The sequence below is a fragment of the Lissotriton vulgaris genome, chromosome 2_1 (genome assembly GCF_964263255.1).
Source record: "Lissotriton vulgaris chromosome 2_1, aLisVul1.2, whole genome shotgun sequence".
In the NCBI taxonomy this organism is placed as follows: Eukaryota; Metazoa; Chordata; class Amphibia; order Caudata; family Salamandridae; genus Lissotriton; species Lissotriton vulgaris.
Window position 1 is genome coordinate 1,102,961,614 of NC_141687.1, and position 72,089 is coordinate 1,103,033,702.

General features: G+C 44.1%; 1 protein-coding gene across 1 annotated transcript; it reads right to left on the bottom strand.

Annotated features, from left to right (window-relative positions):
* Positions 1 to 43,435: 43,435 nt before the first annotated feature.
* On the bottom strand, positions 43,436 to 56,749 carry LOC147731664 (uncharacterized). The gene is made up of 4 exons (XM_086956803.1): positions 56,659 to 56,749; positions 55,246 to 55,327; positions 54,430 to 54,556; positions 43,436 to 44,812 (listed from the first exon to the last, which is right to left on the bottom strand). The coding sequence occupies exons 2-4, from the start codon at positions 55,292 to 55,294 to the stop codon at positions 43,627 to 43,629; spliced, it is 1,362 nt and encodes a 453-aa protein (XP_086812929.1). The 5' UTR covers positions 55,295 to 55,327; positions 56,659 to 56,749; the 3' UTR covers positions 43,436 to 43,626.
* Between the last annotated feature and the right edge of the window lie 15,340 nt (positions 56,750 to 72,089).

Consider the following 72,089-nt stretch of genomic DNA (forward strand, 5'->3'; position numbering starts at 1 on the left):
CTCCATGCTGTGGGGCCACGGACCCCAGGGTTGTTAGGCTGCCTTTAGTCATTCGAATAGTAATGTATAAACAGTTCTCACTTGTACAGATATTTTGTAAACTGCCGATCTTTGCAAAAAAGCAGTACTCTACTGTATAAACACAGTGGGCCTATTAAGTCCAGAGTGTGTTATTTCACTTAATTGTTTATTACAAGAATCATCTGGTATGTGACGCCAAGAAATCCCTTGGGCTTAAAGTGTGCTGTACAAAAGTAAGAACCATGTAATGATACGTTATAGGCACCTAGCTGACTTCCAGCTGACCACTGCATCCGCTGAATAGATCTGTGTGTAACCCCAGAATCATATCTACTACACTGTTTTTAATCCTTCTGAAGGCACTGAAAGATCCAACAATAAGATGGGTAAGAGTACATCCTGTTGCACCAGGGCTTTGCAATTAAGCACTATATATTCATTCAGATGCTACTGTGATATGGGAGTCACCCTGATGGTAAGCACCTAAAAGTGTCACAACGCACTATTTCAGATATGCTACCAGAACTTGCCCTAGCAGATGGCTTTCCTGCAGTATGGTGCATCCATTGTTTCAATTCAATTCAAAATGTCTTTATTTCGGCCTTAATGGCCATGAAAGTACAGATAAAATATTACAGCACAATTTGTACACGTGATTCTTGCAAAGATAGAGTGCATGTGCACTTTTGCTAAAGTGGTTTTGTGATTATTAGCATTTGTGAGCTGGACATTAAATATTTTTATATTAGATTGTTTCCGGCGTGCTTTGGTGTGAACACAACTTTACCAGCCTGCTGTGCTTGTTTTGCATCCCACAGATGCTGCCTACGAGTAGATTTTAATCTGTCTTTCTATCCTTCTTAGCGCTTCATCAGCCTGCCCTTGTTTCCTTTCTAAAGTTTAGATTTTCACTCCAAAACATCACACTATGGAAGACTTTAGGTCTGCTTTTGGCCCCCCAAAACCACGTTTTCAGACAGAACACTTTAGGCTTTTCTACGCATAGGAAATAATTTGTAAGTTAACTTGAGGTCCGCTACACATTGTTTTAGTTTGGTATTTTGTTTTAGTCTTTTGCCCACCGACATTTAGCATATACACAAAGCACTGTAACTATTAATTTACTTTTAGGCTACTGTATTTATTTTGACCACATATATGTGTGCTTACAAACGTTTATAAAGGCAACAGTTATGGCTTTTTGTAGGTGTAATGTTATTTTGGTTAGATGTTTGGTACTAACAGTAGCAACAAAACGTCACTTGTGCGGTACACTATGCTAAACACTGATTTTGAGCTTACGTCTAGCTTTGTGACTAGAACCAGCTTTCTGCAAAATTCAAAGCTCTGTCTCTCTATTGCCCTCAATGTCTATCTATCGCCCTCACTATCTATCTATCGCCCTCCCTCTATCTATCAATTGCCCTCCCTCTATCTATCTATCGCCCTCCCTCTATCTCTCTATCGCCCTCCCTCTATCTCTCTATCGCCCTCCCTCTATCCCTCTATCTCTCTATCGCCCTCCCTCTGTCTCTCTATTGCCCACCCTCTATCTCTCTATCGCCCTCCCTCTATCTCTCTATCGCCCACACTCTATCTCTCTATCGCCCACACTCTATCTCTCTATCGCCCACACTCTATCTCTCTATCGCCCACTCTCTATCTATCTATTGCCCTCACTATCTATCTATCGCCCTCACTATCTATCTATCGCACTCACTATCTACCTATCTATCGCCCTCACTATCGATCTATCTATCACCCTCACTATCTATCTATCAATCGCCCTCACTATCTATTTATCTATCGCCCTCCCTCTATCTATCGCCCTCCCTCTATCTATCGCCCTCCCTCTATCCATCGCACTCCCTCTATCAATCGCCCTCCCTCTATCTATCGCCCTCCCTCTATCTATCTATCGGCCTCCATCTATCTATCGCACTCCCTCTATCTGTCTATCGCACTCCCTCTATCTGTCTATCGCACTCTCTCTATCTATCGCCCTCCCTCTATCTATCGCACTCTCTCTATCTATCTATCGCACTCCCTCTATCTATCTATCGCCCTCCCTCTATCTATCACCCTCCCTCTATCTATCGCCCTCCCTCTATCTATCGCCCTCCCTCTATCTATCGCACTCCCTCTATCTATCTATCGCACTCCCTCTATCGCCCTCCCTCTATCTATCGCACTCCCTCTATCTAACGCACTCCCTCTATCTATCGCACTCCCTCTATCTATTGCCCTCCCTCTATCTATCTATCGCCCTCCCTCTATCTATCTATCGCCCTCCCTCTATCTATCGCACTCCCTCTATCTATCTATCGCACTCCCTCTATCTATCTATCGCACTCCCTCTATCTAACGCACTCCCTCTATCTATCGCACTCCCTCTATCTATCGCACTCCCTCTATCTATCTATCGCACTCCCTCTATCTAACTCACTCCCTCTATCTATCGCACTCCCTCTATCTATCGCCCTCCCTCTATCCATCTATCTATCGCCCTCCCTCTATCTATCTATCGCCCTCCCTCTATCGCATCACCACAGCATCACTCAGCACCACCACAGCATCACTCAGGGGCACCGCAACATCACTATGCCCTACCACAACATCACTATGCGCTACTACAGCATCACTGAACGGCAAAGCATCACTCGTCGCCACCACAACATCACTCAGCGCCACCACAGCATCAATCTGTGCAACCATTCAACAACAACAGGTTCAAATATGATGTATTAATGTTTCAAGCTTTATTACAAATTTCACAAAAAGATGTTAATATTTCACTTCTGTTCTTGGATTTTCGTCGCAATAAAATACACTGAACATAATCTTCACAAAAGTTATTTACAAAAGTTTTTGCTATTGCCATTATAAATTACAATAACTTTTATTGAAGTATTAATTATTTAAAAAAAATTAAAAGCAATTATTTGTAATATCAATACATCTACGTCACGTAAATAAAACACATATTGCATTACAAATGCTATAGGTGTCACATTTGCGAAAGTTAAAAAAGTATTGGCATTGTAAATGACAAAGCTATTCATTTCGCTATTTTCAAAACCAACACATACATAAAAAATGCGTCATTTACAATACCAATAGCTCAAACTTTCCTAATGCAAGACCTATTGCATTGCAAATGCTTCTTTAGTTTTTAGGGAATTAATACCTTTCATAATTTAATCCGTCTCAATCCGTTTATTAAGAACAGCTATGCCTTTATCCGCTACACTGGGTAGCTGATGCGATTCCAAGCATGATTGGCAATTTTCAAAGTTGTCTTTACTATCGGCATAAGATGGGTTATTCAAATCCATGTAGAATGACCGGACGGCACCTACAATTTTAGTGTTCAACCTGTATTACGCCATTCTTATCCTTAATGGTGAGATATTAATTGAGTTTTTAGAATCTCTAAGGGTTAGAGCAAGAAGTTTACCAGGCTTGTTGCACTCCAAAAGATTTTTGCCTTTTGTCTTTTATTCTCGTGGACCATACATGAGCTCTTTCACTCAACATTTTATTATATTCATATTTAAGTTGTTTTATCCTGGCTGTAATAGTAGGGTCCAGGGATATTTTTCTATTCTTCGCCAGATTTTTCATCTGCATCTCTAAAATGTTCAACCTCATCCTAAGATGATTTTACTATACCTGGGTAGTTCATGCAATGTATTGTATAGTGAGGTCCAAAAGGAAGGATCATCTGCCTTAAGGACATATATGTTGACAACAAAGAAAGATAACCCATATTTATTGATGTGAATATCAGCGATCTACCACAGTCAACGTGTACAATAGTGCGACTGATGCATTAAGCCTGCTTGGAAATTAGGGTAAATTCCCCGTTTCTCTTGTTTATTGCTGGAGAGTAAGCATTATCATTGATCCTAGACTATTGCATTCTATGAGCCTCTATGGACCCCGCTCAGGTTTCCTGAAAAAGAATGATATCTCCATTCAATTTATGACAGTATTCTGAGACTTGTTTCATTTGATTGGATGGTTGAGAGCATTTGTATTAAGGGACCTAGGGCCAGATGTAGGTAAATCACATTTACCGATTTTGAAATACCGAATATTACCGAATTTTACCGATTCGGTATTTCAAAATCGGTAAATGGAATGTAGGTACCAACATCTGGATTTTTTACCGATTCCTTAAAAATTTGGTATTTACCGATTCGGTAAATACCGAATCGGTATTTACTATTGAATCCTATGGGCCTTGAAGCCCATAGGATTCAATTCAAATACAGATTCGGTATTTACCGAATCTGTAAATACCGAATTTGTCAAGGGTGCAGGGGGTGTCACTTTGACACCCTCTAGCACCCCCAAAACGGGCATGTGTGCAATGTGGCACACAGACATGCCCTAAGGGCACGTCTGTCTGTCACATGGCACATGTGTACATGCACAGATGTGCATGTACACAGGAATCGGTATTTTACCATGGATTTGTATTCCATGGTAAAATACCGATTCTGAAAGCCATGTGCCAATGGAAAATTGGCTACCCACATTTTGCATTTTTGGTAAAATTACCGAATCGGTAAACTTACCGATTCGGTAAAATTACCGAAAATGCAACATTTAAGGGCCCCTACATGTCAATGGCCATTTACCGGTCGGTAACGGCCGAATTCGGCCGTTACCGATCGGTAAATGGCTATTTTCGGCCACTTACATCTGGCAGAATGCATTATTTGATATGTGTGGAAATATATGTGCAAGTATATATTTCCCTTTGGTAGCATTTTAAATGTAATTACCCGCAAGTGACCGTCCCTCCATAGGATAACATGGGCTGGACACAGATGTCCAACTCCATTATGGAACGGTCAATTACTTTTGTGTTTGGTATCAAGCACACTGCTTATTTACCCCAGACACAATAGTGGTGTCAAGGTTTAATCGGCATGTACCTAGGTGGCACTTTAGACAGTGCCCACCAAATTAACCCAGTGTTCTTGTGCCTTGGCTGGCTTTCCCAAGGGTTTCTGCCAAGACACAGATCTGACATCATGCTGGGGAATGTGTGCTGCTCCCAGAAACAAAGACCTGTGTGTGCAGGAGGTGACACCTGCACCCACACAGGTGGTCTAGTCAATAGACTATCATGGCAGTGAGCCTCCAAGGCCTCAACAGCACTTCTGGACAAAGGAACATGTTCCCTATCGAGTTCAAAGCCTCTCCCCTGCGAGAAGCGTATGAGGGAACTGGAGACGGCCTACGAGACGACTCAGGATATCACACTGTTTGGTGAGCTACGTAACTTACACTCCGAACACCAAACGTTCATAGAAGACGAAATTAAATACCTGGACAAAAAACATGTAGCTAGATCTTATGGGGAAGGGGGCAGACCAGGTAGTGTACTGGCGGCCAAGATATGCGAGGGTAAAGGACACACAGCTATACTTCGCGTGAAATCCGAAGGGGGCACGATACACACGCACGCCACAGAAATATTACAATGCTTTGCGAACACGTATGAGGATCTATATAGATCACGTCCGGTAGCAGAGAAAGATGAGATTTTTCGATATCTGGAAAATGTGGCAATAGGTTGGCTATCGGATGGGCAGAGGGAATTCTTGGCATCCCCCATCACGGTGGAGGAGGTAACTGAGGTGATTGGAACTCTCCCAAATGGGAAGGCACCGGGTCCCGATGGTTACACTAATGAATTTTATAAACAATATGTGGATATCCTTGCCCCCCACTTGGTGGAAATGTACGGCGCAGCTTTTGACAAGGCAGAACTACCCCCCACATTGCGTGAAGCGGTCATAATCGCTTTACTTAAACCTGCCAAAGATTCAGAACTGTGTGACTCTTATAGGCCGCTTTCTCTTATAAACACAGACTCCAAAATATTGGCAAAATTATTGGCGATACGGTTGAAGCCGCTGATGACTAACCTGGTTCTACCGGATCAGGCCGGGTTTATTCCTACACGCTCCACTTCTCACAATACCAGATCGCTGTTTGCCCTTTCGCACTACCTCCAACCATCTATGAAGGCGGTGGCAGTAATGCTGGATGCCGCCAAGGCTTTCGATTCTATTGAGTGGACCTACTTGATTGCTATTTTACAAAGAATGGGCTTCCCAAAGCGCTTCGTCCAGTGGGTATCCCTAATTTACACAAATCCATGCGCACGGGTTCGTATCAATGGGTACGTATCGAACCTATTCCACATACAGCGTGGTACCAGGCAAGGGTGCCCGCTTTCACCTTTATTGTTCGCCTTAGCTCTCGAACCTCTAGCCTGTATCATTCGCCAAAATGATAAATCGTCGGCATTGCAGTTTCCGTCCAGACCATTACATATCTCTTTGTATGCGGATGATATGCTGCTGTACGTCCGTGACCCAAACACACATTTGAACCACATTTTGCGCGAGTATATCAAGTTTGGCGGACATTCAGGGTTGGCCATAAACTGGTCCAAATCTTCCATTATTCCTCTAACGGACGCGACAACTCCTCAGGAAACTGACTACCCATTAGAGTGGCAATCAGAGCCAATACGATATTTGGGTGTACTGTACCATAGAGACCCCGAGGTGGTTATACGGTCCAACTATGGAGCAACCATTTCTAAATTGGAAGAAAAGATACACCGTTGGGTACAACTACCACTATCCTTAGCGGATCGTATAGCGATAGTGAAAATGAACATACTACCTAAACTATTGTATCTTTTTACTAATATACCGATCACTCCGCCCGGAGAAGTATTCCGCCGTATAAAATCTCTTGTGTTAAAACTTATCTGGGCCGGCAAGCAAGCACGGGTGGACCTCCAAACACTAACACTTCCATACATTAGAGGTGGTTTCGGGGTGCCGGACTTCCTACTATATTATCTATGCGCTCAGGCACAATATGCTGCATACTGGTACCACAACATACCGTACCTCGCACACACTGCTATAGAGGAGGGGGATGCGTCACCGATACCGCTCACAGGGATTATTTCACATACTCGGCAGCCACTACATGCTCAAGATATTAACACCATTGACACGACCGTTAAGGCTTGGGGGAAATTAAGCCAGCTAGCCCATAAAACACCTTTATATGCACCTGCAATGCACTTACATTATCACCAGGCACTCTCGGTCACGAGTGAAAAGGTGGGCATGTCCCTCTTACAACAAGTGGGCTTTGTACGGATGGGTGATCTGTTTCAAGAGGGAAGGTTTGTAAACTTGGAAGACTTAACATATATCCACAACAAAACACCTCTGTTTGCCTTCACACATTACAGACTGAAGAGGGCAATGCAAGGACACTATCCAACATTCCCCACCGAACCGGATAGCCTGGAAACGCTGCAGATGCTCATTACCACCCAAGACTTAACACATCTGGTGTCTAGACTGTACGCCACAGCACAAGCAGAGATAACACATACCACTGACAGGGCCAAAGCTCGGTGGGACGCAGTGCTGGTGGAACCGCTATCTGAGAAGGAATGGCAGCAGACTTGTGCACTGACGCAAATACTTACCCCTAATGGTAATCTAAGAATCATTCATTACAAGTTTGTGCATCAGGCATACTACACACCAGCGCGTATGCACAGGTTTGGCCTGCAAGACAACGACAGATGCAAAAGATGTAATGAAGAGGGCGCAGGGTTTATACATCTAGCGTGGTCCTGTCCCAAGATACATGATTATTGGACGGCAGTTATAGCAAAGGTGTCCGTGATGACAGAGGCAGAGCTGGAATGTACTATACGCACCTGCCTGCTTGGTGTTGTGCCACAGCTTAAAGCTACCCGACGTAAGTTCTGTGTCATAGCTCTATTGCTGGCTAAGAGACTGATAGCTAAGTGCTGGCACAGCAAGCAAGTGCCCAAATTATCAGATTGGATGCGTGATATCACTAGCTGTAGGGACAAACTACAAACTTATGAGGAAGAACTGCCTGCAAAAACTAGGCCTAAAGACTTTTGGTGCTACTTCACTGACTATGTGCTAACACTAGATGAGGAAGTGAATTAATGCTTCATTAATTAGTACTGATGTGCGGAACCGGTTCACCCCCTCGGCCCTGTATGCCCCTAGCATTCCTTGCTTCGCACTTATCGTTCTGATATGTTGTTAGGCATGTAATGGTCTCCTATTTTCTGTTCTACTGTTTGTTTTTCGTTTACAGTTATGCATCTACAAAATCAAAAAACTGTGAGACCTCAAACACTGCGTTGATACGCCGGACCTATCGTTATTGCACTAAGAACTATATGTATACATCACTGACAGGTTTTGTGTTTTACTTTGCAGCCGGCCCCAGGGTTGTAGGCTCTTGGCTGTGTACAACTGACGAATGCAAATAAAGGTCTTCAAAAAAAAAATAAAGCCTCTCCCTACCCCATGCAGTGTTTTTCATGGGCTGGTGGGTAAATTAGCTATTCAGGAGGTGTACACACCCACAAGGCTGACCACAGCTCTAGGGCGATGCAGCTGATGTGCATAGTCGAGGATGGCTTTGGCCATATGGAATTAAGCCTAAAAAGTAGGTTCTTACTGTTTTAGTGACATACACCTACAGGATGTGGTCACTAAAGGGGAGGATTAGCCACAAGAGTAGATGCCATTGGCTAAATAGTTCTCACACCCACTAACACCCCCTAAATCCAGGATTTAAGTGTAGTATCCTAGTTTACTGTCCATGCTTTTGTATGCTCTTTTCCACCACATGCTCTGCTATTGGAATGTTACAGTATGATGATGCATTATGGAATGTTGGGTGTCTGTCAAGAAAAGCCACAGTTGTGATGGGGCTGAGCAGCATGCTGGCTGCTCCTGGTGGGAGTCATCTACATATCTACAATAAATCATCTTGAACTCAACAATCTGTCTGGACTTCATTACTACATTTTTAAGGCGACGATCTGATCTTACCCTCGTTCTACGTGCTCAACAAAGTAGTCAATGTCAAGAAAGTCAAGAAGTTGAGAACAAACATCGACCTTCAATTGGAACAAGGACTCTGGCACCCGAGCCCCACCAGTGACCAATACACCGGTCGTCCCCAACCACGGCGTGCCCTACAGGTACAGTGTGGCTTGACAGTCTCTTCCCAAGCGCCTTTCCAGAGAAAAGCAATTTAAGCGTGCTATAATCTGTGTCATGTGACTACATCAACAAGAGCTGCACCTTCAAGTACAGTATGTCACACTTTGTAATTATATGGATATTTTTCCTGCACCAACTTTGTCTACTTGCTTTTGTTTATCCTATAAGGGAGGAGTCTACAATGTTTTATGTTCTCCTTAGCGTCTATGAGATGTTTCAAATTTTTGCTGGAGCGGTGATACCTACATCTATGGCCTGCACAAATCTAACTCTTGGAATTCACATGTGTACAGTTAACTTTGGTAATTTCAACATTTGTACTGCAATTAATGTCGGTCTGGTGAAGGCTGTTTGGTTGATGCTCATCTCTCCGTCATTTACAACACATGTGCTTTAATGGGTTTGTGGAGGTATGTCTATTTTGTCTTTAATTTAGTACCTTGCTACACCTGGACATTTGACAGTTCAACCTCTATTATGACATTTTTCTTAAAAGTTGCAGCGAGACTAACAGTGCACGCGTATTCTTACCTTTGTTATCACTTGTGCGTTAGTCTCCGTAACACCCCTTTGTCCATCATTGTATGCTGCTGTAGGATGTTTTGGTGCATGGTCACACCTTTTGTCACATGGCACAACGTCATATGTGTGCCACCATCTTGAGGGAAGTGAGTAATGACGAGAAAATATCATTCAGTTCCCTGGATCCAGGAATCAATTCAATTCAATTCAATATTTAGCTTTATTCGACCATAATATTCACAGTCATAAAACCACATAACACAATCAGTCAAATTGAAGTTAAAAAGGATTGGTACAATACATAGATTAAGAGAAATAAAATACAAAGCTCACGTTTAAAAAGTTACTTCAAATAGTATCCAACAGCATTTCAGATCCCACTATTTCACCTAGAAAGGGACGTCCAAGGCCTCAAAAAGCATGCTTTTCCTATGCATAGGACCTTTTTCAAGAACTTGGAGGCCCTCCACGCCACCTGCTCATTCTCTAGTAATTGTAAGTGAACAAGAGCTGGTCGGGATTGCCTAAGGCCTTGTTGTCTTAGAAGAGGTAGGAACCATACTTCCTTAATTCAAAAAACAGCTTACAAAAAAGGAATATGTGAATAGTGGACTGCTCTGAGTGGGAGTCGCACACACACGGAGGTAGCGGTCTTGACCAGTCATTCATCTTGGGTGTAGTCACTAGTCTGTTTACGGAGCCTAGTCTAAATCTGGTCAAAAGAATTGTATCATATCCACTAGGGACAAAGCTTAAATAAGGTTCCATAGCCAGAGAAGTGAGCCTTAACTGATATTGCATAACTGTCGGTGTAACGGCTTCATCGACTACTCTTAATAATTCCAACATAGCAAGGCCCTCTTTCTTCAAAGGTTTGCTCGAGATTCCAGCCATAGAGCTAGGGTTTGTATAATAATCTGGGTGGCCAAGATCTATCATAAACCTGTGAACGAACCTAAGCCAGGGGATCTTGTGCGCCCCATCCAACCCAATACAATCGCGCAGGATGTCTCGATTTAAATGGGTCTGTTCACTAACCCATATCCTGTGGCAAAGGAGCATAGGTTCCAGTTTAATGAGGTCCGTTAAGTACGGTAGGCTGGCTCCTCATGACACACAAATGAGGACGTGCCAGGAGGAACTGAAAGAATATAACTGAGGAAGGCGTTTTCCACGGTTTGTCGAGGGAAAGAATGAACAAAACCCCAGTCCCATAAATCGCCGCGGATATACACTGCGCCTTATATATTTGCAGGAATTCGCCCGGTGGCTTCCTGCCCAACTTCTTGGCGAAGATGGCAAGGGCACTAGTAGATATACTAAAGCCAAGTTTTTTGACTCCATTGAGCGGGTCCAAGTATTGTTCTGATTGAAAAGGACACCAAGGTACGAGAAAGGTCTTGTTGATGCTAACATCCTACCATCCAGACAAACGTCCCTGCCCTTATCCTTGCGTGTCCCTATACCACAACTCATTATAAAAGTCTTTGAGAAATTGATACATAAACCCAAATCACGCATAGAGTGGTAAAACTGTCCAAGTCCCTTTGCAAGCCATGTTGCATACTCGCCGTTAACACCGCGTCATCGGCATATAGCAGGGCCGGGATCGCTCGCCCGCCTGCTTGAGGGAAATCTTGTCCACTCTTTAGGAGTGCCTTGGCCAGCCCATTAGTTTATAGATTAAAAAGGAAGGGGGCCAGGACACAACCCTGCCAAACCCTCTCCTTACAGAGAATGTTTTTATCCACTGACCCTCCAACCCATATCTGACGCTGGCCGACGCTCCCTCATAGAGTTGCTGCAGAAAGGTGATAATATTGGGGTCCACCCCTAAGTCTACAAGGATCTCCCAAAGCTTGACATGGATTACGGAATCGAACTTTGCTGTTAGATCCACAAAAACTAACAGTGCACGCGCGTTCTCACCTTTGTTATCACTCGTGCGTTAGTCTCCGTGAGACCCCTTTGTCCATCATTGTAAGCTGCTGTAGGATGTCTTGGTGCATGGTCACGCCTTTTGCCACACGGCACGATGTCATATGTGTGCCGCCATCTTGAGGGAAGTGAGTAATGACGAGAAAATATCCTTCAGTTCCCTGGATCCAGGAATCACCATTGTAGCTCCCTATCAGTTTGTGCAACATGGGAGTCAGCATTTTAGTGTTCATGCTGCGTCGCACCAGTGGTGCAGTTGACTCTTCTTTTTAGCTGTTACATGCTAAAGACTCACTTTGGCCTTAGTTTCTTCTAAGTTCAATTCAGGAGGATTCCACGACTCTTTATTCTTTTAAGGTATTGGTCAGCGGTGACACGCACATCAGGAAATAATTTGGCGTGTTACAACTCAAGATGGGTGACACGCTCACCTTATACATGTATTCTTCATTCGCATTTGGTGTTTTTAGTGACTTTTTTTAACATGTTTCTTATGGGGGGCAGTGTTCTATTGTCTGTTTACAGCAGCACTCAAGTGTAGGAGACTCATTCAATACCACGTAATTTATGTCTATGCCACTGTTTTCCTTCCTTCGACATTGACCTGTCCTTCCACATTGGTGTGTGTGTCATATGTATACAGTGACACGTTCACACATAGTTGTAACTTTCTTCAAATCACATTTTTTATGCTAATGGTAGTTTTAGCCTGTTTTACCATATGCATCTAAGTTTGAGCTTGTTGTACATTTTATGATGTTCCTGTTTCCTCAAGTTTTATTGTTTATAGGATTTGTGTGTTGATTTGTTTAGACTTAACTCAACGGGGTACACATATGGTCCCTTGGTACACTTTCAAGAGTTCAATTATTCGATTATCTCGATTTACATGCATGTACACCCCGGTAAAAATGAACTCTATTTTTAAAAATTGTTGTCAGGTTTCCATCAAGTTGTGTCAATTGCTTATCGTCCATGTTGGTGATGTGAAATGCTTAACACATGTTCCTCTAAGTAGCCTGTCTGCTCTTTGCCTCTCTCCCAGGACTGAGAGAAAGTGTAAAAGAGAGTACCCAGGGTCCATCTATGCTAGTATTACATGGTAAGGCCCCCGCCATACATACCACATAATACTTTCACCTAGTAACATTGGGGATTCAGCGGTGGTGGGATTCCGGAACTTGTGTTTCGTTTCACCACTTAGGCATAAGCATATTTTTTGTGCACGAGAAATCCTCAATGGACTTTAGACACCAGAAGTGTATTTTTGCAGATTTAAAAATAATCAGATTTTAATTTCAATTGCCAGGGCCCTGTTTTACATCCCTATTTCAATAGTAAACTAAAGAGTAAAATGTTGAAAAATGTTTTAGAAAGTAGGTCAAATCATCTTAAAAGTTTTAGAAATTTTACTAAGTTACTCGATTTCTATATAGATTAAGCACAATGCAGAGTGCGCAAGAGGGTGAGGTGTTCACTCTCCCAACTCTAAGGATCCAGGATCTTAGAGTTGTTTGTAAACTGCAGGGCATTGACTACAAAGCCACTGCCAGAAAGGAGGATCTGATACAGGCCCTCCAAGAGTATGAGGAGGAAGCAGATTGAATAGGGATACTCTCGTCAGTGAGCCTGATGCAGAGGAGGATATATTAACTCAGTAAGTAGGTGAAGAAGATGGGAACCAAGAGCTCATGAACTTCCCAAGACTCCCCTCACCTGCAGGTAGTGGCAGAGGTCACTCTAGCGGAAAACCTGTGAGTAGGGTAGTCGGAGACCTTGAGAACAAGCTTCTCCAAATCTCCTTGGATGCGAGAAAGCTTAAACCTATGGAGAGGAGACTATGCCTAGATGAGGGAAGGGTTAATCTGGACCTAGAGCTTTAAGATGTTGGCAGCAAAGTTAATATGGTCAGAGAGCAATCCTGTGACCCTCAAATTCCAAAGTTTATAGTCCCCAGTTACAAGGATGGAGATGCCATTTCAATATGTTTAGCAGCTTTTGAGAGAGCCTGCATCATGAGAAGAGTAGGTCGCCAACACTGGGGCTCACTGCTGTGGGAATTACTACCATTTAAGGGAAGGGATAGACTTCTGACCCTAGATGAACAAGTAGCTGAGTCCTATCATCACATGAAGGGCACCCTCATGGAAGCTTTGGACTCACTACAAAAGAGTACAGAATCAGATTTAGGGACACCCATAAAAGATGAAACCAAATGTGGGTACATTTTGTTGACTCCTCAGTTAAGGCACTGGAAAGGTGGACTATCAGTAATGATGTGGAAACGTATGAAGGGCTGTATTATCTATTGATGAAAGAGCACATTCTAATAAATTGTGCCACAGAGCAATTTAGACAGCATCTGGTAGATTCTGAGTTATCTTCTCCTAGAGAGCTACGAAAGATTGTAGAATAATGGGTCAGATCCAGGGTTACCCAGAACAAGACTCAAAGTGGAGGTGACTCTAAAAAGGGTTTTCAAACTTCCCAACAGGGGAAGGGGTGAGCACTGACAAGGGTAAAAAGAAGTGTAATCTTGGAGGTCCAGAGAACACACTGAGGCAACATTGGTTTCCCTGGGAGGGGTGGACATTGACGCCTTGGCACTTTTACCTCCAAGCCTGCAGAAGTACAGACAAAGGCCAAGAATCAATGAGACTGAAATAGGGACTATGCGTGATACAGGTGCCAGTGTTACCATGCTATCAGCAAGACTGGTTTCCCCAGAACCAATGATGCCTGGTGTCAGTCACCAAATTACCAACACTGATTATGAAACTAAGCTTCATTCAGTGGCTTTGGTGAACTTAGAGTGAGGAGGAGTTACTGGGCAGAAAAAAGTGGTTGTGTCTCCTGCCATACCAGCACAGCATCTGTTAGGCAACAATCTGGAGACTTCTGCATGGGCAGAAGTAGAAAAGAGGGCTCATTCAGAAATGTCGGGTCTCCCTGAGTGTGTGTGTGTGTGTGTGTGGGACAACTAGGGCACTGGCTGTTCATCAGGGTAACGGTAAAGAGCTGGAATCTGAAACTGTGCCAAGCTCTTTAAGAACAAGCAAGAGAAAGGGCAAGAAGACTGCAAAAACAGCTTCTAAAGATCTACAGGATTAGGGGGGAGAACTCTTCCGAACAGTAGGCCCTGAGGAGGGAACTACAACTGAGGAAGCCTGGCTTGACCTGGCAGAGCCTCTCAGTGCAGGGGGCCTCCAGAGCAGAACTTTGCATTGAGCACAGGACATGCCCAACCCTTGAGAGCCTCAGGCAGCAAGCTGCCAGGCAATAAGAGAGAGATACCAGTGGCACACACAGGGTTTATTGGGTGTATGGATCGCTGTATGCTGAGGCCTGGGTACCCAAACCAGGGACAGCCAGGAAAGTGGTAGTTCTCCAAGCATGCAGATAATTCCTTCTCACGTTGCCCATGATGTCCCCCTGGCTGGACATCTTGGTCAGTAAAGGTCTTGGGACCATTTATTAGTCCATTTCTATTGGCCCCAGATGTCTAAGAAAGTGAAGGAGTTTTTGCACTCCTGTGCAACCTTTAGACCAGTGGCAAGACAGGTGCATCACCAAAGGCGATCTTAGCCCCACTACCTGTGGTTGGGACCCCCTTTGAGAGGTTTAGAATTGACATGGCTGGTCCCCTTGACCCACCTAGTGCATCTGGAAACAGATTTATTCTAGTAGTAGTGTTCCATGCTACTAGATCTCCATAGACAATCCCTCTTAGGACTGCAATTGCTCCTCAGAGGCAAAGGCCTCCCTTGGTATCTTCACCAGGATTGTGTTCCCCAAGGAAGTGGTTTCCGATAGGGGAACCAATATCATGTGTGCATACCTAAAACCTATATGGGATGAATGTGATGTGAGCTACAAATTCCCTACCCCTATCACTCCCAAACTAATGGTTTGGTGGAGAGATTAAACAAGACCATTAAAGGCATGGTCATGGGACTCAGAGACAAATTTAGAAAAGGATGGGATGTCTTATTGCTATGCCTCCTGTTTGCATACAGGGAGGTTCCTCAGAAGGGGGGGTCTGCCCCTTTGCACTTCTGTTTGGACAAGTGTAAGGGGTTCTCCAAATCTGGTGAGGGAAAGTTGTGAGAAACCTCTCAAGCAAACCAAGCAAGGCATAGTGGACTATGTGCTTCGCCTATGCTCATGTATGGCTGAGTACATGAAGAAAACAGCAAAGAATCTGCAGGCCAGCTAGAAACTTGTGAAGCACTGGGATGACAAGGAAGCATCCTTCGTTGAGTACCAACTGGGAAAGTTGGTGTGGGTGTTGGAACCTTTGGTTCCTGGGTCCCTCCAGGACAAGTGGACTGGGCCTTATCCACTTTTTGGAAAATAAAGGGGGAGTCACCTACTTGGTTGATTATGACACCCCTAGAAGTCCTCGCAGAGTAGTTCATGTGAATCGCCTGAAACCACACCAGGACAGAGCTGACATGACCATGCTCATGGTCACTGATGCAGATCAGGAGGAAATGAGTGAACCTCTCCCTGATTTATTGTCCGCAAATCCACAAGATTATAGAGTGGAAGGTGTTGATATTTCTGACACCCTAACTGTGCAGCAGCAGGCTGAATGCAGACATTTTCAGCCGGTTTGCAGGGCTCTTCTCTTTGACCCCTGGCCAGACAACATGGTGTACCCATGATGTGGACACCAGTGACAGGCTCTCTGTCAAGAACCAGATTCGCAGACTGCCTGATCAAGTCAAATCATGCATCAAAGCTGAAGTCAGTAAGTGGCTGGAACTTTGGGTAATTTGAACCCTCTGATAGTCCCCGGGGTAGCCCAGTGGTACTAGTCTCCAAACCTCACTCAAAGGGTGGCAAGGTCGAGATGAGATTTAGTGTGGACTCCCATGGGTTGAATGCAGTGACCAAGACAGATGCACACCTCATTCCAAGAGTAGATGAGCTTTTTGATAAGCTAGGGATAGCCACGTTTCTCAATACTTTAGATTTAACATCAGGGTACTGGCAGATTGGACTGACCCAGAGAGCCAAGGAGAGATATGCATTCTCCACTCTGGAGGGCCACTTTCAGCTCAAAGTGATACCTTTGGGGTTGAAGAATGCACCAACCACTTTTCAAAGGTTGGTGAATAGAGTTCTTTCAGGCCTGGATAACTTTAGTGCTTTAGTGCTATAGATGTCTTTAGCTCTACATGGGAGGATCCCATGGTCCACCTGAGAGAAGTTTTGCAGCCCTGTAATAGGCAGACCTCACTATCAAAGACAGCAAGTGCCAGATAGGGCAGATTTCTGTTATGTTGTCTACTTGGGCCACCTTGTAGGTGGAGGCTAAGTTAGACCTCTCCAACCCAAGGTCGAGACCATTTTGGACTGGTAGCCTCCCAAGAAACAGACTCAGGTCAGGGCATTACTTGGCCTGACTGGATAAATAGGAGGTTTGTGAAGGGGTACAGTACCATTGTGGTCCCTCTCACTGAGTTAACCTCAAATAAGCAACCCTAGAAGGTCGTTTGGACCACAAGCTGTCAAAATGCATTTGAAACCCTTAAACTAGCCATGTGCTGAGCACCTGTTGTAAAAGGACTAGACTTGGGAAACAGTTCAGTGTTCAAATCAAATCAAAATATCTTTATTCGGGTTCCATATATGAAAACCATAAAAGTACATAAAAACACAATAAATATTAAAAATCATTATTCATTCATTGTAGAAAAATTATTAAAACTATTACACATCATTACAGGTTTGTACGGTGCCTAATGCATAATTTTAGATATTGTGCCACAGATTTTGTCATCAAAGAATTTTCCAGAAGTTGCAGGGCTAAATAGGCAGGGCGACATCTACGGATGTTCATAACTTTTAATAGTGGTAATATCCACCTCCTGCGTAGTTCCATATAAAATTTACAAAAAAATGTGACATGTATTGTAGACTGTGGGGACATAGAGTCACACGGACACACTGCAGTGTTATGAGTCCATACATTCTGAATGGGAAATAGAACCAAAAATGCGACAAATGGTACTGTAAATAAGGTTGGATAGTTGAGACCAGCTGTATCATTAAGCATTGTTGTACTGAGGGTTTACCTATTTCACACAGCATTCGGAGTTCAGATAAATGTGACAGACAAAGTGTTTTTAGATCTTTTTTTGAAATGTTTGTTACAGATGGTGGGTCTTCAAAGAAGCTCGGACGGCCGATGTCAGTGAAAAAAGATTTTACATATGCCAGTTCAGTGTTCAAACAGATGCTTCTGAACATGGGATTGGGGCAGTGTTAGCCCAGACCAACAATGGATGCCAAGATCATCCAGAAGCCTACAGTAGCAGGCTACTTCTCTTGAGACAGCAGCATTGGAGTGCCATTGAGAGGGAAGCCTTTGCTTTGGTTTGGTCCCAGAAGAAGCTGAGGCCCTAATTGTTTGGGACTCACTTCCTTGTTCAAACTGACCACAGGCCTCCCCACATTGTTGAGGTGGTTAATTTCCCTACAGGGGATGGACTGATAAGTGGAACACAGACCAGGGACTGACCATGCCAATGTAGATGGTCTTTCCAGGTTCTTCCACTTAGACTATGAGAACTACCAAGAGGGAGGTCAGTGCTCATCACCTTTCATCTGGGGGAGGGGGTCATGTTGTTAAGAGCCTTTTCTGGATAGTCATCCCCCACTTTTTACTGCTAGATGGTGTGGTAATTTCTCTGAAAGTGTGCTGTCCCTTGCAAACCAGGCCCCAGTACCAGTGTTTTTTCACTTAAACTGCAATTGTGAATTTGTGCACCCAATCATAGTACTATTACACCCCTGTAAGGACCTAGTATATGGTGCCAGTGCTACCCAGGCCAGGGATTTAAAAGGGGTACCAGGGCTACAGCAATTATTGTGCCACACTGAGTGACCCAAGTTAAACCAAAGGCTACAGGCCTGCTATGACCACTTGCAAGAGCAGCTTGCCTGCTCAAGTTCGACCATGCACTAACCATGTGTGACAGGGTCACCTCACTGCATGTAATATATATCACTCAACCCTAAGGTAGGCCTCCAATAGCCCAGGAGGCAGGGTTTATTATATTGTATGCGTGGGAATATATGTACAAACATATATTGCCATATGGTAGCATTGTAAATGTAATTCTATTGCAAGTGACCGACCCTTTAAAGGATAACATGGGCTGGACACTAGACATCTCCAGATGTCGTGCTCCATTTTTGAGCGGTCCATTCCTTTCATGTGTGGCATCAAACACCGTGCCTTTTAATCCCGGACATTGTGCTGGTGGCCAGGGTTAACCAGCATGTAGCTAGGGGGCACTTTAGACAGTGCCCACCAAGTTAACCCAGTGTTTTGGGGCTTTTCCGAAGGTCTGCCACCAAGACAGAGCTCTGATCTCATGCTAAGAAAGGTGTGCCACTCCCAGAGGTCAGAGACATAGACTTGTGTGTGCAGGAGGCGCACCTCTACCCACACAGGATGGCTACTGAATGGGCCATCACGGCGGTGAGCCTCAAAGGAACTTGTCCCCCACTCGAGGACAAAGCCTCCCCCTGCCACAGGCAGACACTATTTTCCATTAGCAGGCAGGAAGATTATCTATTCGGGTGTACACATCCACAAGGCTGACCACACCTCTAGGGTGCAGCAGCTGATGTGAACATTCAAGGATGCTTTTGACCATATTGTATTTAGTATAAAAAGTAAGTTCTAACTGATTTAGTGACATACACCCACCCACAGGACATGGTCACTAGAGGGGTGGATTAGCTGCAGGAGTAGATGCCCATTGGCTACTAGTCCTCACACCATGTAACATCCCCTAAATCTAGGAATTAGTTATAGATAGGTGGCTGGGTTTATAGTGCGCAACACTACTTATTTTTATCTTTTCTACCTCAAATCTGTGGCTCTAGGGAACAAGGGAAAAACGGCCACTAGCATCCCCACAGTTTCTCTGTAAACAGAGAATACAAGCAAAATGATACAGTCCCCGAGCACAATCACACAAAATTATGAAGAAAAAATCAAAATATCAGTTTTTCAAGATATTCAACAGTCTTTTTTATTTTCTTTTTCTTGTTTTATCTTCTTCTTCAACGTTTCATCATTCCATAGTTCATCAAGAATACACTGTACAGCAAGCGTAGCCAAAGAAACCAAAGCCAACACGTGTTTCGTCACGGGAACAGTCTCCCAACGACTTCCTCAGGGCTACAAACAAAAATCGAAATCGAATATGTGTAAATATTTAAACAATATTTTACAAATTCAACTACACTAGTCTTCAAACATTCTCTACCAGAAAAAACATGTTTTAAATATTTAAATCAACCATCGAAAGAATAACAAATCGAAAGAGAGAAGGTGGTGTCTAAATAAAATTCAAAACCGAAACCAAAAGACAACCAACCACCTAGTGCAAAGAAAGAAAGAAAATAGTCCATTATAAACTATACCAGTAATAGAAGCCTAATTAGTAAGCTTGCAATAAGTATACTGGGAAAAAGAAGAAGGAAGTGAAGAGAAAAGAAGAATAATTAAGATGTGCAACCTACACTCACCATTAAATTCGATTTTCTCACAATAGTCCCAATTTCATCCAATGTATTATCACTCTTCACAGGGTAATTTTAAAATACTGTAAATAGATAAGTTTATAGGGGAGAGCTTAAAATTAAGTCCTTAAATTTTTAAAGGATTTTTTTATTTATATTTATCCAAAGCAAAGTTATTAGCCCCAGATATAACTTCCAAACAAATATCATGCGGTGTTTTGAATTTTAAGACAAAGCAATTATGAGTGAAAATCAGAACACTATTTATCAACTGCACTACATGATGGTCTATTTCAAACACATATCATGCGATGTTATGAGTTTTAAAGACAAAACATTTACGAGTGAAAATCAGGACACTATTTTTCAACTGCACTACATGATGGTCTATTTATTGGTTTATATCACAAGAGAATCAAAGGAGACCTCTATTGTTTTACCTCATACAGGCTCCATAGGTCAATTTTCACAGTAGTTAAATAGATAGATTATCAATGTATCTGAAAGAAAGAACATTGTAGCATATTATTGTCTGATTCAGTTTAAGAAAGATTGTATTATTCCAATCTAAATCGGGAACACAACATTTGTACCCCCAATTCTAAAACCAACTCAAGTACTAAAACCGCTTTAAAACCGCTTTTAAAAGCGTTTTGAATTGTTCAGGGTTCAGGTATATTGCACAGTATTACTGTGTGAACCCAGATAGTCACATCTTGGTGTGCATAAATAAAACACAATGCAGTTAGGCATATTAGACTTTAACTTTTCAAATTTGTGAGAGCCCACCTATAAAAATGAACCCAACCTTTATCGTTCAGCACACAACTTCATATATTCAGTTAATTAGGGGCTAAGCACAAAGCGACCTCCCTGTTTATTATTTAAGCTCCGTGAGTCAAGTGGCACAACACGCTAAAGTCGCTTGTAAAAGACCGAATTTAATCGTCTAAAGTAGTTCACTTGTAGCGTTACCCAAATTAGTTTAACTGTCACCCTCACTAAGTATCTGGGAGAGCCAGTATTCGACCCTATATTTACATTTGCGCTAACCTTAAAAAAACACCCTAATGGGTCGATCCGCTTCCGTGCTACATCAGTGTCAAACCACCCTAATTCCCCACTTACCGGGAGAGTACTACCATCATCTCTGTTTCAATGCGGCTGGTATAAACAAACTTGCGCGCCATGGTGCCGCGTTTAAATACACACATGGACACTGGCGTTTCAGTAGTCAGACATAGACAAAGGACATTTCCAGAAGCGCAAAAATGCATATTTAAAGAATTTTCAATGAATTTTTAATTTGTATAATTTTCACAAATTAGGTCATTAATTACCTTTCAAATATAATTCAACTTACCAGTCAATTAAATTTGTGGTTACTAAATATTTTAAGTTGTTACTCTTGAAGGTCAGAGTGACTCAAATCACCTGGAGCAAGAAACCATATATATGATGTCTGATTCAATGATTCAATGATATGGTGAAAGGTAATTAATGACCTAATTTGTGAAAATTATACAAATTAAAAATTCATTGAAAATTCTTTAAATATGCATTTAATCGTCTAAATCGCGAACATAAAATTAGGAATATTCAAACAGATAACTAAATGCTGCTGTATTTCTTATCGTAAACGGAACAACAGTCCAATTGACTAGGCTAAGATGGCGGCACTAAACCAGTGCGCTTTTGGAAATGTCCTTTGTCTATGTCTGACTACTGAAACGCCTGTGTCCATGTGTGTATGTAAACGCGGTACCATGGCGCGCAAGTTTGTTTATACCAGCCGCATTGAAACAGAGACGATGGGAGCACTCTCCCGGTAAGTGGGGAATTAGGGTGGTTTGACACTGATGTAGCACGGAAGCGGATCAACCCATTAGGGTGTTTTTTTAAGGTTAGCGCAAATGTAAATATAGGGTCGAATACGGGCTCTCCCAGATACTTAGTGAGGGTGACAGTTAAACTAATTTGGGTAACGCTACAAGTGAACTACTTTAGACGATTAAATTCGGTCTTTTACAAGCGACTTTAGCGTGTTGTGCCACTTGACTCACGGAGCTTAAATAATAAACAGGGGGGTCGCTTTGTGCTTAGCCCCTAATTAACTGAATATATGAAGTTGTGTGCTTACGATAAAGGTTGGGTTCATTTTTATAGGTGGGCTCTGACAAATTTGAAAAGTTAAAGTCTAATATGTCTCACTGTATTGTGTTTTAGTTATGCACACCAAGCTGTGACTATCTGGGTTCACACAGTAATACTGTGCAATATACCTGAGCCCTGAACAATTCAAAACGCTTTTAAAAGCGGTTTTAAAGCAGTTTTAGTACTTGAGTTGGTTTTAGAATTGGGGGTACAAATGTTGTGTCCCCGATTTAGATTGGAATAATACAATCTTTCTTAAACTGAATCAGACAATAATATACTGCAATGTTCTTTCTTTCAGATACATTGATAATCTATCTATTTAACTACTGTGAACATTGACCTATGGAGCCTGCATGAGGTAAAACAATAAAGGTCTCCTTTGATTCTCTTGTGATATAAACCAATAAATAGACCATCATGTAGTGCAGTTGAAAAATAGTGTCCTGATTTTCACTCGTAAATGTTTTGTCTTTAAAACTCATAACATCGCATGATATGTGTTTGAAATAGACCATCATGTTGTGCAGTTGATAAATAGTGTTCTGATTTTCACTCGTAATTGCTTTGTCTTAAAATTCAAAACACCACATGATATTTATTTGGAAGTTATATCTGGGGCTAATAACTTTGCTTTGGATAAATATAAATAAAAAAATCCTTTAAAAATTTAAGGACTTAATGTTAAGCTCTCCCCTATAAACGTATCTATTTACAGTATTTTAAAATTACCCTGTGAAGAGTGATAATACATTGGATGAAATTGGGACTATTGTGAGAAAATCGAATTTAATGGTGAGTGTAGGTTGCACATCTTAATTATTCTTCTTTTCTCTTCACTTCCTTCTTCTTTTTCCCAGTATACTTATTGCAAGCTTACTAATTAGGCTTCTATTACTGGTATAGTTTATAATGGACTATTTTCTTTCTTTCTTTGCACTAGGTGGTTGGTTGTCTTTTGGTTTTGGTTTTCAATTTTATTTAGACACCACCTTTTCTCTTTCGATTTGGGATTCTTTTGGTGGTTGATTTAAATATTTAAAACATGTTTTTTCTGGTAGAGAATGTTTGAAGACTAGTGTAGTTGAATTTGTAAAATATTGTTTAAATATTTACACATATTCGATTTCCATTTTTGTTTGTAGCCCTGAGGAAGTCATTGGGAGACTGTTCCTGTGACGAAACACGTGTTGGCTTTGGTTTCTTTGGCTACGCTTGCTGTACAATGTATTCTTCATGAACTATGGAATGATGAAACTTTGAAGAAGAAGATAAAACAAGAAAAAGAAAATAAAAAAGACTGTCAAATATCTTGAAAAACGGATATTTTGATTTTTTCTTCATAATTTTGTGTGATTGTGCTCGGGGACTGTATCATTTTCCCTAAATCTAGGATGTATGGGGCACCCTGGGCACCAGAACCATAGATTTAAAGTGATACAAAGAAAATACCCATTTCCATGACAAGGCAGGATTCCACAAAGAAAGTCACTAAACACTTAACCAAGGCAAGAGGCCGGTTCCAGAAGAAAGAGGAACCCCTCTGCAAACTCCAGACTACACAAGAACTCCATTGGGTTAGAGGAACAAGGCACAATCTACTAAGTCCATGACCTTGAAGCACTGTCTACTGAGCCGTCTGGTATGGCCCCTCGAAAGTAACTGGGCTGCTGGCTTCTGGGAACTGTAGTCCACACCCTCAGCAAGGTTCAGCTGTCCACAAAGTTCCGCTGATCCTCTGGAAGAAGATTTCCTCAAACGCAGTGCTTGCAGGAACCACGGCTTGTTGCTAGGCAGTCCAACTACTACCAACTTTATTTGACACTCTCAAGAGAAGGGATTCACCTGTACAGTAGACCAACCACTACTGTGGCCCCATCATGAAGATCATGCATTTGTTTTCACACTCTCTTGGCCCGCCTGGCAGCACCAGTTGCAGCGGATCCTGTTCAGCACCACAGATAGTCAGAAGCCCCTCTGCACTGATTCCTCTGAACCAGGTAGATTCGATCTGCCTGAGACTCATGGTCCAAGGCCAATTCCTTGCTCAAGTTTCAAAGGGATTTGCTCAACTCCACCAGCAAGTACCTTTTTGCTAAAATAACCATTGAGGGACCACAAGCCTGATTGACAGCTCTGTTTGACAGCTATAATGCACCTTTGAACCCCGCTCCCCAGAGCAAAGTAAAATTGTGTTAGCTGTTGTGAACTGGCCTAGGGATTCCCGAGAACTTAACTCTAAGTGGGTTCCATTAAACTCATTCTATAAGTAACCGATTGTATGTATGTGTTTTTTCCATTGACCACAGCTTAAATGTTTTACACTGCAAAGTACAGGTTTATTTAATGCTTTAAAATTGATGACTCTGCTTATCCTTTATGTATCAACTTAGTTTTGGTGCCTACTAGGCCTGGGGGATGAACTCTGCTCCGTTCGTGGAGTTTGTGAAGTTCTCGGAGCTCGCGGAGTGCAGAAACCTCCCCTCCGCATAGAGCAGCAGAATTTTTTGCCCGCTTGCGCTTGTAAACTGTAAGTTGGCAAGTGCGAGCTGCCGCTTGGGTACAACTTCCACTCAAGCAGCAGGAAGATCAGTGTGATTGCCAGTTCGCCCTGTACTCCCCCACTTGCAGAACTCCACAGAGTTTTTTCGCCACTTCACGGAGTTCCGCTTAGTGAATCACCTCGAACCAGGTAAAAATCAGCTCTATTTTTATAAATTGGTGCCAGATTTCTCTTGAGTCGTGTTTATTGCTTAGGATTCATGTTGGTGATGTGAAAATGCTTAACACGTGTTCCTCTAAGTAGCCTGCCTGCTCTTTGCCACTCTACCAGGACTGAGTGAAGGTTTACAAGAAAGTACCCAGGGCCCTCCTTTGTGTATTATGCTAGTATTACATGGTAAGCCACCCTGCCATCTCCCATAATACTTTCACCGTGCAACAGTAAATAATGGGAAACATCCTTTACAACGCGGTTATTACACCGCAATGCTGTTACATCGTGGTCGTTACAACGACCGCATGTAACAACGCTATACCATTACAATGCAAGTCTTTACAGCGACTTGCGCTAGATGGCGCGCTAACATTAAAAATGGTGTCGTTTACTATCCCAACACCTTCCCTACTGATAAGTGGACTGGAGTTGGAATAGTTAATTACCCTTTTTTAATGTTAGCACGTCACCTAGCGCAAGTCGATGTAAAGACTTGCGTTGTAAAGGCATAGCGTGGTAACATGCAGTCGTTGTAACGACTGCCACGTAACAGCACGTGTTGTAATAACACACGTTGTTACGTCATACATCCGTAAATAATACTCGATGATTCATTGATCACACTTCCATCTCTTTTGATCATGAGGTTTTTTTTTACCTCCATGGTTGCTATAAATTAAGAGATTCATATACAATATACAGTATCTGTCAGCATACAGCCCTGTTGCTCAAGCAACTTTTCCAAATGTGTGCCAAGGTTATCTAGTGAGAACCCCTATTTACCTTTGTGGAGTAAACTGTGGGACTTTGTCCAACAGGCAATTCCTACCTCACCTATAGTGAACCCCCCTTTTTGAGGAATAATTCCTAGAAAAAACTGTTTGAATTAACGACACTGTCAGATAATTGAATATGCTTAAAAAGGCTTAATTTGACATGTTTACCTGTAACGTCATTTGATAGAGAATCCTCAACTAGTTTTGCTTGTTTTTAAACTATCCAGTTTTTACTAATCCTTCTCTGTTGGTGTTATTCAAAATACATCCTTTAAAGTCTATGCCATTGTTTGCAAATGTTACTGCATTGGTGTGATTAAAACACAATTATTTCCACAAACCTCACAAAAATTCATTTGGGAGACCCTTTTCCCACTGTAACATTCTATCCACTTTTGACCGATGTTTCAGGCTGTGCTTTAAAATACACAGCGAACTAATAACTTTCCACAGATGTTTCTTGGTGTAGAATACATGCAGTAATTGAAAAATGCCATCGAGCTTAAAGCCTTAAAAAAGTCTACCTTATTTGTTAACTTGGAGATAAGCTACTCAACCGAGCCCAAGACCCCAGATATGTCCTTACCATTACTCAGGGGCATGTGCCCCAAAGTCAATGCATCCTGGCTATGGGCTTGTTTTCAGCTGCAGCAGCAGGGTGAATTGTACAGCTTCTTCAGCAAAGAAAGCTTCTCCATACTCCAGGCCATTCACATTTTAGAGAGACCCTAAGTCATGCAAGTACATAAGCTAGGGGAACATGTCAGCATAGGGGATTGAAATAGTGTTACAAACAAATGATGTTCCTTATTTCCCTTATCACCTAGAAAGTAAGTTCTCCATGAGCCAGTTCTTAGCATCACTTTGATCATGCCTAGTGCATGTCACATCATTTCAAATGCACAACACATCATTGAGCAGATTGGCAAGCTTCCTCTTCTTTAGGGATGGTGCCTTGTAGGCAACTGTCCTGACACACTTGTGGAAAATGGATTATTAGAAGATGTAATTATGTGTATTTCACTGGCAATATTGCCACTAACACAATGTAGTGCTCAGAATAGGTCTCAGAACCCTTGGTAACTTGGCATTAAGCAGGCAGGCTGAACTTCAAAGACAGGTATGTAAAGCATTTAAAAACACCAATTCAGTAAACATTTAAGACACAACACACAATGGAAGTCCAACATCAATTTATAAAAATTTGAAATATTGTTATCTTTGAAAAGACACCAAAACAGAAAAAAATTAATGTAGGGGACCAGGGATATTCATTTTTAAAGATTAAACATTTTCTAGTGCTTAGGAATCAATAGTGCCACTTCTGGACATGTGGCCGCCTCTGACCTGGACAAAGTGAAAGTTTAGCCCAACCGCGATGGAAACCTAGTTTGATTCACTAAGTGGGAGGCCCCGGTCAAGATTTGTTCTTCACATTTCAACTTTTCTGGAGTATTTCTCAGCAGACGTTGTGCAGTCTCCCTCGACAGGCCAGATTCAGTGAAGGTTTGCCGGATTGCCTTTCTTTGAGTATCTGGTCATCCTCTGGAACTTTTTCACAAAAGTTCACCAAACTTACCCAAACTTCTGGAACTTCTTCCTGAAGTTCATCTTGAGGGTCCAAAGTGTCCAAAACACAATCCAAGGGTCTGGGATCTCCAAGAAGGGCCTTGAAAGGTTGGGACCACTGTTCCCACAATGCACGTGGGCAAAACCCTTATACGTCCAATGGATGCACTCCAGGCAGGGGACTCTTGGTGGAATTGATGCAGATGAGCTCTGTTAACCTGTAGCCCACTCTTTATTCCTCTTGAAACAAGGTACAACAAAACGGCTATAGTTCCAGATAATGCAGCTGGCGCAGTCAATCAGAATGCGGGGTCTGATGGTGCAAATCAAGTTTCCAGCTTGGCAATCCTTCTTCTTCTCTCGGGTTCAAGCAGCAGAGCTGAGAGGCACTGCCCCTTTCAGATACTTATTCAGTGTTTTCTGGGGCCACACAGGGGAGCACTCATGTCCAGTGGGGTGCAGGACAACACCCCAGAGCATGACCATTTCCTCCAAAGTTTGGCACAATGGTCTCCCAGATAGCACTATTTCTCCAAAATCCAATAAAGCGGAAGCCTCAGGGGAGAGGCAAGACCTGGCTAAACCAACCTCCAGGATGGCTCAACTCCATATTCCCCCTCCCCCTGGTATTTGCACATTCCTTAACCCCTTCGATGCTGTTGACGGAACGGTTCCGTCATGCACGTGGGTTGAGCTGTGCAGATGACGGAACCGTTCCGTCATGACTCCGCCCGCGCAAGGCGGAGTCAGCATGGGCGGGGAATTCGCGCCGCAGTGATGCGGTTAAGCCTGCCATCTGGCTTGGTTCAAAGAGTAGGGGTGTAAATGAAACTGGCTTCTGATGCCTGTCTCCTCCTTCATTTGAAGATCATTGTTTACGACCAGTCCCCCTTGCTCTGGCATTCCTATGTAGAAGAACCCTCTCCTCCCAAAATAGCTCCTTCACCCCAGGGACTATTTATCACCTCATCAAAGCAGCCTGGCTCATCCACTTAACTCTGACCAATCAAGACAGATCACTGGAAGGCTGAATTTTGGTTTACGGACAAGAACGTTTTATAACTTCTTGTCTGTACATTTTAGGATAAATTCATCAATAGAATATTATTGTATTTATCAATACCATTTTAGTGAGTTATTGAATTATATTTTCAGATTTTCCTAGTGGGAATTATTAATTATTAACATCTTGCCAGGTTAACCTTTGTGGCTGAGGATCTGCAACGGGGAAAATGGACTGGGCGATTTTTCGAACACCAGGGCTTATAAAACATATTTTATAAGGATCCGGTCTATATCTACAGGACCCCCCACCCCTGGAAGACCTAGGGGAGAATTTAGGTGTTATGAATATGCCAAAATAGTGCAGATCCTCACTCCACAGTGATCCTAGCACAAAAGTCGATTTTGGGAAGCACTTTACTACAATGTGGGAAGTGAAATGTGAAATTTCACTATACTCAAGGCATATAAAACCTATTTTATAAGGGTCCTCCTTATAAGTACCTGACCCCCCAACGCTGAGACACCTATGGGAAACCTTGTACATTTGTAAGTGCCCCAAACACCAAAGTCAAGTTTGGGCACAGTTTACATGTTAAAAGCAGTCCTGCATTTGCTTTTAAACAGACCTCAGGCCTCAGCAGTGCACACATGCAAGTGCAGAAAGAGCTACTGGCCTCTAAACTGTTATGCCCTATTACATATTAGCGACTTAAAGGTACTTTTGATTTCCCTGCACTATTATGCACTAGGGCCTTATAGGGGAGGTCATGCCAATCGTAGAGTACCATAACCCATAGTGTACCCTACTATATGTAGGTGTTTTCACAGTATTCTAAATGTGTTTTCAGCAAAGCACTGTATCTGGGTCTGGTTAGACAGAACCCAAAGACAGTCAAAATCAGTAACAACAAGTACCAGTCAGCAAACAAAAATGGGGGGTGTTCAGGGCACCAGAATGGATTTGCAACAGACACAGTATTTGAACGAGAAACAGTCTGAACAATGTGGGCAGAGTCACACGTGTTCCAACACCGCAAGCACTACCATGTTTGCCTGAACCAGGCATATGCTTTAACCATGCTTATGCTCAGTTGAGGCAATGCGCGGTCTAGATGCATAGAGGGGGGGAGGAACAGCAAGCTTCGGGAGAGAAGGATTGCGCACAAAGGGAAGAGGGGCTGGTGACGGGTTTGGGGAGTATTTTTTGGGGAAGTATTTTTAGGGCTAGGGGGGTCGGGCTAGCTTTTAGGACTATGGGTTGGTGTGGGTATGGGTTGGTGTTCCCGGCGTCTAAAGCTCAGGGCCCATTTTACTTTCGAGCATATTGGAGTTGGCAAGATTTTGTATGTTTTTGACTTATTTTGGCTTACTTTTGCTTGTTTTTCAATGGGCGAGATGGGGGGTCCTTGGGTCATAAGTCTTCCCATAATTTGATTAGGAGGTGGCTTGCTGAGGAACTTGCGGATAAGTGGGACTAGTGTACCTCCAAGTTTCAAGAGGATTGATGAAGTAGAAGGGGTCAAAACACCTTTGTTTGTGTCTTGCTGGTTTGCAGTGTCATCCAATGGGCCAGTTTTGGAAGTTGGCAAGAAATGCTTTTGGGGGGTTCAAGGTGCCCCAGATGAAAACGGCTTCTGTCATCAATGGCTAGGAATGTCCACTGTACCTGTGATTTATTGGAGGAACTCCATCCACGGGAAGGGTGGTTTTGTCCCTAGTTTTTAAATGGGAAATCACCTGCTTTGGGGCCTCGGAAAGGAGCTGTTTTGCACGTTTTCGGGGAGTGATTAGAGGGTATTCCAGGTGGTTTCTAGCGGATCTGCTTGAATGGGAAAGTAGCTGGGAACCTCTAGTTCTGATTTTACCACATGTATTCCATTAGCAAGCAAGCCATTACAATAAATATCGATGTAAAGGCATGCGTGGTAAAGGCATGCGTGGTAAGCAAATGCGTGGCTAAGACGCATTTGTGGTTGGGACCGTTTGTAAAGGCATGCGTGGTTCAGCCACACGTGCCGCTGTCATACAACCTATGTGAACTGATCTCAGCGACTGGGCATGCTGATAGCGAGGAGTCATCGTTTTCATAAACATGGGGCCATCTATTCTGGTCTCCACATTACAGATAGTCAACGTGTTTGGTTTATCCCTGCCATGCAAGTCTCAAAGAGTAATGTGGTGCTGCCCATGAACATTTACTTATCTGGCTGTATGTGTATTAAAACAAATGCAATCTAAAGTACAATGTTCTGATGAATCTTCTTTGTTGAAACTTGTTTGATGAATTTTTCCACCTAGAATGGTTTTCACCAGGCTGATGAAAGCCCATCTTGGTGAAAACAAAATTTCCTTCAGGTCGCGGTTTAGTTTCTATGCTTTTTTAAGAGGGGTTCCCACCCTTAACCTGCCAACCCTTTCAACTAGATTACCCTTTTTTGTAGTTTCTTTTTAGGAGGGTGTATTCCATCAACATTAACCCTTAAAAACATCACATAAAACTGTCTTCTGCGCTCCATTTTTGTTTGTTATTTTATTAACATTTATTCACACAATTCCTATTGCAACTGGAATTGTAAGTATGTTTTTTTCCGGTAACAGAACTCAATCCCAGTAACAGGTATTGAAAGCTGTGCCTAGCATTGTATTGGATAGTATTGTAATTGCATTTATATAGTGCTTACTACCCCTGACGAGGCGTCGAAGTAGTATACCTTTTCCACAAAATCTTTCTCTTTTCGTGGAAAAAGATTTGTTATCATTTTGCCCTTTCTCCAAAACATATTTTGCTAGCCTATTTTTGCCAGGCTGACAATCTTCATTTTGGATTTTCATCATAAAGACGGAATTTCATTTTTAGGTCTTGCCTATGCAGCGCTTGCACTGTCTCTCCGAGACATCAAGTGATCTGTATATGTGCTGAAACTCCACCTAGTCTACCCTATGCTTTTAATTGGTTTCTTCCCCTGGCTGCTTTAATTTCTTTGTTTTCACAGTCCACAGCGCTTTGTAGTTTGTCCTCTATTTCTTTGGGAACGCCTATGCAGCACCGCCTAACTACAGTAAACATGCTGCTAGTGGAATGAAGTGTTTGTCTTGGAACTCTTTTTTTTGTGGCTTGCTTTTTCATCTGTATTGCAGTGTTTGATGCACGTCTGTTGTGCCCTCACCGTCATCACCCCTACTGTTACCCACTTTCATTGTCCCCCACTGCTACCCGCCTCTTCTCCTTGTTAATTGATGCTTCCTGAAATGATCATTGCGATATTAAGCATTTGAGTGTTGCCAGTGCAGTGTTAATGTTATTCTTTGTAATTTAAAATCACACTGGAGAGCTTTTTTGCAATGCGCATGGTTTCAAATGTTTCATAACACACTCAAGAGCATTTCTGTGATGCGCATGGTATTGAGTGTTTCATAACACATTGGAGACCATTTCTGTGATGCGCATGGTGTTGAGTGTTTCATTGGTATTGTCTCCTGCCTTACCTTGGTTTCAGTCAGGCTATAAAGCAGAGGGTGCCTTTGAGAGCTTCATGGGGTGTGAGCTTCAGACCCCCTCCAAATGGGCAGCAGCTGTAGAAAGAGTCGCTGGGAGCATTTTATGTGAGGTCTGGCAGGGTCAGGAAGGACGCTGCTGTCGGTGGCAAGGGTAAGGAGGTGTTGCGTGCTGTAAGTGCTGTAACATGCTTTGTTCTTATGCATGCGTCATGAGAAGCCCAGAAGAGCTGTACAGGTCACGCCACAAATAGAATTGTATTTTGGCACTTGCTATTTTTAAGTATGCGGCTAACAAACCACTATTTCTTTCTGGTCCCGGGAGGATGAGGAACTGAGTTGTCCCTGCACTATTTAGCATCCCTGCTGCATTTAGTCAACCCACCAAGCTATCTCTCTCTGTGGCTATTTGCAAGTGCTGTGTAAAATATGCTTTCTCTGTGCTTCCGCCGAAGGGGAACGATTTGTAATAAAAGTGTTGCAGGGGGTTCCTTTCTTTGCTCCATTTCAAAGCTCGGAGGAGCTTTACAGGCCACGCCACTAATAGAATTGTATTTTGGCACATGTTATAATTAGTATGCGCCTGATAAACCAATTATTTCTTTTTTGTCTCAGGAAGATGAGGAACTGAGTTGTCCCTGCAGTATTTCGCTTCTTTGCTGTGTTTAGTCAACCCGGCGAGCTATCTATCTCTGTGGTTATTTGCAAGTGCTGTGTAAAATGTGGTTTCTCTGTGCTTCCTCTAAACGGAACGATTTGCACCAAAAGTGGTGCCGGGGATTACCTTTCTTAGCTTTATTACAAAGGCCAGAGGAGCTGTACAAGCCATACCACAAATAGGATTGTATTTTGGCACATGTTATATTTAGAATGCGGCTGGTGAGCCATTATTTCTTTCTTGTCTCGGCAGGGTGAGGAACTGAGTTGTCCCTGCAGTATTTCGCATCTCTGCTGCATTTAGGCAACCCACTGAGCTATCTCTCTCTGTGGCTATTTGCAAGCCCTGTGTAAAAACTGGTTTCTTTGTGCTTCCTTTAAACAGAAACGTTTAATGTTTTAGTGTTTTATTTAAACGTTAATATGGTTTCGCATTTGTGCGTTCTTATCACCTGCTCAGAAAGTGCAGAATAATTACACACTGATCCGCTCTTAAATAATACCATCTGTTTTGACGACAGTGAGGCTCCATATAAATTGTTATTATGAAAATCAGCTGTATAAATGTGAATAAGATTTTATATGAAGTGCTCATTGGAACAGTATAGCATTATCCATTTACTGATATTCTGCACATTCTATGAGCAGCATGATTTTTGGTTACTGCCGGTTTTATAGTGCTTAATTTGTACCAGAAGCGGTGCCGGGGCTAACTTTTCTTAGCCTCATTACAAAGCTCGGAGGAATTGTACAGGCCATGCCACAAATAGAATTGTATTTTGGCACATGTTATTTTTAGTATGCGGCTAACAAACCACTATTTCTTTCTTGTCTCAGGAGGATGAGGAACTGAGTTGTCCCTGCACTATTTCGCATCTCTGCTGTGTTTGGCCAATCCCACTGGCTATCTCTCTCTCTGGCTATTTGTCAGTGATGTGCTGTGTGGTTTCTCTGTGCCTCCTCTAAAGGGGAACGATTTGTACCAAAAATAGCCAATAGGGTTCCTTTTTTAGGTCTCGATTAGGCAGCGCATGCGCTACCCTCCAAGACATCAAGTAATCTGTATATGTGTTGAAACTCCACCTACTCCACCTACTCCACCCTCTTTGCTTTTAATTGGTTTCTTTGCTTGTCTGCTTTAATTTCTTTGTTTTCACAGGCCTAAGCGATTTTAGGTCTCGCCTATACAGCGCATGCGCTGTCTCTTCGAGACATCAAGTAATCTGTATATGTGTTAAAACTTCACCTACACCACCCTCTTTGCGTTTAATATGTTTCTACGTTTGTCTCTTTTAATTTCTTTGTTTTCAGAGGCCAAAGCGCTTTGTAGTTTGTCTTCTATTTCTTTGGGAACGGCTATGCAGCACCGCCTAACTACAGTATACCTGCTGCTAGTGGAATGAAGTGTTTTTTTCGTGGCTTGCTTTTTCCTCTGTATAGCAGTGTTTGATGCACGTCTGTTGTGCCCCACAATCATCACCCCTACTGTTACCCACCTTCGTTTTTCCCGATCACTACCCGCCTTTTCTCCTTGTTAATTGATGCTTCCTGCAATGATCATTGCGATATTAAGTATTTGAGTGTTGCCAGTTCCGTACAGCTCCTCGGGCTTTGTTATGGAGCTAAAAAAGGTAACCTCCTGCACTACTTTTGGTACAAATCGTTCCCGTTTAGAGGAAGCACAGAAAAAACACATTTTACACATCACTTGCAAAAAGCCACAGAGAGAGGTAGCTCGGTGGGGTGGCTAAATGTAGCAGAGACACGAAATACTCCAGGGAAGGGAACGATTTGTATCAAAAGTATTGCAGGGGGTTACCTTGCTTAGCTTTATTACAAAGGCCGGAGGAGCTCTACAGGCCACGCCACAAATGCGATTGTATTTTGGCACATGTTATTTATTCAGTATGCACCTGTCAAACCACTATTTCTTTCTGGTATTTGAGGATGAGGAACTGAGTTGTCCCTGCAGTATTTCGCATCTCTGCTGTGTTTAGCCAACCCAACCCAGCGAGCTATCTCTCTCTCTGTCTATTAGCAAGCACTGTTTAAAAACTGGTTTCTTTGTACTTCCTTTAAACTAGAACATTTAAAGTTTTGGTCTTCTTTTAACCGTTAATACTGTTTAGCATTTGTACTTTCTTATCACCTGCTTAGAATTTGATGAATAATTGCGCACCAATCTGCTCTAAAATATTACCATCCGTTTGACGGCAGTGAGGCTCCATCGCTTCATACAAAGGACGGAGGAGCTCTACAGGCCACGCCACAAATGCGATTGTATTTTGGCACATGTTATTTATTCAGTATGCAGCTGTCAAACCACTATTTCTTTCTGGTATTTGAGCATGAGGAACTGAGTTGTCCCTGCAGTATTTCGCATCTCTGCTGTGTTTAGCCAACCCAGCGAGCGATCTCTCTCTCTGTCTATTAGCAAGCACTGTTTAAAAACTGGTTTCTTTGTACTTCCTTTAAACTAGAACATTTAAAGTTTTGGTCTTCTTTTAACCGTTAATACTGTTTAGCATTTGTACTTTCTTATCACCTGCTTAGAATTTGATGAATAATTGCGCACCAATCTGCTCTAAAATATTACCATCCGTTTGACGGCAGTGAGGCTCCATCGCTTCATACAAAGGACGGAGGAGCTGTACAGGCCAAGCCACAAATAGAATTGTATTTTGGCACATGTTATAATTAGTATGCGGCTGATAAACCATTATTTCTTTTTTTATCTCAGAAGGATGAGGAGCTGAGTTGCCCCTGCAGTATTCTGATTTTTTACTGTGTTTTGTCAACCCAGCGAGCTATCTCTCTCTGTGGCTATTTGCAAGTGCTGTATAAAATGTGGTTTCTCTGTGCTTCTTCTAAACGGGAACGATTTGTACCAAAAGTGGTGCAGGGTGTTACCTTTCTTAGCTTTATTTCAAAGGCAGGAGGAGCTGTACAGGCCATGACACAAATATAATTGCATTGAGGCACATGTTATATATTGAGTATTCGACTGACAAACCACTATTTCTTCCTGGTCTCGGGAGAATGAGGAACTGAGTTGTCCCTGCAGTATTTTGCTTCTTTTCTGTGCTTTATCAACCCAGCGAACTATATCTCTCTGTGGCTCTTTGCAAGCACTGTGTAAAACCTGGTTTCTTTGTGCTTCCTTTAAACTAGAGCATTTAAAGTTTTGGTGTTTTATTTAAACGTTAATACTGTTTAGCATTTGTACTTTCTTATCACCTGCTTAGAATTTGTTGAATAATTGCGCACCGATCTGCTCTAAAATAATACCATCCGTTTGACAGCAGTGAGGCTCCATGTAAATTGTTATTATGAAAATAAGTTGTGTAAATGTTAATAAGATTGTACATGAAGTGTTCATGGTAACAGTGCAGCAATATCCATTTAATGATATTCTGCACATTCTATGAGCAGATTGATGTTTGATTACTGCTGCTTTTACAGTGCTTCATTTGTACCAGAAGAGGTGCAGCGGCTAACCTTACTTAGCTTTCTTACAAAGCCCGGAGGAGCTGTACAGGCCATGCCACAAATAGAATTGTATTTTGGCACATGTTAAATTTAGTGTGCGACAGACAAACCACTATTTCTTTCTTGCCTTGGGAGGATGAGGAACTGATGCAGTGATTCTGCACATATACAGAACTGTGCGCAGGAAACCAGGACCTCAGTGTGTAGTGGAGTACCAAAAGCCCACCTCAGTGCCCGGAACCCCAATCCTACTAGCTATAGTGTTTTATTCGTTCTCCATACTACAGCGAAGCGACCAATGATTAGACATTCTAGAACATGTAATTGATATCCTCCGCTCTTTCGCTCACTCACTCATACTAGTCCACAACGTGAATAATCAGAGACACTTTATAGTTTAAAATTTTTATTTTAACTAACGTGCTCGATAATGCAGTACACACGCCAATACTAGCAGCAAAATGAATAAGCACAAGATAGTAAACATTGTTACAATTCCATAGAAAATAAACAGAGATATCATTCTATAAAGATAGTGGAAAAAGGACTACTCTGCCTTGCCACCCTAATCGTGCTAGGAACTAGTTTAATATAGAAATAGAAGACCTATGGGCTTTGTCAGAGGGGACCCATACCTCTAGGTTTAGTTGCAAAAGTTGACATCTCCGTTCAAGCACAGTTCTTCTCTCTGGAAGGGTATTCTTCAAGTGCTAAACAAGCATGCAATGCTTTATTAATTTTTAGTAGTGCAGCTGTGTGTATGTATTATGTCTAACATGCGTGGGCCTGACCAAAGCAGATTAACAAGAAACATTGTTATTCGACCTTGAACACGATGTGCAGTTGCGACCCACAGAGTACAGCAAGAAACATGAAAGGTAGACGGTTCTCATGTGGACGGGCACAAGCACTGGTTTTACGAAAACAAAGTAATATAGAAACGTGTGCAAAAGCGGCAACATGGCAGCCAAGCATGTATTAACATGTGCTAACTTAGCAATTTCCACAGTGAATCCTGTATCCTCACTACACCCTTCCCTGGTCAGTCCATTGGATGTAAGAATAGGACAAACACAGAGTTCAAGAGACGTGAGCAGAGTTCATGAGTTTCTATAGGATGGTGGAGAGGAAAAAAAATTAAAAGAAAAAAAATGGAATTGTAAATTGGGTGCGAACCACCAGCCATTTTAATCCATCAGAGTGTATGAGCAGTAAACAGCCACTGCCTCCAATAGGAAATGATTGTCATCGGTAGAAAAAAGAGATGCCATCCAATTAAGCAAGCAGAACGAGCAAGCACGGTCATCACAATTTGGAACTTCCAGGATCACCGCAGGACAACTTGCATGATATTCAATGTAGCTACATTGTAGGAGATCCTGCGCAGCCGCACAGATATACCACTCTGCCAACACTCCAAGTGCAGCTGCACATGCCATAAAACCAACCCCGGAGCATTCTTGCTCTTGGGCCACTAAGGGACTCATCAACAGGTTATATTCCGGGTCAGGAGATGACGAATTGGAGAGGCAGAGATCCAATGCCCATTGAAAGGAACATTCCAAGCAGGAGAAGATGGAGGAGAAGCACACAATTGTGGTATGCAAAGCTTAAAGACAGTTCATAAGCTTCTCTGAGTGTCGCCAGCAGCAGTATACCATAGCAGTCAAGCATACGGTCACAAAGCATTTGCAGCCGATCTGGGTTGTGTAGAACCACAAGAGGTGCAGCCATTGCATAGTAGTCAAAGCAATAGCAGAACACCAGCGGCTAAGGTGACCAACAGAGGTAAACCTCCAAATACGCTGGAAAAAATAGAATGTATAAAGACTGGTATCACACCAAATATGGTCTAAAAAGAGGTCACTAGGCCAGAGCCCACTACTCTAAAAACATGAAGCATTGAGGATCCCGAGAATTAATTCACCGAAATGGAGTGGGTTATTGGTATTTAAAAGGGCTTGAATTTCAGAATTAGTGCTCGCTATCTGCAAAACAAATGTTTCACGTGCAGAAGTGAGCGGGACTTCTTGCTGAAATAATTCAGCATTTATTCTGCTCAACTTATTGAAGTCTGTCTTCACAGTTGGGATGCAAGATCAAATCGAGACTTCGAGTTTCCCCTGCGAGGCGGAAAAAGCACATTTTTATGACAAACTACGCGCTGTGAAACTGTTACAATATATGGGATGCCAGCCAGCAAAGCACAACATTATTTGTTGTTTAAAAGAAGATAGCTACCGTTAGCAAGCAGAGTGAAAGTGGGTTTAATAGCTGGTACTGGAATACCTTTTAAAACACATGCAAGATTCGGGGAGGTAACACTACAAGCCCCGTGTAACTGTGTTTTTGCGGACAAGGGAACGACCTATTGTCGAATTACAAGTTTCCCCTGTAAGATATACCTCCTTGTTATCTCGCAAACATCTGTATGTGAAAGGCAAGGACCATACCTCATGCAGGAAAGTGCTGCCTAGGGGTTCATAGCGACCTATCGGGTAATGCCTCAAACAGGAGCTAAAATGAAACATTGAAAATGGTAAAGAGATAACCCTGTGGATGAGCCAGACAGCATAGTCCGTTTCGGCCACGGAGAAGGGTAAAGGGTCTATCTTTTCAATATGTAAAATAGTGTATGGTGCATCATTCATGGACATAAATTGCTGTTTATCTGTCAAATTGAAAGGCAAAAACTAAGCAGATGAATTTAAATAATCCCATGGCACTTTTACCATTTTTCAGAGTTTGCAAAGTCCATACAAACTGCATAACAGAACGCAACTGACTTTGACCATGATACAATACAGACACATCACCTTGAACAAAATCAACAACAGATGAAACAATATTATCTAAGGTGTAAAGGCGGGAAGACCGTGTGTTAATACTATTGTCAACTACAGCAAGTACTTTTCTAAATTTGCTTGATCTATTTCCCTTAAGCGTGAAGCAGCTTCAATTTGAGACATCTTTCAAATTTCATTGTAAGCTGCGTAAACAAATCTCTTTCTCCTGGGACTAGCCAGTCCCTTGATGAAGTCTGCCAAATCAATGTTATTAGATAACAAAGATAAATGTTGTTTCACGGATGATAAGGATGAATGCTGTAACCAATTTTAACATAACTTACCCTCAGAGTACATGGTAACCGAGTGTGTATTTGCAAACCGTGGGTCAGGTCTAACCTGTTTGTAACCAGGAACTGTGTTATAGAAACGTAATTGGCAAGCATCAGAAGTTGTCTGCCAAACCAACCATCTTAGTGGATCTAAACTGAAAACATTAAATGTCATATTCAGAAATAAAGCTTGCAATTATTCACTGGAGTAATCAGTAGGCAAGCTCCAGTTATGATACATAGCGAGGGTAGAAATGGTAGGGGCGTTCATCTGTTTTGTAGTGGCTAAGCCAAAACCGGTTGTTTGATATATGGAATCATTCAAAAGCAGAATTTGTGTTGGGATAAGAAACGCCCGATGTAAGGCTTCAGTGCCGCAAACCTGCCAGGGTCTAGAACCCCAGACGGATTTCAACTCAACGGTGGCCTCCCAATGTTCATAGCCACTAAGCATGAGGGGATTTCGCGGATTCGCAATCCGTGAATTTGCGGATTTGCGTATTCGCGTATCCGCAAAATCCGTGAATTTGCGGATTCGCGGATTTTGCGGATTTTTTTTAAATGGGGAGGGTCTTCTGTGCGAGTTCAAGTGCCTCTTGTGTGTATAAATGGTCAGAGACCAATCAGAGCAGCAGATGAAGAGAAAGAAGCTCCTGGTCACAGGAACAGCATGAGGATTGCGCTCGTGAAAGTCAAGGATACAAAGGCCTCTATCCAGCATCACAGCTGATTTTCGACGGTAGATTTGAGAAGAAGGCACACCTGCCCAGCCTCGACGACGCTCACGATTGTTTTTGGGCTGATGAATGAGTCACTGAATTTGAGCTTCAACTAGTTCCAGTGGCCATGTGTGTGTTACTATGCAATCGCACCAATGTGCGCAGGGGTCCCTTGAGTGAGCTGTCCATCCATCATCCTGTAACTATTTTAGGATGGCGCCGGCAAGCTGCCAGCGCCATCCTAAAATAGTTACTAAATTAGCTTCATCAGGAAGCCCTAATAGATAAAATAAAGCAGGTGCTCAAGCACCTGCTTTATTTTATCTATTAGTGCTTCCTGTTGAAGCTAACTGAAGCTAACTTAGTAACTATTTTAGGATGGCGCTGGCAGCTTGCCGGCGCCATCCTAAAATAGTTACAACTTCAAGCTTGAAGGCTTGAACTTTTGCTCCCCGGATCCGCCGCTCGCGGATTCGCGGATTTTCTGTAAATTCGCTGGAGTTCGCGGATTGTGCATTTACCGAAAATCCGCGAAATCCGCGAGCGGAACGGATTTTGCACTAACGCTTAATAGCCACCCACTGATAATTTATCTATAAAGGAATTGGAATATGACAATTTTGTGTGAGTCAACATCACCATGGGACTAGATGAAATGTGCAATTTAAAATAAAATGACCCCGGATTTGACCTATATAAGTCTGTAAAATATGTAAATTTCCTTAACAGAGTTTTGGAGCTGCCTTCTAATGGAGTTGTTCAACGTTCCCATAGTGTGTAATTAAAAACATTTCTAAATGAATTAGCCTTATGTAGGAAGTGGTGTCCAAAATGCTGATAACAATATAAATCGGCATAATTAACAGTATTTGAATACAAATCTTCAGCATCAAAGGCAGCATAATAATTCAAATCTGAAAATAAAGATTGTACTACCTGCGCATCCCAGTCGTCTGAACGTATGTTCTGTTTCACTACAACACCCATGCATACATTAGGTACATTTGGTATGTTAATAATCTCTGTCGGGCAATGAATTTGGAAATCGACACAATATCACAGACAATGCCATCAGTGACCTGGAAAGGCAGAAATGTTGACAAGAGTCTGGTCTCGCTTCCTGATGTGGAAACAAACGTGCGGAGCCAAAATTCCAGTTACCAATTGAGATCTCTATCACTGTAGATATTGGTGTGAGATCATCATCACTACAGGTATAGGTGTGAGATCACTATTACTGCAGATATATAGGTGTGAGATCACTATCACTGCAGCTATAGGTGTGACTCAATATCACTGCAGATATAGGTGTGAGACCACTGTTACTGCAGATATTGGTGTGAGATCACTATCACTGCAGATATAGGTGTGAGATCAACTTTACTTCAGATATAGGTTTAAGATCACTATCCCCACAGATATAGGTGTGAGACCACTATCACTGCAGATATAGGTGTGACCTCACCATCGCTGCAGATATAGGTGTGAGATCACTATCACTGCAGATATAGGTGTGAGATCACTATCACTGCAGATACAGGTATGAGATCATTATCACTGCAGATATAGGTGTGAGATCACTATCACTGCAGATATAAGTGTGCGATCACTAATACTGCAGATATAGGTGTGAGATCACCGTCATTGCAGATATAGGTTTCAGATCACTATCACTGTAGCAATTGGTGTCAGATCAATATCACTGCAGATATTGGTGTGAGAACACCATTACTTCAGATATAGGTGTGAGATCAAAATTACTGCAGATATAGGTGTGAGATCACGTCACTGCAGATATAGGTGTGAGATCACTATTACTGCAGATATAGGTGTGAGATCACCATCACTGCAGATATAGGTGTGAGATTTCCATCACTACAGGTATAGGTGTGAGATTACTATTACTGCAGATATATAGGTGTGAGATCACTATCACTGCAGCTATAGGTGTGACTCAATATCACTGCAGATATAGTTGTGAGACCACCGTTACTGCAGATATTGGTGTGAGATCACTATCACTGCAGATATGGGTGTGAGATCACCATTACTTCAGATATAGGTGTGAGATCACTATCACTGCAGCTATCAGGGCCAGACTGGCTATAGCGGGCACCAGGCAATCCCCTGGTGCGCCGCACAGGTGGGGGCTGGTTTTGGGCCCCTGTGGGCCGTTTTTGATACGGGGCTGTTTTTGCAGCATAGCTGCAAAATCGTCCCTGTACCAAAATCGGCTGAAAACCGGCCCCGGCAAAGAGCTCGGCGGAACCTCCAAACCTCCGAGTGGGGAGGGGGGCGACGAGCCCTTTGCCAGGGCCGGTTGTGGTTACCAGTCCGGCCCTGGCAGCTATAGGTGTGAGATCACCATCACTGCAGATATAGGTATGAGATCACCATCACTGCAGACATAGGTGTGAGATCACTATCACTGCAGATATATAGAATACCTACTTGCTCGATATACAAGAGTTTAAGCTATTGGCATTGTAAATGACAATGCCTTTTATTTATGTTTTAAAAACAAAAACAAAAATAAAAGGTATTGCCATGTACAATGTCAATAGCTCAATCTGGTGTAAATGCGAGACCGATTGCATTGCAAATGCTTGTTGTTAATTTGCTGTTATGCATCTTAATGGTTGTTTTCTGGAATCTGAAAAACATGTGTAAAGGCTTTTTAGAGATGCACTGCATGTCCGCCATACTTTACCCAGCGAAAACGATATATTTTCCAACAGGTAAATGACTCTTCGAGGGTCGCGTGGATGTGGAAGGAGCAGGCCCAAGTCAAGCTGAAACCTAACATGTCACTGTCTCATCTCCAGCCACACGAGATGCTCAAGGGGGAAACTGGCACATGATTTCTTGCCCCCAATCCTGCCAGAATGTCTGAAGCACGTGTTTACTGTAAATGTCCCTGATATTCCTCAACAAGTGTTCTTCTGCCTGTTGAAAGAGTGAAGAAATACACATGTGCATCCCCTGTTCACACCATTGCTAGTAAGTGAGTCCTCTTGCTGTGAGTCTAGTCAAATTATAAGAAATGTAGAAAGTTCTTTTTTGTGGTCCTTCCCTCGCCTGTGGGTGCAGTCAAGCAGCAATTTAACAGTGGACTGCATCTACTGCACAGGTTGCATCATTAAATATGTCAAATCAGCGGTAACCACTGCACCATCCACAATTACATTGTGGCCTACTCATCTTCATGACTCTACATATCAATTTGTTATTTACCACCACAATCAACACCATCCTGTTGTCAATGCCTTTTCATTGGCAGTTCCTGTAGCTTTAAAACCCTAAACTCAATTGCAACTCTCTGCCCTAACCCCTAATTAAAACCCTAACTCTAACCCTAACCATCTAACACCAGGTTTAGTCCTGAATCCCAACCTTCTACCCCAACATAAATATTAACTTATTCTAACCCAGTCCCAGAGACCCTATTCCAAACCCACATCACAACCACAAACCATAGCCCCTAACCTCAGCCTCAAACTAAACAAATGTGTATAGGATAATGTCAGGGGGCACATTCCAGCTATTCAACAAGAGAAACAGTTCAACAGTAGACACATTAACCAGGCTTGAACTGTGGTTCGCAAAATCTATTTTATTGGTCATGTGCAGCTTTGAAGAGGATGTTTCATTATTTTATTTCGAAAATATTCTCAGGAATGGAGTTTGGAGTTTCTGCACAGCCTTATTATTAAATATGCTAATGAACATGGATGTGTTGTCTGTTTTGGGTTCTTCAGAATATTGGTGCTGGTCGTTGGGCCCATCAGTTCTCAGCCTGTTCATACCTGTTCAGGAAGGAGGTGATCTTATCCCTTAAGCCCCCTTCAAGCATGTCCAACTCATCCTGAATTTGCCTAGTGTATGGATCCAGATTCCTCTTCATCTCTTCAGCTCTCTGGATGATCATTGTTTTTAGAACCTCTCCATATGGGGAAGCTGACCGGCTGAACTCCTCGATCCTCTGGTTCACTTTCTTGTTAAAGTCTTCCAAGTACGGTGATAAATTCTGCCCAATGTCGTCCAAGTGAAGTTTCTCTTTGATTTGGTTGGTGGAGGAGAGTATTTGCTGTCTCAAGTCTTCCACATTGACAGAGAACTTGGTTCTCATATCCTCTATGTTTTTCTGCATCTGGAAGGACATGGTCCCAATCTTTTGGTTGAGGTTTTCTTGGACATTCTGTGCGTACGGTGTCAAATGCTTCTGCAGCTCCTCAATGTTCTGCTCAATCTTCGCCAAGACCTCATCACTGTAAGGGCTCAGGTTCTTTTTTATCTGCTTTGTTTTTTCAGAGATCTTTCCCTGAAGTTCCTCAGCATACGGGCTAAGGGCCAAATGCAGATTGCCCACATTTTCTTGCAGTTTGGCTTGAAGCTGTTCGGCATATGGCGAGAGTTCAGTCTGGAAGCTGTTCATCTTTTCCTGGAGTTTGGCCTCAAGATCCTCAGCATATGGCTTGATCACTGCTTGGAAGTGGTCAACATTTTCCTGAAGTCTGGCCTCAAGCTCCTCAGCATACGGAATGAATGCTGCCTGGAAGTTATCCATATTTTCCTTGAGTCTAGCTTGAAGCTCCTCAGTGTATGGGGTGAGCTGGAGACGAAGCTCCTCTGCATTTTTCTGGACACGAGTGCCAAGTTCCTCAGCATATGGGGTGAGCACCTGACGAATCTCCCCTGCATTTTCCTGTACCCGACTAGCAAACTCCTCCGCATATGGAGTCAGCTTCAGCTGTAGCTCCTCAATGTTCTTGTTAAGCTGCTTGTGAATATCATCTGCATATGGTGACACCTTCAAGCGTAACTCCTCCAGCTCCAGGCGTATCTGCTCCTTTAGTTTCTCTGAGTCTTGGGAGAGCCGTGCATGGAGCTGGGCGGTGAAAGGAACTAGCTGGCTTTGTAGGTGTGCAGCATAAAGAGAAACATCTTGGAGGTTTTCCTGGAGGAGGGTGCTAAGGAAAAATAATGTAAAAATTGATCAATATTACTAATTCACATGAAATATCCTATATTTTTTGTATATAACAACTAACCCTTTTTTCTACTCTTTCCTTTCTCCTTTTCCTTCAATATCTGCATCCTAAAATGTCTTCTATTGAACCACAAAATCCAAAATGGTCTTGGAAGTTTCTCAACTAGCTCAATTCTCTAAGGTTGAACTATACAAGCATTTTACTTACATACCTTACTCAGTAAGTACAACAACCGGGTGAGTTACTCAATAGAGTCATGGAATAGAGGGGAGCTGGCGAGGGCATGGCTTGGGTAAGAGCATTGATAAAAATGAGAAACTCACTATCTGTGTAGGTGAGGATGTTTTGTAGAGAAGGCACGAAGACCTCTGAGAACATAACATGCAAGAAATGTCCTTATTTACAGTCCCCCCTTGTGCCAAATGTTACAAGTCCCTGGAATCCATATGCTGCTGTGTTTGGAGGGTAGGGGCGGCAAAACACTGTATTCACATTAGGCCCATGTTCTTACCACTGGGACAATGGGGCCCCGGAACCCAGTGATCTTATGCAGGCTGTCCAAGGAAATGGACCAACTGTTAGGCTAGGACTGTGTGCCAAAACCAAAGCCTCAAAGCTGGTGTGAGCAGCACTAGAGGTTAGAGAATTGTGATATGGCTGAAAGCTCCCTGTCACTGCTGAGATATGCAGATAATAGAAGCAAAAAGGGTATATGAAACCCATAGTCTTCAAAATAAAACTAAGATGCTATCAAAGCTGGAACTGGCATTTAAATTTAGAAGACATGTTAGTGGAATATTGTAGAGGTACGATAAGAAACCTCAGAGCCTGTGGCCGTAAAAGGAGAGGTGAGGTTAAAGATTTCAATTGCAGGGGCATGGCTTGGCACCAGCCAAGATTGCTGCGCACTTAGGGGGAGATTTACTAAGATTTTGCGCTGTGTTTGCATCACACAAGTGACGCAAAAAGGCGCAAAATCTTTTTTTCCTAATTAACTTTCCAGCACTAAACTTGTTTAGTGCTGGAAATAATTCTAAAGTAATGCGAAGCAGTGCATTGGGCTGCTTCACATTACTCTGTACCATGGTAGCGTACCAAGGGTGGTACATGGGCATTCCCATGAAACCACCCAAGGTTTCTCATGCTAAACCCAATTTACTAAAAACAGTAGATTGCGTTTAGCGTGAGAAAACTGCACCCTTTTCAGCTAGGCGCACGGATGGAGAAATGCTTTAATTTCTCCTTCCATTTCCGACTTTGCATCGTGCCTAGCATAGTATTTTCTCCAGGAAGGGTACCCTTCCTGTACAAAACCTATGCTACACTCATGTACACACCCTAGCACTACAGTGCCAAGTTGTGTGCATGGCGCACAGCAGCTGATATCAGCGCAGGCACAAGGGAAAGGGCAGGAAAGAGCCATATCTTTAACAATATAGTGTTGTCCGGCTCACTCCCTTTCACGCAATGCAGCGCATCCTCGCGGGGGGGCTTGGCTGCGTTGCGCGGATATGTTGTAAATCTCCCTATGAGTGAGCTCTGCGGGCCCAACCTCTAATCCTTAACATCCGACACATTCTGTCCCTGCCCTCAGAAAAATCTACACCAGAGCATGCTGCGGTGAGTGGCGGTCTGGTGCAAGTAACTATTTTCTCCCCCGCTGATTGTGGAGACCGCTGTGCAGCTTCCCGAGTGGACCAGTAGGACCACCTCATGTTAGAGGCTGTAACTTTCTGATCCCCAAAACTGGAGGATTACATCGCTCCCCGAGAAGATCCCCAATAACCAGAGTTGACTGCATAGGTGGTGGCCCACCTACCAGGCCCCCCTGCCTTCCCCAGCTGAATTGATGTGATTTCACAGAGGCAGAGTGTGGGACCGCACAGGCCCGTTGCCTGGACAGGCCCTTAATGTGGCCCACGGTTCAGCCTCAATGAGCAAACCCAAAATGGTGGGGGGAGGAACGTATCCCGATTGGGGCTTACCGGGCAAAGTGAACAGATTGCAGAGACACCCTGGGCCCCTGGGACCGGTGTGACTGAGTGAGGGGCATGGATACAAAGATATCACCGGGCTCCCATTTCTCGCAATGGAGTGCGCGGCCTCGTGGGTGCTGGGGAGAGCTGGTGGCTAAAATAGCATACCAGAGTGGTGCCGGGGGCTGTGCTTCAAAGAAAACAAGAGCGACCCTCTCCTGAACCCTGCTGTCTGGCAGCTGGACGATGGAGCATTACAGTGGGGGATTAGAGCGATGTGCTTAACAAGCTCAATTGATCTGTGCCGGTTCTCTTCTCTCCCTGGCCCTCCCTATTTGTGCGCTTTCTCCTTTGGGGGCCTGCCCCCCTACAAAACTTCTGGACTGGCGAGTTGGGAGCACTGGGGGGTAGCCATGCAGCAGTAGGTAGTGCCCTGCGAGAACCTGAAGAGGGATTCCAAATGCAACATGAATGCGCTGACTGAGGAATAACCTACAGGCCTAGATGTCACCGTAAACACAGCACTGTGTGAATGGGTGCTAAGCTGTGCCTGGGCATTGATAGGAGCATCAGGGAGCCGTACATGATTTGACTGGAGGGGTCATGGCTGCCGGTAATTGTCAGGTGCGGTGGCTCAGCCCTTTGGATGCGATGGCCCATTTGTATATCATACCGATGACCCAACTCAGACCTGCCACTTGACAGGAGATCAAACTTGGAACCCGGAGGGGCCCACATAAGGCTAAACAGTAAGGTGCTGTAGCGAACCCTAACCAAGCAACCAGAACTGGGGGTCCTGGGGAGGACACTCTGGAATTGCAGATACTAGTTGTGCCACGTGAGTATTTAGCCAAAGAGCGATTGACCAGTGTGGTGTTGCTTGGGGATCAGAGGCGCAGTTGAACACAGGGTCTGGCATGCTCTGTGAAGAGGACCTGGCAATTGTGTCCTTCGGGTTATGGTTAGGGCTAGGGGAGTGGTGCACTCACAGACCAACAAAATGGATATATGTGCCATACCAAAGCCAGTCTCTGAGGCACCCGGACAACAGGCAGAACAAACAGAAATGATGGAGCCCTCTCAGTGCCATCATGGTTGCCATATGTGACCTCATGGGTACCATTGAACCGAAGTTAGATACGGCGACTGTCGATGTAAAACTCCACAGAGTAGACTTTAAAAAGATTTCCCAAAAAGTATATACATCCAAATCCCATATTAATCCAATATTAACTTGCTATAATCCACGTCCATAAAGCAGGATGAGCAAGTGCAAACCCTCATGAAAAAGCACTCCATCATTGAAGCAAAACTGGAAGACCAAGAAGACAGAGCTTGCAGGAATAAAATCAAGGTAGTAGGGGTTCCCAAGGGGGAGAAGGGGCTCAGCGTTTACCTCTTTCTAGAAGACCTTTTAGTCAATACTGTACACACTAAACGCTTCCTGAACTTCTTTTCTTTTGAGCATGCACTCATGGCACCTGTCCTACAGTTGAAACCTGGAGCCTCTCCATTAACAATTATAGCCAGGATCTTTAACTGCTGTGACAGGGACACTATCCTACAGGCATCCTGTTCTCATGGTAACAAGACCTATGAAAATGCCACAGTGCGCTTCTTTGCAGATTTCACGCCGAAAGTTCAGTGCCAGCGCTGAAGCATTGAGGAAGTTAAAAAAGTACTGTGTGGCAAAGAACTTAAGTACATGATTGTCTATCCAGTGATGCTAGAAGTTGTGGCAAAGGCAAATTGTGACACGCACTTCACCCCTCAAGAGGGTTGGTACTCTGTTGGTCAACGGTCTCAATGAGGGGGGGGGCACCCAATCGATTAGCTGGAAGAGGAGGGACCTGTTTACAATGAGGGACAGATCGAGGATTGGGCTCGGAGAAAGGGCTGAGAACTGGACTCCATGGCTTGACAGCTATGTCAGGTCGCTCAGTGGAGCGGGTTGACCCGTCAGATACCCAGGATAAAGAAGGATGGTGACTGCATGATTTTTCATCAGGCATTTCGGGATTGGACTTGCCTGCCCAGGTATGAGACGAGGGGAACTCCGGGAGGAGGGGGAGAGAGTATTTATGATGCTGTTATATTTGAAGCAGACAGAAAACCTAAGAAATGCGAAAGGTATACAGTAACATGATCATACCAGTGCAGCCCTGGAAGTGGTGCTGGCCAACCCTAAATATTTGCATGATATCATTGGGACAACAGGCGCTCTAAATGTTGGGTTTATGGTGGGCAGTTCTGAGCGTACTGTGCAGGGTAGCAGGCTGGGGGAGCTACAACATTGGGTATATCAGATTCACTTCAGTTTTTGTTCTATCTTCTGTTTTCTTCAGCTCAGTGAGCATAGGCACACAAGGAGAGTGATCGGGGACATGCTGGTAAAGGGTAGGATTGTTACTCTGCTATTACACGCGGGGACAGCCCTCTACACTATATCACGCTAGATGGTACACCCCACTCAGCACTGAAGCTCCTAACATGGTACGTAAATGGCTTAGGCAACACAATTATATTAATAGTAGTGCTAAAATACCTCCGTAGACATGTCCCAGACATTGTTCTTCTCCAGGAGACTCACTTGAAGGGCAACCATTATGAGGTCATGGATCATTTTGGTTACACCCAACTGGCACATGTGGGTTTCATCACCAACTCGAGGGGTGCAGGGATATTGCTAACAAAATCGGTGCCGTATATCCCTTGACGTACTTGGACTGACCAGCTGGGGCACTTTGTGGCACAGACGGGTACTTGGGAGAGGCACACGCTCAACATCTGCTCGGTCCATATTCCATGCAGAGGTATCACCCAGAGATTTTTCCCACCCTAGGGCTCTCCTGATGGAAGTGCCCCTGGTATCCTCATATTAGGAGGGGACTCCAATGCGACAATGGGTCTAGCACTAGATAGAGACTCAAAGGGCCAGATGTAGGAGCCGAAATACCGGTCGGTAATGGCCGATTTCGGCCGTTACCGACCGGTATTTAGTAATTGGCATGTAGGGGCCCTATTTTACAGATTCTGTAAATTTACCGAATCGGTAAATTTACCGAACCGGTGAAATACCGAATCGGTATTTTTACCGATTCGGTAACTTCCTGATGTAGGTGGGACTCTTCTGAGTCCCTATGGCCTTACAGATTCGGTATTTTACCACCCAATCCAATTGGGTGGTAAAATACCGAATCCAGGTGTGCATGCACATGTGTGCATGCACACCTATGCCATGGGACATGACATGAAATGGCACACATGCAAGTATTTGGGGTGCTAGAGGGTGTCAAAGTGACATCCCCTACACCCTTGCTGGAATCGTTATTTACCGAATCGGTAAATACCGATTCGGGAATGCCCATTGATTCCTATGGGCTTCAATGCCCATAGAAATCAATGGGCATTACCGAATCGGTATTTACCGATTCGGTAAATACCGATTTTTAGAGAATCGGTAATTCAATTACCGATTTTCCCTACATCTCCCCCTTCTATTTTACCGATTCATAAATACCGAATCGGTAAAATTCGGTATTTATGAATCATTAAAATATGCTTACCTACATCTGGCCCTAAGGGCCTAATTTACAATATTCTGATGCATCGCAGCAAAGCTAGCATTTCTGCTGCACTGCCATGCATCAAAATAAAGGGCAGTAATACACTGTATCTACAAGATACTGGGGATTCCTGACCTTGCCCACGTGCCTGCGTAGAAAGATCAGCCATGCAGCAGCACAGACATCTTTGCGTCATTTTGCAAGGGTGCCTGCTCTGAGGTAATGATTGTTTTTGTGCAGGTGCAACGATAGCAGAGTGGTTTGCTACATATTATGAAGATATATATGTACGTCTGTGACTGTTAGGGTGGGGGAAGATTGCGTTGACCTAAGGCACGTCCCCCTCCCGGCTCTCTCAGGCAAAGATAGAGCAACATTGGAGAAAGACCTAAGTGCAAACGAAGTTAAACAGGCAATCCGAGACCTGCAGTCAGGAAAGGAGGCAGGGCCTAACAGCGGAACTATATGAGCGCATTGCGAATAATGTAGCAGGACACATGCTAAATATGTTCAAGGAGGCCCAGGAGGTGGGTTGCCTGCCGGAAGATCAAAGAACTGCTTACATAGTGGTTATCCCCAAAAAAGAAAAGCCAACTGCAGCCTGTAGCTTCTACAGACCAGCCTGGTTGTTAAATTGATAGGCAAAGTTCCTGGCCAAGACCCTGGCTAACAGACGGCAGCCAGTTATAACTACAGTGATACATCCAGATCAGTCTGACTTATGCCACACAGGGGTATCCAAATAAACCTGAGGTCTCTCTTGGGAGTACTTCATATGACTGAGGCTACACAAGCTGAACAGGCCGTATTGCTCTTATTGGATGCTCAGGTGGCATTTATTAGCACTGAATGGAGCTTTCACTTTGCTGCTCAGGTAAAGTTAGACTTTGGACCGCGATATTGTAAATGGATCCAGCTTCTATATCAAGACCCACTGGAAGAGGTGTGGGTCAATAATGAACTGTTATGACCCTTTGTTTTTCATAGGGGCACAAGGCAGGCCTGCTCACTGCCTCAATGATATTTGCCCTTGAACCTCTAGTGGCATGGGTTCACCAGGACTTTCTTATACAAGATATCAACAGAGGCCGGGACTGGGAAGAGAGGATCTCTCTATATGCTGCTGATATCCTGTTAGATGCCCCACAGCCCTGCTCCACAGTGGATATCACCTTGCACACCTTCCAACTTTTAAGGGATACCCTGGCTATGAAATTAACTAGGAAAAGTCCCTAATTTTTCCCATAAAGGGCGGTATCCCCAGACTGACTTCAAGATTTATAGCCTCAACAGTGCAAGATGGCTTCTGATACTTGGGCATCTACATCACCAGAGACGCAGAAGAATTTCTGAAAAGGAACCTCTTCCCACAGCTGGACCGCCTCTGAAATGATGTCGCTCACTGGTGAATGCTTCCGATCTCCCTGATGGGCAGGCAGGTGTTCTTTAAGATGATAACCCTCCCAAGATTGCTAAATGATTTATAGAATACCCCATATAAAATCTCCCCTGACTTCTTTAAGAAAGTTGATGGCTCACTACGCAACTCCCGTGGGACGGGGGCAGTTCAAGAATCGCACTCTGGCAGCTCCAGAGAGGGGTATATGAAGGGGGTCTGGTGGTCCAACATATACGCAGTTATTGCTGGGTGGCACAATTGATAGTAAATACTAATAAATGACTGGGTGTTCTCGGACAGTACTGAGCTTGCGTACAGTGCAGGCTCAGTACTCGCGCTGCTCCTCACTGCATTATGGAAAAGGACATGAGGGCACCCTTCCATACCCTACACAGCTGATGATAAGGACATGGTGAGAAGCCACTAGATTCCTGGGATGGGACAACAAACTGACAGACAGAGACCTTCTGCAAGAGGTTCCGGATCTGAAGGGGTTCTCCAAACAGAAACTAATAGCCATTCTAACTACTAGGGGGTGGAAAGGGCCAGCATTACTCACATGTGAGGCTCTACAGCAGCAGTATGAGATTGCTGAATCATAAATGCTTAAATATTTACAATTGGGTCACACTCTTAGGCACCACATACTGGAGATGGAGCAATTTCCAAAGTCGGCACCTTTAGAGGATCGGCTCCTCTTGAACCCCACGACAGAGAGAGCAGGATCCTTGACCTATAAGAACCTGATGAATAATTCCCCTGACCCTCTGCAGAAGGTGCAGGAAGCATGGGAGGGAGACCTTGCACTTAAAATAGAGGAGGATTGGTTGGAGGCTGTACAAAGTCCCAGAGAGATGGCCATATGGGCTCTGTGCCACCTCATTGAATTGTGAATACACCTTAGATCATACTATTACAGGACGCTTCTGCATCGCCTTGGGAATAGCGACACCACCCTATGTGCTAGGGGTTGGGGTGAGACAGGTTTCTTTTTGACATACTCTGGGAATGTCCGGAAATAGATCGCTACTGGAGGGGGGGTGGTTCAAATTATGGCCAATGCCACTGGATTCAACATGCCACTGACTGCCGGGTGGCACCTCCTATGTATAAGTGGTGGAGAGGAGTGGCCTAAATAAAAGAAATATGGCTTACGTTGCCCTCCAGGATTGCCAAGAGATCTTTAGCCCTGGCAGGGGAGCGAATGGGATGACACGCATTGCGGAATGGGAAGCTGGCGGAGAATGGTGCCAAAGGGCTAAACATGTGGTGTACCAGAGTCAGGGCAGCCCAAAAAATGGGAGAAAGACTGGGACAGTTAGTGTATATACAGGGAATAGAGGGAGCCCTCAAAAGGGGGTGAACCATACCTTGAGTGCTGAACTGGGTCATGTCGAAATTCCATCATATAGCATTGCTAACAACTGTATGCACAATTCTTATCCTTATGTATCCTAGTGGTTATGCCAATCGTACTGTACTTTATTCTTTTATGTCTACTCTGTACATGATAACCCATTTATGTTTACTGTAGCACTGAGCAACTGTTTAATAAAAAATAAGTAAAAAAGAAAAAGGTTTAAAGGGCAGACAAAGGACAAATTAGGACCTAATTAAGGCTCTTGTGGATATGAGTCGGGTATGAGACTTTGAAGACACTACCTAACCTAAAGCAGGAAACCAGTGCTCGTGAAAGCTTCCACTAAAATCGACTTTTTAATCCCCAAAAAGAAAGACGGGGTGGATAACATTCAAGCATGGAGTTTTAATACGAAAGATTAGCCTATGCGTGTCTATCAACTGAGCTTTGCAAAGGTATTTCTGAACACATGGGCTTAAAAAAGGGGCATCTAACGATGACGTTAAAGAAAGACTGCAAGTTACATTAAAAATATGAATTGGGTTTGAATGGGGCATAGCCACAATGAAAAGATGTATTTGTTTTCAACAGGGGTCTTCGTGGACAGTTTCCAAAGGAGAGGAATTGCTAGAAAGATGTCTAACAATGGAGCATGATGAAGGAAGATAGGGAAGGACTGAAGGACATTCAACAATAAGACCTAATGAATCTTGCTTGGTGGAAAACCTGCAGTTAATAGGAATTCCAGCATCCCTGCTCTTTGGAACGATTTCCAATAACTGTGCTTGACTGGGGGACATCTAGAAAGGGGCCAGATGCTATGTCTGCACAGGACAGTTTTGTGTATGGATTCCAAACAATTTGACTAGGTTGAAAGAGTTCTGGAGCAGGACGCGGTTGAGGGACATACAACAAAGGGGCTTGTTGGTGCCATATCTGACAACTGGCCTTGGTCGTAAGAAGTTGAGCTTGGGGACCTGGCTAATGGACCGGTAAAAATAAAGCCACTGTGGAGATTCCAATGGTTAGGGTTTATTTAAAGATATTTAACCATGGGGCTTTAAGAATCGTGAACCATGGGTCTTAATGTAAGGATTTGTCACAATGCGCCTTGTCGTAAAAATCTGTATTAAAAAATCTGCAGTGTAAGGATCTACAACAATAGGGAGTACAGTAAGGGTTACAAACAATTGAGCTTGGAGTAATGATTATTAGCAATAGAACTTGCACGAGGGAAAGTGACTGGTCATTGATAAAGGTGGATTTTTTTGTTCGTACTGTCAGACAATGCTTACTTGAACTGTTTGCTGATTTGCGATTCCTGGATCTGTTGCGCTGCCCGCTTCGCGCTGCTGCGTAGTACTTTTAAGTTATCCCAGAAGCCATCTTCCACCTCAGCAGTGCCCACATCTGTGCAGGACCCTGTGGGAAAAATAAGCAAGAACAAGGCACTTGAGAAAGAATCCATACATTATCTGCTTTATGAGGACCACCAGTCTGCTGTTCTTTTTGGAGTACACTTCACAAAGGGACAGGTCTACAATAAGGTTGCTACAAAGGCTGACCTATGGATCCATAATGAACGGCACAAGACAGCATAAGGTTACATTCAATGGGCTAAAACAAGCCTTACTGCATGGGCATGGGTGCACCCACAAGGCAAAATATTAGAAAGAGGGTGAGATGGACCAGCAGTTAAGGGGTGTGGAAAATGAAACCAGAAAACAAGTGCCCCCGGTAAGACTTCCCCTCTTGGAGTGTTCCTTTCTCTCGCTGGACTAGCCCATTAGTGTATGCAGATTGAGCCGGGCAGGGGGCCTGAGCACAAGTGGTCTCACTTGTTTTCAGGTGTGTTTCACCAATGTGAACTATTCCCTGTATTTATTTTTATCTAAGTGAAGTTAAGAAAACTTGTCTCTGTAGGAGACCCCCCCCCCCCCCCCCCCCCCCTGTTTTCATAAAACTTCGTTGAAGCAGAATTTTGCGGAAAGGCAATATGCAAATGTGGGCCATTTTTTAGCGTGTCCAGGCCTATTTGTGATCTCAATCCAACCCCGGTTAAGTGCTCAGCAAATAAAGATGACGTCAGAAGCAAAAGATTCTGCTCTTACCTGTAATGGCCAGCAAGGCCAACACGACGCCAATGGATCTCAGAAACATCTTCAGCTTCGAAAGGAGCTTCGGGGGTGGAACCTGCGAGGGAAATATTGAGCTTAGTCTAAAAGTGGGGAGGAGGGGCTTAGAGTCCAAAAGGCTGCAGCCACTGGTGGGAGAGGGCTCCCTTTATGTCGAGTTCCCAACAACGTAACCACAGATCCCTCCATCAAACACCTCAGCCTGCTGAAACACCAACCCACGCATGACTAGGAATTCGCTGTCTGAGGCCCCGCAGTTCAGCGCAGTGTCTCTGTGGGCTTTAGTGGCCGGACCCATCCTGGCCTGTCAGGAGTCGGCTCCTATCACTGCAGTATCTCAGGCGCCCCAGCCATGCTGCTCACTCCATCCAAGTGTTCCCCATCTTCCGTGTGCTCACAGGTCAGCCCTTAACCACCGGCCTTTACCACTGACCACTGCGCTTTTAAGGAAGAGAGACATTTTCAAACTCATCTGCCTGAGATATAAATCTTTGTCAGGCAATAGAGCAAAATATCTACAGGACAAACTGATTCCATATCTTCCTTTGAGAAATCTTAGATCAAGGAGTCAAGTTCTTCTCTGTCCTCTGCGTATTCCTACGTCTAGGTTTGGTGGACCAGCTTTTCCTATCTGGCCCCTACCACTAGAACAAGCTTCCCTTGTTCGTTAGGGCATGCACGGAGTTTTCGGGTTTAAAAAAACATCTTAAGACCTGGGTGTTCTAATGGCTGCTTCTCTGTTTGTTGCTTCAGCGCCGAGATGGCCCTTCAGGCGCGATTCGCTGCGCTTTATCAAGTAATATATCCATTAACGTAACATAACTGAAGGGTGTGGCTCAGTGAACCTCCCTCCCTCTGTGTCAGATCCCCCACCTGATATCACCAGGACTGGAAGATGCCCGAAGCAGAGCCTCCCCATAACTGCAATATCTGATCTCACACACTCACCCCTCCCTCAGGAAGCATCACTCATCTCTGCGGTGTCTGAGGAGCTCTCGTGTCTCAGCCAGCACCCCGACTCACTGACGTGTCCCTGGAGCTCAGGGCAGGCCCCCGCACCCCCACTCCCCCGAGCCCCAGTCTACAGTGCTCGAATCTCACAGCCCAGATGTCGACTTTCACAACCTGCTCAGCTAGAAACCTCGCCCCAGCACTGAATTGTGTCTGTAGCTTCTCTGCCCCATCCTCCACCGGCCCCCAAGTCAGAAGCCCCTATCAGGGCAGTGCCACTTCCGGTTATGTGCCCCCACCCCCTTAAAGCAGCGAACCTCACCTCTCCTGTACCTGGAGTGCAGATGTGCACCTTCAAGGACAAGAATAACCCCGCACCATAACATCTGGGTCTCAGGCATTCACAGGACCCTCGCAACCCCCTCTTCCACAACTCACCTCTGGACTCTACAGCTGCTGGCTGGCCTCTGCTGGTACCGGCCCCTTCTGCCTCGCTGATATTTATACGAGAGCAAACACCCTCTTCTTTGGATATAGCGCCCAGAGGAAGACCAGAAGGCGCCGTCCTGGACTTTAGACCGGGCAGACGTGTCACCTGTGGACGGTGCCTTATCTGCTGGTGATGCTGGAGCCCTTGCGGGTGCCCTGAGCAGGTGACGCGCAGGGCATTGATCACCATGACTGGACTGCAAACCAACAGCGGATGGTAACATGTGGAGCACACGTCCCACATTTCAGCAATCGAGCGCAAAGTGCGAGCTCGACCCTCTTCCAGGGCTTCAGGGCTATCTTTCTCCCGTAAATTAAGACTGTTTATTACTTTGTACTCTGTGACGTCAGAGGGCAGAGAGAGCAGACTGCAATGAGCAGACAATGTATCTTGGTGGGTGGGTCACATGAAGTCAGAGGTGAGACTGAGGGATGGGGCGAGGCATACATTAGTTGATTAATGGAACCTGAGGGGTAAGGGGTACATCAGTAAGACATGAATGCCTTTTGGGAATCGAATGACCACGTGGCGAGTTTGGGTAAAGAGGGGAAGGTCATTCCCAGGTGAGAACATCCACCAGGCCCTTTCCTTGGTAACTCTGGATCTCCAGTTATGAAAAAGTACAATAAAAGAAAGGCTTTGGTGACCCAAGCCTAAATACCTGTTAATCTACTAGTTTGACTTGTTTGTAGGGGGTTGGGTGAGTGGGAAAAGGTATTTACAACTAAGATAATTCTGGAGGGCTAGATGAGAGTGCCAATGTAAAGTGTAATGGTCACTCCCAGCCTTTTGATGCTAGATGCTCTGGTAATTGCAAACCAGGCCCCGGCACCAGCGCCTTTTCCCTTAAACTGTAACTGTGAATTGGTACACCCAATTGGCAAAGTACTTTAACACCCCTGTAAGGCCCTAGTATAAGGCACCAGTGATACCCAGGGCAGAGATGTAAAAGGGGTGCCTGGGCTGCAGCACTTATTGTGTCACCCTGAGGGACCTAAGTGAAACCAAAGGCTGCAGACCTGCCATGTGAGACCTGCACAAGCAGCTTGCCTGCTCGAGTTCGATCCTGCTCACACCATGCGTGACTGGATCACCTCACTAGTCACCCCTAGAGTAGGCCTCCATTTAGCCCAAGAGGCAGAATGCATTATTTGGTATGTGTGGAAATATATGTGCAAGTATATATTTCCCTTTGGTAGCATTTTAAATGTAATTACCCACAAGTGACCGTCACTCCATAGGATAACATGGGCTGGTCACAGATGTCCAACTCCATTGTGGAACAGTCAATTCCTTTTGTGTTTGGTGTCAAACACACTGCTTTTTAATCCCGGACACAATAGTGGTGTCAAGGTTTAATCAGCATGTACCTAGGTGGCACTTAAGACAGTGCCCACCAAATTAACCCAGTGTTCTTGTGCCTTGGCTGGCTTTCCCAAGGGTTTCTGCCAAGACACAGATCTGACCTCGTGCTGGGGAATGTGTGCTGCTCCCAGAGACAAAGACCTGTGTGTGCAGGAGGTGACACCTGCACCCACACAGGTGGTCTAGTCAATAGGCTATCATGGCAGTGAGCCTCCCAGGCCTCACCAGCGCTTCTGGACAAAGGAACTTGTCCTCTATCGAGTTCAAAGCCTCTCCCTACCCCATGCAGTGTTTTTCATGGGCTGGTGGGTAAATTAGCTATTCAGGAGGTGTACACACCCACAAGGCTGACCACAGCTCTAGGGCGATGCAGCTGATGTGCATAGTCGAGGATGGCTTTGGCCATATGGAATTAAGCCTAAAAGTAGGTTCTTACAGGTTTAGTGACATACACCTACATGATGTGGTCACTAAAGGGGAGGATTAGCCACAAGAGTAGATGCCCATTGGCTAAATAGTTCTCACACCCACTAACACCCCCTAAATTCAGGATTTAAGTGTAGTATCCTAGTTTACTGTCCATGCTTTTGTATGCTCTTTTCCACCACATGCTCTGCTATTGGAATGTTACAGTATAATGATGCATTATGGAATGTTGGGTGTCTGTCAAGAAAAGCCACAGTTGTGATGGGGCTGAGCAGCATGCTGGCTGCTCCTGGTGGGAGTCATCTACATATCTATAATAAATCATCTTGAACTCAACAATCTGTCTGGACTTCATTACTACATTTTTAAGGCGACGATCTGATCTTACCCTCCTTCTACGTGCTCAACAAAAGAAGTCAATGTCAAGGAAGTCAAGAAGTTGAGAACAAACATCGATTGGAACAAGGACTCTGCCACCCGAGCCCCACCAGTGACCACTACACCAGTCGCCCCCAACCTCTGCGTGCTGGATCCCACTTCACACAAGCCCCACAGGTACAGTGTGGCTTGACAGTTTCTTCACAAGCGCCTTTCCAGAGCAAAGCAATTTAAGCATGCTATAATCTGTGTCATGGGACTACAAGAACTGCACCTTCAAGTACAGTATGTCACACTTTGTAATTATATGGATATTTTTCCTGAACCAACTTTGTCTACTTGCTTTTGTTTATCCTATAAGGAAGGAGTCTATACAATGTTTTATGTTCTCCTTAGCGTCTATGAGATTTTTCCTAACTGTGCTTGAGAGGTGATACCTACATCTATGGCCAGCACAAATCTAACTATTGGAATTCACACGTGTACAGTTAACTTTGGTAATTTCAACGTTTGTACTGCAATTGATGTCGGTCTGGTGAAGGCTGTTTGGTTAATGATCGGCTCTCCTTCATTTATCACACGTGTGCTTTATTGGGTTTGTGGAGTTATGTCTATTTTGTCTTTTATTTAGTACCTTCCTTCACCTGGACATTTGACAGTTCAACCTCTATTATGACATTTTGTTTTAAAAGTTGCCGCAAGACTATCAGTGCACGCGCGTTCTTACCTTTGTTATCACTCGTGCGTTAGTCTCTGTGACACCCCTTTGTCCATCATTGTATGCTGCTGTAGGATTTCTTGGTGCATGGTCAAACCTTTTGCCACACGGCACAACGTCATATGTGTGCCGCCATCTTGAGGGAAGTGAGTAATGAAGAGAAAATATCCTTCAGTTCCCTAGATCCAGGAATCACCATCGTAGCTCCCTATCAGTTTGTGCTACAGGGGAGTCAGCATTTTAGTGTTTATGCTGCGTCGCACCAGTGTTGCAGTTGACTCTCCTTTTTAGCTGTTACATGCTAAAAACTTACGTTGTCCTTAGTTTCTTCTAAGTTGAATTCAGGAGGATTCCACAACTCTCTATTCTTTTAAGGTATTGGTTACCGGTGACACGCACATCAGGAAAGAATTTGGCGTGTTACAATCAATATTGGTGACACGCTCACGTTATACATGTATTCATCATTCGCATTTGGTGTTTTTAGTGACTTTTATTTAACATGTTTCTTATGGGGGGCAGTGTTCTATTGTCTGTTTACAGCAGCACAACTCAACTGTGGGAGTCTCATTCAATGCCACGTCATTTATGTCTATGCCACTGTTTTCCTTCCTTCGACATTTACCTAACCTTCCACATTGGTGTGTGTGTCATATGTATATGGTGACACGTTCACACATAGTTGTAACTCTTTTCAAATCACATTTTTTTATGCTAATGGTAGTTTTAGCCTGTTTTACCATATGCATCTATGTTTGGGCTTGTTGTACATTTTATGATGTTCCTGTTTCCTCAAGTTTTATCCTTTACAGGATTTGTGTGTTGTTTTGTTTAGAATTAACTCAACGGGGTGCACATATGGACCCTAGGTATACTTTCAAGAGTTCAATTATTCAATTATCTCGATTTACATGCATGTACGCCCAGGTAAAAAGGATCTCTATTTTTACAAATTGTTGTCAGATTTCTATCAAGTTGTGTCAATTGCTTATCGTCCATGTTGGTGATGTGAAATGCTTAACACATGTTCCTCTAAGTAGCCTGTCTGCTCTTTGCCACTCTCCCAGGACTGAGAGAAAGTGTAAAAGAGAGTACCCAGGGTCCATCTATGCTAGTATTACATGGTAAGGCCCCCGCCATGCATAGCACATAATACTTTCACCTAGTAACATTGGGGATTCAGCGGTGGGATTCCGGAACTTGTGTTTAGTTTCACCACTTAGGCATAAGCATATTTTTTGTGCACGAGAAATCCTCAATTGACTGTAGACACCAGAGGTGTATTTTTGCAGATTTAAAAATAATCAGGTTTTAATTTCAATTGCCAGGGCCCTGTTTTACATCCCTATTGCAATAGTAAACTAAAGAGTAAAATGTTTAAAAATGTTTTAGAAAGTAGGTCAAATCATCTTAAATGTTTTAGAAATTTTACTAAGTTACTCACTTTCTATATAGATTAAGCACAATGCAGAGTGTGCAAGATGGTGAGGTGTTCACACTCCCAACTCTAAGGATCCAGGATCTTAGAGTTGTTTGTTAACTTCAGGGCATTGACTACAAAGCCACTGTCAGAAAGGAGGATCTGATACAGGCCCTCCAAGAGTATGAGGAGGAAGCAGATTGAATAGGGATACTTTCATCAGTGAGCCTGATGCAGAGGAGGATATATTGGCTCAGTAAGTAGGTGAAGAAGATGGGAACCAAGAGCTCATGAATTTCCCAAGACTCCCCTCACCTGCAGGTAGTGGCAGAGGTCACTCTAGCGGTAAACCTGTGAGTAGGGTAGTAGGAGACCTTGAGAACAAGCTTGCCCAGATCTCCTTGGATGAGAGAAAGCTTGAACCTATGGAGATGAGACTATCCCTAGATGAGGGAAGGGTTAATCTGGGCATAGAGCTTAAAGATGTTGGCAGCAAAGTTAATAGGGTCAGAGAGGAATCCTGTGACCCTCAAATTCCAAAGTTTATAGTCCCCAGTTACAAGGATGGGGATGACATTTCAATATGTTTCGCAGCTTCTGAGAGAGCCTGCATCATGAGAAGATTAGGTTGCCAACACTGGGGTAACTGCTGTGGGAATTACTACCAGTTAAGGGAAGGGATAGACTTCTGACCCTAAATGAACAAGTAGCCGAGTCTTATCATCACATGAAAGGCACCCTCATGGAAGGCTTTGGACTCACTACAAAAGAGTACAGAATCAGATTTAGGGACACGCATAAAAGAAATAACCAAACGTGGGTACATTTTGTTGACTCCTCTGTTAAGGCACTGGAAAGGTGGATTATCGGTAATGATGTGGAAACGTATGAAGGGCTGTATTATATATTGATGAAAGAGCATATTCTAATAAATTGTGCCACAGAGCAATTTAGACAGCATCTCGTAGATTCTGCGTTATCTTCTCCTAGAGAGCTGCGAAAGATTGTAGAATAATGGATCAGATCCAGGGTTATCCAGAACAAGACTCATGGTGGAGGTGACTCTAAAAAGGGTTTTCAAACTTCCCAACAGGGGAAGGAGGTGAGCACTGACAAGGGTAAAAGGAAGTGTACTCTGGATGGTCCAGAGAACACACTGAGGCAACATTGGTTTCCCTGGGAGGGGTGGACATTGACACATTGGCACTTTTACCTCCAAGCCTGCAGAAGTACAGACAAAGGCCAAGAATCAATGAGACTGAAGTAGGGACTATGAGTGATACAGGTGTCAGTGTTACCATGCTAGCAGCAAGACTGGTTTCCCCAGAACCAATGATGCCTGGTGTCAGTCACCAAATTTCCAACACTGATAATGAAACTAAGCTTCATTCAGTGGCTTTGGTGAACGTAGAGTGAGGAGGAGTTACTGGGCAGAAAAAAGTGGTTGTGTCTCCTGCCATACCAGCACTTCATCTGTTAGGCAACAACCTGGAGACTTCTGCATGGGCATAAGTAGAATAGAGGGCTCATTCAGAAATGTCGGGTCTGCCTGAGTGTGTGTGTGTGTGTGGGACAACTAGGGCACTGGCTGTACATCAGGGTAAAGGTAAAGAGCTGGAACCTGAAACTGTGCCAAGCTCTTTTAGAACAAGCAAGAGAAAGGGCAAGAAGCCTGCTAAACCAGCTTCTAAAGATCTACAGGATTAGGGGGGAGAACGCTTCCGAACAGTAGGCCCTGAGGAGGTGACTACAACTGAGGAAGCCTGACATGACCTGGCAGAGCCTCTCAGTGCAGGGGGGCCCCCAGAGCGGAACTTTGCCTTGAGCACAGGACATGCCCAACCCTTGAGAGCCTCAGGCAGCAAGCTGCCAGGCAATAAGAGGGAGATGCCAGTGGCACACACAGGGTTTATTGGGTGGATGGATCGCTGTATGCTGAGGCCTGGGTACCCAAACCAGGGACAGCCAGGAAAGTGGTAGTTCTCAAAGCATGCAGATGATTCCTTCTCACCTTGCCCATGACATCCCCCTTGGCTGGACATCTTGGTCAGTAAAGGTCTTGGGACCATTTATTAGCCAATTTATATTGGTCCTAGATGTCTAAGAAAGTGAAGGAGTTTTGCACTCCTGTGCAACCTTTAGGCCAGTGGCAAGACAGGTGCATCACCAAAGGCTATCTTAGTCCCACTACCTGTGGTTGGGACCCCCTTTGAGAGGTTTAGAATTGACATGGCTGGTCCCCTTGACCCACCTAGTGCATCTGGAAACAGATTTATTCTAGTAGTAGTGTGCCATGCTACTAGGTCTCCATAGACAATCCCTCTTATGACCTCCCTTGGTATTTTCACCAGGATTGTGTTCCCTAAGGAAGTGGTCTCCGATAGGGCAACAAATATCATGTGTGCATACCTAAAACCTATATGGGATGAATGTGGTGTGAGCTACGAATTCCCTACGCCTATCACTCCCAAACTAATGGCTTGGTGGAGAGATTAAACAAGACCGTTAAAGGCATGGTTATGGGACTCCCAGACTAACTTAGAAAAGGATGGGATGTCTTACTGCTATGCCTCCTGTTTGCATACAGTGAGATTCCTCAGAAGGGGAGTCTGCCCCTTTGCACTTCTGTTTGGACAAGTGTAAGGGGTTCTCAGAGTCTGGTAAGGGAAAGTTGGGAGAAACCTCTCAAGCAAACCAAGCAAGGCATAATGGACTATGTGCTTCACCTATGCTCATGTATGGCTGAGTACAGGAAGAAAACAGCAAAGAATCTGCAGGCCAGCTAGGAACTTGTGAAGCACTGGGATGACCAGGAAGCATCCTTCGTTGAGTACCAACTGGGAAAGTTGGTGTGGGTGTTGGAACCTTTAGTTCCTAGGTTCCCCCAGGACAAGTGGACTGTGCCCTATCCCATTTTTCGAAAAGAAAGGAGAAGTCACCTACTTGGTTGATTATGGCACCCCTAGACGTCCTAGCAGAGTAGTTCATGTGAATCGCCTGAAACCACACCAGGACAGAGCTGACATGACCATGCTCATGGTCACTGATGCAGATCAGGAGGAAATGAGTGAACCTCTCCCTGATTTATTGTCCGCAAATCCACAAGATTATGGAGTGGAAGGTGTTGATATTTCTGACACCCTAACTGTACAGCAGAAGGCTGAATGCACATATGTTTTCAGCCGGTTTACAGAGCTCTTCTCTTTGACCCCTGGCCAGACAAAATCGTGTACCCATGATGTGGACACCAGTGACAGGCTCTCTGTCAAGAACCAGATTCACAGACTGCCTGATCAAGTAAAATCATGCATCAAAAATGAAGTCAGTAAGCTACTGGAACTTTGGGTAATTGAACCCTCTGACAGCCCCCAGGGTAGCCCAGTGGTACTGGTCCCCAAACCTCACTCAAAGGGTGGCAAGGTCGAGATGAGATTTTGTGTGGACTCCCATGGGTTGAATGCAGTGACCAAGACAGATGCACACCCCATTCCAAGAGTAGATGAGCTTTTTGATAAGCTAGGGACAGCCACATTTCTCAATGCTTAAAAGATTTCAACATCAGGGTACTGGCAGATTGGACTGACCCAGAGAACCAACGAGAGATATGCATTATCTACACTGGAGGGCCACTTTCAGCTCAAAGTGATGCCTTTGGGGTTGAAGAATGCACAAGCCACTTTTCAAAGGTTGGCGAATAGAGTTCTTTCAGGCCTGGATAACTTTACATATCTGGATGATATAGATGTCTTTAGCTCTACATGGGAGGATCACATGGTTCACCTGAGAGAAGTTTTGTAGCCCTGTAATAGGTCGACCTCACTATCAAGGACAGTAAGTGCCAGATAGGGCAGATTTCTGTTCTGTTGTCTACTTGGGCCACCTTGCAGGTGGAGGCTAAGTTAGACCTCTCCAACCCAAGGTCGAGACCATTTTGGACTGGTAGCCTCCCAAGAAACAGACTCAGGTCAGGGCATTCCTTGGCCTGACTGGATAAATAGGAGGTTTGTGAAGGGGTACAGTACCATTGTGGTCCCTCTCACTGAGTTAACCTCATATAAGCAACCCAAGAAGGTCGTTTGGACCACAAGCTATCAAAATGCATTTGAAACCCTTAAAGTAGCCATGTGCTCAGCACCTGTCTTAAAAGGACCAGACTTGGGAAACAGTTCAGTGTTCAAACTGATGCTTCTGAAAATGGGATTGGGGCAGTGTTAGCCCAGACCAACGATGAATGGCAAGATCATCCAGAAGCCTACAGTAGCAGGCTACTTCTCCTGAGACAGCAGCATTGGAGTGCCATTGAGAGGCTTGGTTTGGTCCCTGAAGAAGCCAAGGCCCTAATTGTGTGGGACTCACTTCCTTGTTCAAACTGACCACAGGCCTCCCCACATTGTTGAGGTGGTTCATTTCTCTGCAGGGGATGGACTGTGTAGTGGAACACAGACCGGGACAGACCATGCCAATATATATGGCCTTTCCAGGTTCTTCCACTTAGACTATGAGAACTACCAAGAGGGAGGTCAGTGCTCATCACCTTTCATCTGGGGGTGGGGGGGTCATGTTGTTAAGAGCCTTTTCTGGATAGGCATCCCCCTCTTTTTACTGCTAGATGGTGTGGTAATTTGTCTGAAAGTATGCTGGCCCCTGCCAACCAGGCCCCAGCACCAGTGCTTTTTCCCTTAAACTGTAATTGTGAATTTGTGCACCCAATTCGCAAAGTACTATTACACCCCTGTAAGGCCCTAGTATATGGTGCCAGTGGTACCCAGGGCAGGGATGTAAAAGGGGGACCAGGGCTACAGCAATTATTGTGCCACACTTTATAGGATAACATGGGCTGGACACTAGACATCTACAGATGTCGAGCTCCATTATTGAGCGGTCGATTCCTTTCGTGTTTGGCATCAAACACCGTGCCTTTTAATCCCGGACATTGTGCTGGTGGCCAGGGTTAACCAGCATGTAGCTAGGGGGCACTTTAGACAGTGCCCACCAAGTTAACCCAGTGTTTTGGGGCTTTTCCGAAGGTCTGCAACCAAGACAGAGCTCTGACCTCATGCTGAGAAAGGTGTGCCACTCCCAGAGGTCAGAGACATAGACCTGTGTGTGCAGGAGGCACACCTCTGCCCACACAGGATTGCTACTGAATGGGCCATCACTGCGTGAGCCTCAAAGGAACTTGTCCCCCACTCGAGGACAAAGCCTCCCCCTGTCACAGGCAGGCACTATTTTCCATTAGCAGGCAGGAAGATTATCTATTCGGGTGTACACATCCACAAGGCTGACCACACCTCTAGGGTGCAGCAGCTGATGTGAACATTCAAGGATGCTTTTGACCATATTGAATTTAGTATAAAAAGTAAGTTCTAACTGATTTAGTGACATACACCCACAGGATGTGGTCACTAAAGGGGCGGATTAGCTGCAGGAGTAGATGCCCATTGGCTACTAGTCCTCACACCCTGTAACACCCCCTAAATCTAAGATTTAAGGGGCACCTGAAACATAGATTGGAAGTGACACAAAGAAAAGACCCATTTCCATGACAAGGCAGGATTCCACAAAGAAAGTCACTAAACACTCAACCGAGGCAAGAGGACGGTTCCAGAAGGAAGAGGAACCCCCCTGCAAACTCCAGAATTCACAAGAACTCCAGTGGGTTAGAGGAACAAGGCACAATCTACTAAGTCCATGACCTTGAAGCACTGTCCACTGAGCCGTCTGGTATGGCCCCTCAAAAGTAACTGGGCTGCTGGCTTCTGGGAACTGTAGTCCCCACCTTCAGCAAGGTTCAGCTGTCCACAACGTTCCGCTGATCCACTGGAAGAAGATTTCCTCAAACGCAATGCTTGCAGGAACCAAGGCTTGTTGGTAGGCAGTCCAACTACTACCAACTTTATTTGACACTCTAAAGAGAAGGGATTCACCTGTACAGTTAACCAACCACTACTGTGGCCCCATCATGAAGATCATGCATTTGTTTTCAACCTCTCTTGGCCCGCCTGGCAGCACCAGTTGCAGCGGATCCTGTTCAGCACCACGGATAGCCAGAATCCCCTCTGCACCGAGTCCTCTGAACCAGGTAGATCCGATCTGCCTGAGACTTCTGGTCCAAGGTCAATTCCTTGCTCAAGTTTCAAAGGGTTTTGCTCAACTCCACCAGCAAGTACATTTTTGCTAAAGTAACCATTGAGAGACCCAAGCCTGATTGACAGCTCTGTTTGACAGCTAGAATGCACCGCTGAACTCCCCGCTCCCCTTAGCAAAGTAAAATTGTGTTAGCTGTTGTGAACTGGCCTAGGGACTCCCGAGAACTTAACTCTAAGTGGGTTCCATTAAACTCATTCTATAAGTAACCGATTGCATGTATGCGTTTTTTCCATTGACCACAGCGGTAAATGTTTTACAATGCAAAGTACTGATTTATTTAATGCTTGAAAATTGACGACTCTGCTTATCCTTTATGTATCAACTTAGTTTTGGTGCCTACTAGGCCTGGGGGATGAACTCTGCTCCGTTCATGGAGTTTGTGTAGTTCTCTGCACTCCGCTCTCTTCGGAGCTCGCGAACTGCAGAAAACTCCCCTCCGCGTAGAACAGCAGAATTTTTTGCCCGCTTGCGCTTGTAAACGGTAAGTTGGCAAGTGCGATCTGCCGCTTGGGTACAATTCCACTCGAGCAGCAGGAAGGTCAGCGCAAATGGCAGTTCACACTGTACTCCCACACTTGCAGAACTCCACAGAGTTTTTTCGCCACTTCACAGAGTTCCGTGTAGTGAATCACCTCGAACTAGGTAAAAATCAGCTCTATTTTTATAAATTGGTCCCAGATTTCTCTTGAGTTGTGTATATTGCTTAGGATCCATGTTGATACAAAAGGGGATGATGGACGGAGCATTTCAGTAAATCAAGCACTCACCCCCAGTCAACTGATCTGGGTTTAATCCATCACCATTCTTTAGCTCACTCAGCCACCCCAGTGCAGACATGGCCATATGCAAATCAGTCTGACCCTGTGCCTCATGGGAACAGTCCAGCCCGAACTGCCGAGCCATGTCTTCCCTGGACCTGAAACAAGCATCCTGGGACCGGTTTTGGATTCATAATCCTCATCAGCCAGGCTATCTTGAATCCAGTGGCCAAGTGAGCAAGTGACTCACGTCTGAGCATACCCTGCCAACTTAAGGCGAACAAAGCGATACAAAAGTGGATGATGGACGGAGCGTTTGAGTAAATCAAACACTCACCCCCAGTCAACTGATCTGGGTTTAATCCATCACTATTCTTTAGCTCACTCAGCCACCCCAGTTCAGACATGGCCATATGCAAATCAGTCTTTGCCTGTGCCTCATGGGAACAGTCCAGCCCGAACTGCCAAGCCATGTCTTCCCTGGAACGGAAACAAACATCCTGGGACCGGTTTCGGATTCATAATCCTCATCAGCCAGGCTATCTTGAATCCAGTGGCCAAGTGAGCAAGGGACTCACGTCTGAGCATACCCTGCCTACTTAGGGCGAACAAAGCGATAAAAAAGGGGATGATGGACGGAGCGTTTGAGTAAATCAAACACTCACCCCCAGTCAACTGATCTGGGTTTAATCCATCACCATGCTTTAGCTCACTCAGCCACCCCAGTTCAGACATGGCCATATGCAAATCAGTCTGACCCTGTGCCTCATGGGAACAGTCCAGCCCGAACTGCCAAGCCATGTCTTCCCTGGACCGGAAACAAGCATCCTGGGACCGGTTTCAGATTTATAACCCTCATCAGCCAGGCTATCTTGAATTCAGTGGCCAAGTGATGGCGAACAAAGCGATACAAAAGGGGATGATGGACGAAGCGTTTGAGTAAATCAAACACTTAACCCCAGTCAACTGATCTGGGTTTAATCAATCAAGGATCCAAGTTGGTGATGTGAAATGCTTAACACATGTTCCTCTAAGTAGCCTGTCTGCTCTTTGCCACTCTACCAGGACTGAGAAAGTACCCAGGGTCCACCTTTGTGTATTATGCTAGTACTACATGGTAAGCCACCCTGCCGTGCCCCATAATACTTTCACCGTGCAACAGTAAATAATACTCGACGATTCATTGATCAAACTTCCATCTCTTTTGCTCATGAGTTGTTTTTTTATCTCCATGTTTGCTATAAATGAAAGGATTCATATACAATATACAGTATCTTTCAGCATACAGCCCTGTTGCTCGAGCAACGTTTCCAGAGGTGTGCCAAAGTTATTTAGTGAGAACCCCTATTTACCTTTGTGGAGTAAACTGTGGGACTTTGTCCAACAGGCAATTCCTACCTCACCTATAGTGAACCCCCCTTTTTGAGGAATAATTCCTAGAAAAAATTGTTTGAATTAACAAGACTTTCAGATAATTGAATGTGCTTAAAAATGCTTAATTTGACATGTTTACCTGAAAAGTCATTTGATGGAGAATCCTCAACTAGTTTTGCTTGTTTTTTAAACTATCCAGTTTTTACCAATCTCGCTCTGCTGGTGTTATTCAAAATACAACCTTTAAAGTCTATGCCATTGTTTGCAGATGTTCCTGAACTGATGTGATTAAAACACAAAAATGTCCACAAACCTCACAAAAATTCATTTGGGAGACCCTTTTCCCACTGTGACAATCTATCCACTTTTGACGATGTTTCAGGCTGTGCTTTAAAATACACAGCGAACTAATAACTTTCCACAGGTGTTTCTTGGTGCAGAGTACATGCAGTAATTGAAAAATGCCATCGAGCTTAAAGCCTTAAAAAAGTCTACCTTATTTGTTAACTTGGAGATAAGCTACTCAACCGAGCCCAAGACCCCAGATATGTCCTTACCATTACTCAGGGGCATGTGCCCCAAAGTCAATGCATCCTGGCTATGGGCTTGTTTTCAGCTGCAGCAGCAGGGTGAATTGTACAGCTTCTTCAGCAAAGAAAGCTTCTCCAGACTCCAGGCCATTCACATTTTAGAGAGACCCTAAGTCATGCAAGTACATAAGCTAGGGGAACATGTCAGCATAGGGGATTGAAATAGTGTTACAAACAAATGATGTTCCTTATTTCCCTTATCACCTAGAAAGAAAGTTCTCCATGAGCCAGTTCTTAGCATCACTTTGATCATGCCTAGTGCATGTCACATCATTTCAAATGCACAACACATCATTGAGCAGATTGGCAAGCTTCCTCTTCTTTAGGGATGGTGCCTTGTAGGCAACTGTCCTGACACACTTGTGGAAAATGGATTATTAGAAGATGTAATTATGTGTCTGTCACTGGCAATATTGCCACTAACACAATGTAGTGCTCAGAATAGGTCTCAGAACCCTTGGTAACTTGGCATTAAGCAGGCAGGCTGAACTTCAAAGACAGGTATGTAAAGCATTTAAAAACACCAATTCAGTAAACATTTAAGACACAACACACAATGGAAGTCCAACATCAATTTATAAAAATTTGAAATATTGTTATCTTTGAAAAGACACCAAAACAGAAAAAAATTAATGTAGGGGACCAGGGATATTCATTTTTAAAGATTAAACATTTTCTAGTGCTTAGGAATCAATCGTGCCACTTCTGGACATGTGGCCGCCTCTGACCTGGACAAAGTGAAAGTTTAGCCCAACCGCGATGGAAACCTAGTTTGATACACTAAGTGGGAGGCCCCGGTCAAGATTTGTTCTTCACATTTCAACTTTTCTGGAGGATTTCTCAGCAGACGTTGTGCAGTCTCCCTCGACAGGCCAGATTCAGTGAAGGTTGCCGGATTGCCTTTCTTTGAGGATCTGGTCATCCTCTGGAACTTTTTCACAAAAGTTCACCAAACTTTCCCAAACTTCTGGAACTTCTTCCTGAAGTTCATCTTGAGGGTCCAAAGTGTCCAAAACACAATCCAAGGGTCTGGGATCTCCAAGAAGGGCCTTGAAAGGTTGGGACCACTGTTCCCACAATGCACATGGGCAAAACCCTTATACGTCCAATGGATGCACTCCAGGCAGGGGACTCTTGGTGGAATTGATGCAGATGAGCTCTGTTAACCTGTAACTTGCAGGGAGCCCACTCTTTATTCCTCTTGAAACAAGGTACAACAAAACGGCTATAGTTCCAGATAATGCAGCTGGCGCAGTCAATCAGAATGCGGGGTCTGATGGTGCAAATCAAGTTTCCAGCTTGGCAATCCTTCTTCTTCTCTCGGGTTCAAGCAGCAGAGCTGAGAGGCACTGCCCCTTTCAGATACTTATTCAGTGTTTTCTGGGGCCACACAGGAGAGCACTCATGTCCAGTGGGGTGCAGGACAACACCCCAGAGCATGACCATTTCCTCCAAAGTTTGGCACAATGGTCTCCCAGATAGCACTATTTCTCCAAAATCCAATAAAGCGGAAGCCTCAGGGGAGAGGCAAGACCTGGCTAAACCAACCTCCAGGCTCAACTCCATATTCTCCCTCCCCCTGGTATTTGCACATTCTTTCCTTAACCCCTTCGATGCTGTTGACGGAACGGTTCCGTCATGCACGTCGGTTGAGCTGTGCGGATGACGGAACCGTTCCGTCATGACTCCGCCCGCGCAAGGCGGAGTCAGCATGGGCGGGGAATTCGCGCCGCAGCGATGCGGTTAAGCCTGCCATCTGGCTTGGTTCAAAGAGTAGGGGTGTAAATGAAACTGGCTTCTGATGCCTGTCTCCTCCTTCATCTGAAGATCATTGTTTACGACCAGTCCCCCTTGCTCTGACATTCCTATGTAGCAGAACCCTCTCCTCCCAAAATAGCTCCTTCACCCCAGGGACTATTTATCACCTCATCAAAGCAGCCTGGCTCATCCACTTAACTCTGACCAATCAAGACAGATCACTGGAAGGCTGAATTTTGGTTTACAGACAAGAACGTTTTATAACTTCTTGTCTGTACATTTTAGGATAAATTCATCAATAGAATATTATTGTATTTATCAATACCATTTTAGTGAGTTATTGAATTATATTTTCAGGTTTTCCTAGTGGGAATTATTAATTATTAACATCTTGCCAGGTTAACCTTTGTGGCTTAGGATCTGCAACGGGGAAAATGGACTG

Excerpts from the sequence above, each read along its gene's own strand:
- LOC147731664 (XM_086956803.1), bottom strand. The coding sequence starts at position 55,294 with ATGTTTCTGAGATCCATTGGCGTCGTGTTGGCCTTGCTGGCCATTACA. Across the intron at positions 54,557-55,245 it reads GGCCTTGCTGGCCATTACAG|GGTCCTGCACAGATGTGGGC; the intron begins GTAAGAGCAGAA and ends TTTTTCCCACAG. Across the intron at positions 44,813-54,429 it reads CAAATCAGCAAACAGTTCAA|CACCCTCCTCCAGGAAAACC; the intron begins GTAAGCATTGTC and ends ATTTTTCCTTAG.